This window comes from Trichoplusia ni, chromosome 24, assembly GCF_003590095.1.
Source record: "Trichoplusia ni isolate ovarian cell line Hi5 chromosome 24, tn1, whole genome shotgun sequence".
Lineage (NCBI taxonomy): Eukaryota > Metazoa > Arthropoda > Insecta > Lepidoptera > Noctuidae > Trichoplusia > Trichoplusia ni.
This window is the reverse complement of record NC_039501.1, coordinates 1,074,920-1,146,721: the sequence shown is the minus strand read 5'-3', so window position 1 is coordinate 1,146,721 and position 71,802 is coordinate 1,074,920. Positions and strand designations below refer to the sequence as shown.

Below are 71,802 nucleotides of genomic sequence, written 5' to 3'. Positions count from 1 at the left end.
ACAAAAAGTACAAGCCTCATGAAAAAAAAATTGTCTCAAATGCTTATTAACACAAAAACATTGATTATAATGTAAATCAATTCAGCCTATCGGATTGGTGGCCCAGGCTCCTGCGCCCTGCCGCCGCCTCGCACCCGTGGAGGCGCTCCGGCCAGTGCTCGCGCCTGGCTCGGGAGGCGCGGCGCCCTCACACACAGGCCGGGGGCGGGGACACCACTGCGCCCACAGCGGGGAGGACGCGGCGCAACACACTCTCGAATGCCGAATGTGTGGCGCGGGAGGAGCAGCGCCGTGTCCTCACTAATGAAATAGGATCTGTCAGCTGCCGGCCGTAATACGGAAGATGGACAGTAGCGCGAGTCGTGGGACGCAGTGGTGTCCTTCTGCGAGGACGCGATGTCAAAGAAGGAACATGCGGAACGGGAGAGGAAGATCGACTCCCTTCCCCTGCCGTAGAAAGCGCACCGGACGCAGGAGAAACGCGAACAACGGACTTTTCCAGAACCCATGAATGGGGGCAAGAGATTTAGGGACGACTCTAAAGCGGGCGTCCCCATCAAACAGAGTCTCTAAGGCGGTGCACGGGATAGGAAAACACTTCACTACCCCGTGCACTATGCGAGGCCCGGACGGACTGAGCCAGCACTAGTGCGGGGCTGCGGAACAATTTGGACTCCTGCAGCCCCGCGTGCACACATGCGAGGACACACCGGGGTGGTTTTAGCCGCTAAGTGCCTACGCAGACCGGGACGGCATGGAAACAAATTTAAATACCCTTGGGTATTTAAATTTTAATGGACATTCAACCATACTCTTACAAAAATTTATATGCTTTAATAATGACGCCGTCGCCATGGCATTGAAAGGGATATCGCACGGCATTAAAAGACGAGCCACACGCTCCCGTAGCCTAGTGCGGCAACGGCATGCCACGGACTCCGCTCGTAGTGATATACTGCGGGGAGCGGCGGGAGGCGGGCTGTCGGTCGAGCCGCGGCAAGCAGACTGGAATGTCGCGGTATCCAAGCAAAAGCTGCTAAGCGCAGAGTGAATCCACAGCAAGAATCGTACCGACTTTTGTATGAAACCGCGCGGGTGTGAGCTTAACGAACTTTCAGGCCTTAGTTTCGCCGCCGGCGCCGTAGGTTATAACGGGCCGACTTGAACACTTGTTAATTCTTGCATAAAAATATATTTTTACAATTTACAAAAAAATAATATATTTCATACACAATGTAAGACTCACCAGTATCAGTAACAGCAAAGGAATTGCTTGTGCCGGCAGCTATGCAGACGACTTTCTTGTTTTGTAGTTTAGGAATAGGCTCCAATACTTCGGCGTCGCCTGCACGGTCGCCAAGACCCAATCTAACGAAAAGAAAAAACTTAATTTTTCAGAATTTTATTCTTTTGAAATTTTTTCTATATTTTTATGTGCGCTCAAGCAATATCTTGACTTAGAAATGACAGAATATAGCTGTTCTACTAGCTTACTAAGAACCCTTTATCAACATCTAGCCATTTAAGTTCAGATAATAATGCGTGTTGTCAGTCTTTTTTATGCCTTGCCGCATCTAATGTATGTTATGTAAATTTAATTGAATGAGTCCATACCTTCCGTATTCACAGCGACCGATAGCATAGACCTGTCCGTTGGCATCTAGTGCGATGGTGTGATGTTGTCCGCAGGCGACACTGGTCCACGTCGTGTTGTGGCTGGAGAACGCGTCGCACTCCGTTGGAGAGAATAACGCTGTTTTACGCTTTTCACCTGTTATACCTGCAGAGGAAATGGTAATGTACTATATTAATATTCATACATATTAAGTGATTATTAAAATTTAATGATCAAACGGCTTACTCAAACAAATTTTCGGGACATTCCAAAATTCCTAGCCCCGGAGTTCTTAATCATGAACTGCCGCGGCGATAGGGTCATTTGTTGCTTAAGATAAATTATTTTAGTAATTTTAAAGATATACCCTTACTTTTACATTAAATCCAACGTAGGTTTTAACAAAATAACATTGAGGCAGAACTAGAATTTTTTTCGGTCCTTTGAGTTTTGAATTTTGATTGAAGAAATATTTTGATACTGAGATTTTACGAAGCCTCATCGCAGGGCACATTTAGCGACTTTGGCGGGGACAAATATCACTTTTTTGATGCTTTGTAAATTATGTATATTTTGTATTGATATAGTTTAAAAAATGTAAATATTAAGATTACTCTATTGTATAAATATTTTTAAGTTGATGTCCTTCATGATTTAAAAATAATGCAGTAGTATGTGTCCATACCGAGCTGGCCGTAGTTGTTGAGTCCCCAGGCGAACATCTTGTCGTTGCTGTCCTGCACGACGGTGGCGTGGTAGCCGGCCCACACGCGGCTCGCGCCCGCCTTCAGCGTCACGCGCGCCGGGACCAGCAGCGCCGCTGCGGGGGGACTAGCGGTCACTCGGGGAACTTTACACTTACACCAGTATAGCTCACCTCAACGTACAATCAAGTCACAGCTTAAGTTGGTTACTTGGTCAGGGGGAGAGACAGACCAATATACAGCTTTAATGTAATCTTAAAAGACCATGAACCCGAACGTCCACCGCCAGCTAAACTAAGTTAATTTAGCTTAGCTTGCATAGGTCAGCCATTTTGTCATACATAATCGTCCACCGCAATGTATGCCAGCTAAGCTAGGCAAAATGAAAAACTTAGTCAACTTTGTGAACTAAGCTAAATTAATTTAGATTGGCAGTGAATGTTGGGCTTGACTACCGTCAAGCATAGCATTTGAGCTAGCCCCGTTTAGTTCAGAATCATATTATTGTTTTATCAACAAAAACATACAACTGACATCCAATCAAATGTACTAAACCAAATAATGTCTTTCACAATAAATGAAAATGATGAACAGAATCAGTTCATCCAATCCGAAATTTTGTCCCGGATATGAAAAAAAAACCTCATCTTTTTTAAGTCGGTTAATAAGACATCGGTTAGTAAGTAAGACAAGCAGAGTAGTACAGATTTATATCAAGAATTCTAAATTATCAGAATAAATAAACTCACAGAATCCTTGCCGCGCATCCCTGGAGGCGGATCTCTGCGACAGCCTGCCGAGCTGGCCTTGTTCTCCGCAACCCATTGTGTATACTGCGCCTGATGTCTGTAATAATGACGTAAATAAATATGGTGATTTTTGGTAAGAAGAAGTCCAATTTATTACATATTTTAATTTTCATTTGACAATTATATTTTTATTTTCTAAAATTATACGAAAACTGTTTTGTTACGACGGATTGGTCATGATTGTCCATGGGACATTGACAAGAGATACCCTCATAAAGTCAGGTCTGTAGGTTATTTGAACGTTGATAGCTATCGTGCTCGCCATTGATAACTTTTAGCTTGCTAGTGTGACTTCAATCACTCGGTTAAGGTCTTCACGCCAAATCTAATGTGCGTGAAGTGACGCGGGTTCGATTCCCGCTTAGGATAATCATTTGTGTAATCCATGGACGACTTTTACGACTAGGACGATTTTCATCCTCGACGAAAAAACGTATAAGTTTGACTTGTGTTGTATATGTCTATTTATGACATCGTAGCTCTCTAACGGATGATACGATTTCAATGCATTTTTTTTAGTTTAAAAGGTATATCAGCCGAGAGTGTTCTTGGCTGTTTGGCGGAAATCGGTTTAGATTTTCAAGGTCGTTTGTCAGGTGTGATAGGAATATTGAACCGGGGGAATTGTACTAGTTAGTTTGCATGTAGTGTACTGACGGTGAGTATGACGAGATGGTCCCCGCCGGACGCGATGTCTGCGGCGGGCTCGGGCAGCGGCAGGCGCTCGGGCGCTGCGCAGGGCTTGCCCGCGCGCCCGCGCATCACCAGCCCCATGCTGCCGTGCGAGTCCTGGGGGAACGGGAAACAGCTGTATTTTTTTTTCAATCAGTTCATCATCATCGTTATCATCTCAGCCTATAGCTGTTCACTGCTGGACATAGGCCTCTCCATAAATTTAATTTTTAAATTGACCCAACCGGGGTTCGAACCCGGGACCTCAGAGCTAGCGACACTTTGAAATCGGTGCGTACGCCATTCGACCATGGAGGTCGTCAATAACATCCATCATTCAATATGATCCAGAAAATTGAGTGATAACAAGGTGATTGATGTCTGTATATCGTGTGTACGTCAGTGGGTGTACCCGGAAGGCGCCCCAGGCGTACACGTCGCCGGTGTGCAGCAGCGCGGCGGAGTGCGAGTCGCCGGCCGCCACGGCCACGGCCCGGCCGGGCAGCGCCACGCCGCGCGGGCTGCCCTCGTCGCTGTCGCCCGACGTGGGCCGCCCCAGCGCGCCCTCGTCGTTGCAGCCGAATGTCCACACCTGTGGATACGTAATATGAACTTTCAATTAAAGTGACTATGAAATGTTTCATTATTTTTTTAGCATTGCCTTGGGAGTAAATAGCTGTTTATAAGTAATTTCACTAATTTTGTTACCCTATCCTTGTAAATGTGTATGAACAGATTTAGATAAATAAATATGCAATTTTCATAGATCTACTTATTTGTACTGCAGGTTAGGTCAACTCAAAATCTAGAATACAATATATTTTTGAGTCAATCACATGTAGAAAGTACGCTTCCGCACTTTGTTAAGAAAGTATTTAGAAATATGAAATGAACTAACCTTTCCACTGCTGTCAAGAGCTATTGTGTGCATACCACCTGCATGCACATCAACTATTTTGTCACCTAATGCTGTCACATATTTAAATCTGAAACAAAAACATTACTTTCACAACATAGTCAAATTGTTTCATGGTTTGTAAAATAAGAACCTGGCAAAACATCACTTTTAAACATAGAAACAAAAACGTCTTGAAATTTACATTTTTAAAAGAGTAACTTATGGAGTTTCTTTGCGGTTCTTCTCCATAAGAATGACACTTTGGGACCATGCAACTAGGTTCATTATTTTAACGTTTTAAGTTTACGTTAAAGTTTGTAGTGCCTGGGAAATAGCCAATTTGAAATAAAATCTTGATTTTGAAACCCACAATGATATTAAATAGAGGTTGATTCGTGTTTTTGTAAAATCTAGATTTACTACGACTACTTACTTTGTAGTCTCTATAACATCTTCTCCAAGTCCAAGCTGTCCGACATCGCCCTGTCCGCATGTCAGCACACGCCCCCTCTTTTTGGGAGCAGTGGGGATCTCCAACTGGATCGCTGTATCAACATCATTCCATATTAGTTAGGTACTATTATTGTATGTTGTTATAGGTAAAATGTTATGCATGTTTATTTTCTTGTACATGTATTTTTTGGTCTAATAATAATAGACAAGTTGTTTCATAATTAAGATATGTACCTAAGTATATCTGATGATGAAATGAACATGATGATGTAAAAGGCTATTCTTTGTGTATATCAAATTATGGTGCCACAATGCTAATTACCATACTCTTCCAAAACAGATTGATTGTTTATAAAGAAACTTTATATGGTTTTAAAGGCACTTCCAATTCTATCTCTACTAATAATCTACCTATTCCATACATTTGATCAAGATTTTTCCACAGGTCTGAAAATTTGCTACTACCTATAATTCTTACACTCAGGTGATAAGTGATAAGGGTTGTTCACCAGTAACACTTTTTTAATACATTTTCTACACTCGAGAAATAATTTATACGACCAAACAAAGTTTGCCAGGTCAGCTAGTACAACAAAAAAAATGGTACTCCATAATTATCATCTTAATAGTCATACCTATTTTGGCATAGTAACAATTGCTTAAGCTTGAGGACAATGCAGGTCAATTTAATACAGTTATTTGTAGAGAAAACCACCTGTTGATTCATTATAAATAGGTATACACTACATTGTCACCTTCAAATTACGAGTAAGATGTACATACTATTTAATATGCTTTTTTTTCATGACATCATTCATAAATTCATGCCTTCATACTAAATTTCTTGGTTCTTTTTTTAACTAATTAAGTGGTTAGGCTAAATGCAAGCTTTTGTCACAGGACAACATACATTTACATATCATCATCAGTTAACACAAATAAAACCTTCAATGTATTTACTAATCAATCAACTGGCACTTTAATTTATTGTTATACTCATCCAATGTGTTAGAAACCTTAGGAAATCACTTACTCAAGTTTATGTCCAAGGTAAATAAAACAATGATTTAAAAACTAAAATATTTGTTCAGATTGACCTTCTCGTGAATCTATCTTTGCCAAATTAATTTGCACAATATTTTAGCATGTTTGTAGGTGTTTGAGCCATTTAGGTTAAAAAAATTATAGACTCGATTGTAGTCATCAAAATAGACATAAAAATATAAAATTTCTATTAACCAACAGCTATTAAATAAGAAAATTTTTTGCTAGCATATGCATGCTATGCATTTTTTTTTAATTTTTTTAACTTATTAACATTAAAAAGAAGTACTTGGAGGAGTATTGTCAATAAATAAATTGCAACAATTTTGATCCAAATGAATCCATCAATTCGTTCCAAAATTTTGCATGTCACTACGCTGGCAAGCTATGTTGTTCAACATTCTCGATGTATTGTGTTTCAAGCAAATAAATTATTATAATAGAACAAATCTTACTAATCCAATTTCATTCAATAATTAAGTTTAATTTAATGGTCAAAGATTCTATATTATATTTGTGTAAACTGCACTCTCAAGCAAAAGCTTAGCCATGTGAAGTGAGCATTATCAAAATAATTTGAGGTCATTCTTATCACATATGATGACACATATAAAAATATGATATAATATGAAATATTTTTATTGGTTTGTAGAATGATTTTTATCAAGTTGTTTACAAGAAAAAGTAGTAGGTATAGGTGATGGTAGATAAAAAAAGATAACAGATAATTATTTGCATTTAGTATCAAAGTTGCGTGTAATGTGGGAAAGTTTGCCCAGCGCTGGGGGATTTACAGGACCTAAAATTTTTTGGCTTAATAATTATGAATCATATTATTATATGATATAGTTTATATCCTGTTTTAGGTTATTAAATGGTCAATAATAATAAATTGACTGTGTTACACTACGAAAATATTTGGTATAGGTCTAGAATTTATTAAAGTTTAATTAAAACATACTTCACAACTCATACTTGGCCAATAAATTTGGATTCAAGTTTTCTTATGTCAACTAATAAACAGTATTTTTCCACTACTTAATAGATATGAGATACATTGCAGTAGCATCATAACCAAAACTGTGTTAATTATAATGTATTTATTTATATAATTTCCTCTAAATAGGATGAGAAGCAAGTCAAACAGATTACACAGTGCAAACAAGGTGCGTAAACATTATGCTTCACAAGATAATGTCATTACAAGGTAATCTCAGTTATTCTATGAATGAGGGGTTCAAGGCCAGTGTTGCCAGATCTTTACTATTTATTTGCCCTTTTGTATGAGTATTTTTTCTACATAAGTATTTTTTTTAATTTTACTTGTTTTTTTTTACAGCGTCACATATTGGTCGCTTAAAACTACTGTTAAAACTCATTATAGTTAAAATATAGGTTAGCAATAATAAAATCATTTTACAGGAATGCTTGGCATTAAATCTTTTTCATTGTCTTTATTTCCTCCTATTATTTTAACATGTTCATTTAATGAGAACATATATTTAACTTCTTGCAGTATAATATTGGTTTTAACTAAGTTTAACTATTAATTTTAAGAGTAAAACACTTTCAACAGCAGTCTTAGTCATAAGTTGTATATTAAATCTATGGAGGCTCGGAACTCGAAAAGCCAATAGATAAGTAATTATGTTTCTCTTGTACAAACTAAGTTTTTTTTTCAGAATTTAAAGTTATAAAATTTGATTAATATGAGAACATTGTCTTTGGATTAAAATATTACACAATTCTGTATAACAGCAAATGTAGGTTGGCAACTTGTTGAGATGAAGGTTAAATATAATAGAATGTAACAAAATTGTTATCTGTATGGCAGCTAATGGAAGATTAATGGCTTGGCCTATTCTCATTAGCTAATTCTATACAAGATAAAGATAAATACAATTACATGTGTGCGTCGTCGTAGCTTAAATACAATTTAGTTACAGTTATTTATGGAATGCGCTAATTTATGTGAAAAATACTTTTGTAAATACAATGGAGCGTCATACGAACTAACTAACCTCAAAAAAATACATTCGTGTGCGACGCTTATATAACCAACGCGATATTTACGCATAAACATACTCTTATATCGCTAAACGTACCCGAACAATTCTTATTTAATGTACAGTTATGTCGAAAACACAAAAAAAAGAAACTTCTATACCAAGAGTTCGCGCCTTTCGTTTCCCGCCATCGCGTTTGACAGGTCATTGACATAGGCAAAAATGTAAAGAAAACAATTGCAAAATGCCTAGAAACTTACCTCCACGTTTTTTCTTGTTTTTGGGCACCGTCGGGGCCGCTGTGGCGGACGATTTAGACGCTGCACGTTTAACGCCTCGCGCCGCCGGCATTATGTCTGCAATATTGCAACCAACGCGTCAATAAACACGGCACACAGCGCGGCAAAACACCCCGACTTGATGGCTTCGCTCCGATGACGTTTTAACTACTTTTGTAATCGCATTAACGCCTTATTTCCACATCGGCTGCATCTGCATCAATTACAAGGCTGCGGCCTCATAGATTTATGCAAAGCGCAGATAGGTTATATTATGCATTTGTATAGGCACTGCACAGGGAACCAAACAACGCGTCCGTACCATACGGCGAGGCATGGAAAGACACCAGTATTATTTACTTACTGTTTTATGGTAAATTTCTAAGCGACACCGCGAATTAATTAACAAATATCACTTCAGAATAAGAGATGACGTATTAATTTTAACACAGTACGAATCTCGTACATCTCCCTCCGCTCGCTTCGCTTGGCCCGAGTGACGTAATCACGTGAATCGGAATCAGTCACACAATCGGAATGTCATATTTCGAATTCTCAAATTACCGATGTAAGATCGTTGAATTATTTTGTTAAATTGTAAAAATATATAGATTTTAAATTTGATTCTTGCTTTGTAGTAATCGGTTATAACTTTTTCATTGAAACTATTGTTTTCCAAACGTACAACATTTCAATTTAGTACTCGATAAAAATAATCGATTTAGATGTAACTCGGTGTTTGCCACACTAGGAACCATAAACAAAAGTATCTGGAAAGTTTTTAAGGAATAATGTTGCCATGTACGAATTTATATTTACATTTTAGTATAAAGCTTAACAAAATTTTCAGAATTTTTGTCTCTTGGTTGCTAGACCGAGAAAACTCCTATCATATTTTTAGGACCCCCACTTACAAATCGCACATGCCAGGAGAGAAAAAAATAGGATACCACATAATGTTTAATGATTGCAAGTATAATACCTGCTATACACATGACAGTTATTGGACTGTGTAACTATTTAAGACTTAATATGGCAATGTTTACAAATTGCAATCAACTTCTACGTTGTCTATGGTGTAATGACGCGCCGGGCGCCAACCTTGCTAAAAATAAATACCTACTTACAGCCTACTACTTTCAGAATTATTCATATTCTGCAGTTTATGAAGCATTGTGCTGGAAATAATATACCTAGTTGCATCAGCAAGCAACATTCTCTTACCTTGTAATTTTAGTTATTCCCAAACATACAATTTTAATCGCTGTAAACAAAACACTTGAAACAGATAAGAATAGATTATTCTACTAATATAATAATTCAGTCTTCAGGGGGGTGGCGGGTGACTAAGTTTTAAAAGTATTATTTTAAGACCGTGGACCTCCCACAATGTTCTTTTTTTCGTCGTGCCGGGACCGACAATACGCGTGATATTTTTGTTTATAAACTTCCAAGTATTTGACGTCAATCAGAAAACTTGCGTCACTCACTGAAGTCCTTGCCTTACGTCGTTTTATTACTGTCAAGGACTACAAGATGGCGCTGTGGTCGCAATCAAAAACTTTCGTAATTATTATAGTAGAAAAGTAATGATATTACACAAATACTTTATTTCATACTTAAGTTGCTGATATTTTTAGAATCACATTCAATTAATTAATACTTTTGTTACAGTTGCTTAGATAATGGTAAATATCTATAATGATAAAATATTAGTTTCAAGTGCATTTCAAGTAAATATTTGTCGTTATATACCTGGAGATGCTTCGTATATCTTATAAATCTGTCTTCATCACCATTGAGTTGGCGTAAATCTATTTGTAATTCACAACACACTTTTATGTTGGATAAAATGTTCTTTTAGTATTTAGGGCGTCGAAAACAAATTATTGGCGTGTTATGCTAGTTTAATTTGTTTTTTTTTTTACACTTGTCATTATAAAGTTTCCGTAGAGAAGGTATTTAAAGCAGGCTAATGTATCAGGAAAGATTAATCTATTTGATACGTGTAGACTACGTGCTATCTTATTAAATTTAAACACCCCTGCGCATGATAGTGTTTGTCGAATCTCGAAAATTGCTTTACTGATTTCGATGAAATTTTGTGTATGATAAACAGAGGTGAGTGGTGTATGAACCTTATAAGTCGGAGAAGTTTTGACCAAGGAGGTATTTAGGGGCGAGTTTACCCAGCAGTTGGACACAGTGAGCAATGGGTTTTGTTTGTAGATATAATAATTTTAACCGGTTTATTGTTGTGGGCATCTCACTTATGTGACTATGTGCGATAATTTAATATGAAGCCCGCCTACTACAAATCGAAAAGATCCTATGGAAACAAAAAATCGGGATCATATGTCTTTATCCTGGTTATAAACTGTCTGTGTACCAAGTTTCGTTTAAATCCGTTCAGTGATTTTTGCGTGAAAGAGGAACCAACATACATACATCCAGACATACAAAGTTTTGCGTTAAGAATATTATTATTAAACGAAATTGTATTATTCTATTTACCTGGTACCTGTACGGTACCAAACTACCCTTTGTTTGCACTTTTGAACCAATATAAATGTAAATCATGCTATTACGAAGTGTTTTACATAATTTTGAGAGAAACACTGCAATTTCTGTGCCTTGCCGTACCTGGGACTGTATTTTCCCATTATGATGGTTAAAAGTTGATTGTGACGGTAAAATGCTGGAAAATCAGGATAGCTTAGAATATAATGGTGCGTTTAGTCAGCAGTCGCCAGGTTCGAGTCTCGTCTGAGGTTTTTGTAAACGTCATTTTTAAGTACAAAATGATGTTCAGAATAATGTTTTTTTTTTACTTTCACTCAGTACGGTCTACCATCTAATCTCAAACTTAGCAAAGCTTGTATTATGAGTGATAGACAACAGACAAACATACTCATATATTTCTAAATACATACATAATATAGATAATTTACTCCCACATATATAACAAATTAGTTGCTTCCCGCGGTTTCATCCGCGTAGTATTTTTTTTCTTTGCCGCAATTTTTCTAGATTTTCTCACCTTTTAAACCTTCACTGGACTGGTACGAATATTTCAAGACGACAATTAGCCAAATCGGTTCAGCCGTTTTCAAGTTTTAGCAAGACTAACGAAAAGCAATTCATTTTTATATATAAAAAAGAAGAAAAAAAGAAGGTGATTGTGCTCATCACACAAACGTTTGTCCTGAGTGGGAATCGTAACCACGACCTCCGGTATAGCATAGTTTACAAGAATACATATGCATTTAAAATATTGGTAAAGATAAGTCGGCTTTAAGTAACCAATTAAATAAAAAATTGTAACCTCAGGATAAATCAGACTTGTACAAAAAGGAATAAATTTACTAACAAAAATTAAGTAGTTCTCCCTACACGGGGATCGAAGCCTAGTCCCACCAACATCACTTCACTATCCATACAATTTCGAACCCACAACACTGTCTGTACAGTGCCGGTCATTGCACCATTGCACCACAACGAACCCCATAAAGTGGGGTTAGTGGTGTCGCGTTACAAGGTGCCCTAACTGATGGTATTGGGTCCCGACGTTATAAGAATTGATGGCAAGACATACTTGGTTATAAGCCTATGGTTATACCTATGGTATTATTAAAGTGTATTTTTTGGGATCATTTAAAACGAGTGTTTTAATGAAAGAGTGTATTGTTGGCATTGTTGCTTTGTCAGCGTTCATGTGCTTATGTTTTGTAATTAAATGTGAGTTTCTTTACTTCACTATTGCTTCTAAATACCTGAACGGATTTTGATGGACTCCTAATTATAGTTTTGATATGAACTTGACATCTCCGCGAATGAAACTGATTTACTTTTTTCTTTAATCGTTTTGAAAATGGTAAGTGAATTTCAATTTTTCATAGGGTGTTGCAGGCAACGGGTAAAGATGGAATGTGATGGCTTGTCAGTTAAAATTTTCAGTGTTTCTGCAATAAATAACAACATCCATCATCCTAGCCTTTTAGTAACAATGTTGGGGTCGGCTTCCTGTCTAACTTGTTTCAGCTAATCACCAGTATTTTACAAGGAGGGACTTCTAGGACTTTCTAGCTTCTGACCGTCAAAGATTTATTTTTTTCTTGTATTTCCTTGTATTTTCAATTTATATTAAAATTTCGTATGTTGTACCGATTAGATATTAGTTACTGATGTTGATAAGTTATGTTTTATGTGTATATAAGTAGTGTAATTGTTTTTTTTACCGTTTTATCTATTCAATAAATAAATAAATAAATAAAGGTGTTTGCACAATTTAATGTGCCTTCCAATACACGAAGGAACTCCTTACGACAATGGATTACGGGTTGGTCACCACGCCAAACAGAATGTGCGCGCCGTGTCGCCGTGCGCTAGCGATCCCTGTTGAGGACTAGCGTTTTAAGTAAACTACGAATGTTTGTCCTGAGTCTGGGTGTCTTGCATCTTACTGTGCATGTGACTTGAATTTGAATTTGTGAAAAAAAAAACGGCTTCCGCAATAAGGTTTTTAATCCTTCTGTCGCGGGGGTTTCACAAACATTCAAGTCACAAGCACAAGACACCAAGATTCAGAATAAGCATGGGTGGATCTCACAAATGCTTAAACTACCCGGGGATTGAAACCTCGACACGTCGCGCTCTGTAGGTTTGGCGTGGTGACCTCAACCACATGGCTAGCAGTGCATCTTTTCCTTAAAATGAAAAAAAAAATTAGTTGCATAGGTTTTACAAAAACAATTACCATTTAATAAGTTCAATTTTTAGAGAAAAGTATAACAAAATATCAATACTACGTATTGTGAAGGTACATCAACCAGTGACGTACGGTGGTTGTCTGGTCGCTCGCTGGTGTCAGGTTGCCGTGCGGTAGGTCGGCTGTGCTGCTTCACTGCACGCCTATCAAGAAGTTATACATATATAGGGTTCTCTCTATAAGTAGTTGGTACTTTTTTAAGAGTCAAAAAAAACGGCCTTTTCTTTCTAAACAGAAGGTAAGTAATTAGTAGTCATTAATTAGAAAAATACAAGTGAATGTAACATTCAAATAACATTTATTTATTTACTAAATAATTTATGTACACCAGAGCTAAAAGATTTGAAAAGAGATATACAAAGGTAGGTACTGCTTATTTCTTTAGGAAATCTCTTCCAGCAGACCTGCGACAGGAAAAGAAAAATACAGATATAGGTGCACAATTATACAGTAACGGATAATCAGAAATAACCCGTAGGAATAGACAATGGTCATTAAATTTCATTAAGTATAGCTCCGTAGTTTTTGTTTTTGAACGAAAGGATTGAGAGATTTTAATTCTGTTTGTTTTGTATTAAAGGTAATTTTTCATAGACACGTTTCATAAATTTCGGTCGAGTCATTTAAAAATTGTGGTGGGTGAATGTTTTTACTGTCGGGTGAACTTTAGGCAAAAGCCTTCATCCCCGACTATTTACAGTCCTTCAGACTGTTAAAAAAAAAATGTTTATTTTGTAGTTGTCAATTCGGTCCTGTCGACCTAAACCAATAGCTAACTATCAGCTAACTATCTGGATTATAAATACTTAATTTTATTTTTAGGTTACTAAGTCATAGACATATACAGACTAACATTAGGCACAGGTACTTAGCTTTAAATTAAGATTATTACTGTCGTTAGTCGAGCGTAGTTCCAATTCTTGCCACCATACGATTTAGCGCCAGTATCGGATTGCAGTGTACCAACTTGGCTCAATTTCTGTCTATCAGGCTTTAAGCTCACTTATAAAGCTGAAATCTTACTCTTAGGGTCTTTAAGTGCCGATTAAATAGTCATAGGTTCGCTCAGAGTCACTCTGAGCGTGATCTCATTAATGGATGCCTACGCGAGGATCGAACCTGCGACACGTCGCGTTGTGTGGGATCGGCGTGTTGACCTCAACCAGTCGGCTATCCGTGAACTCAATGATAGTAACTTATTGTTAAACCTATAAAAAAACTAGGAAATAACAAAAATCCTCTTAAATACACAAAATCATAACCACAGAAACAGTTTATAACAACACGATAATCATTTATTCACTTTCATCTCATAAAAAATACTGACACAATCTTTACAAATCAAAAACTATAATTTTCGACTTTCATTTGTTCAGCAGTCTGAACTTTTACCTACAGCACAACATTCATCTTTTTATACGGTCTGCAACACAGCTTACTATTTAAATTTTCTAACAACCTTATGGCAAAGGTGTAAGGGTTATTTCAGCATAGTAATGTTGGTATATTTTGGGTTGGTTGTATTGGTGATGAACGCCGGTTTCAAGTTACTGCGAGGTGGGTCCGTCCGTCCGAATAAAAGAATATACGCAAGTAAGTACTGGATTTAATTATATTTCGACTTTTAGAGCTAAAGTGGGGATTTTTTTGGGGATCCTTAAAATATAAAAAGCTCCGCCGTTCGTCTGTTTCTGCTTTCATGAGTCTGTGACCAGGCTGTATCACATCATCTTTATCGTTAGCTTATTTGAAACTCTCCGTCGGAATTCCTCTGTGCCGGGAGTCCGACGCGCACTCATTGTTTTTTGTTAACAGAACAAGTGTTTAACATGGACTCAGACGTTACGACGTACTGCTATACTGGACAATGCTGATATAACTCAAGTGTTACAAATCCAACGAATTCCATCTTCTAGGCGTATGTGTAGACCCGGGCAGCGGGATTACCGTATCTAGAGGAAAGAACATGGGTGGGTTTTAGTCAGTAGATGTCTGTCAGCCCTTCGCAAGTCCGGAAGAAGTCATTTGATGACTTCCCATCGGCATCCGTATGTCTGAATGTAAGTGACCTTTTGGAGACGTCAAGAGTATGTTTGAAAGTGAGCAAATGTGTGTGTATATTGATAAAATTTGGTACAGTTTTTATTTTATCAATTATATTTATTTAAATTTGATAAAAAATCCACAAATAATAATTTGTACGCTGTTACATGTACAATGTAACCTGTACTTTCGTCCAACCGTACTTCGCCCGGGGAGTTTCAGCAATAAATAATCCCGGACATTATAAGACGCCGTGAGAGAATCCCTGGAATTCGGGCGAGTCCCGCGTGCCCGCGCCGGCCCGGGACAATCAAATCGTATGTTTTATTGACAACACTACAATATCTCTCGTGTTTACACTTTGTTTTAAATGATTTCAAAGTGTCCCTCGGTAGTTATCTTTGGTTGTATCTTGTGTAATTTCGAAGAATTTAATTTTTGTATTTTTGTTTTGAAATGAAAATTTTCGTGGTGGCTCTGCGGGTCTATTTATGAATTCGTATGCAGTATTGATCCAAACGCAAGCTGACACAATGTGACTTTTCAAATTAAGTCTATGTGCTTAATCATTCTAAGACACGTCTAACAAACGGCGAAGGAAAACAACGTGAGAAAACTTGGATTCAAAATGATTGCAGTGAGTTAACTTGGTGATCAATGCTCTCATTCTTTTCTACATAGGCAGAGGCCCGTGCCCAGCATTGGGACTTATATAGGGTGGTGTTATTGTTCTATTATGTCACTAATCTGAGTAGGTATGTGGAATGGTGTCTAAGACATAATTGCAATAGTTTGCGAGGTTAAAAAACCTGGCCAAGTTTAATGTAAGTAATTAAATTCCATATTTAGCTTCTTTCCTATTGACTGTAAACTTTTTATAACCCCATAACAATTTAACAAAAACTTAAAAACTTTCGAAGTAGACATGATATAGGTACACCGTGATTTTTTAGTCGTCTTACAAAAGCAGCCCAGTTCATGTATCCAATGACTAGATAAGTTCATGATAAAAAAAGGTATTTATGAGATTTGAATAAATTTAAAATGCAATTTTTATTCAATATTATGATGCAATTCGTAGTTTTTTAGAAACACAGCTCTGTTGCGAACGTGGTCCGAGCCTTGTAATTATAGTGAGTGTTTTTATCATTTTTAAGAGTATTTTCAGATTTCTCTTGTTAAATTTTTCTTCGTACTTATTATCTTAGTTGATGATAAAAAAATAATAATCGCGCCTAGGGGTATTTTACGTCGGATACATGAACTGGGCTCCTTTTGTAAGACGACTAAAAAATCACCGTGTATTCAAGACTTTTTTGGTGCTTGTGTAAACAGCGCAAATAGATTATTTAAGCTATTTCGGTTGAATTCATTATAACTATTTAATTAAAACTACATCGGAAATCATAAAACTTGTTAATTAATTGAATTTTAAAGAATAATTAAACAAATACGAAAAACAAAATATATAAACTTAATCGAAAGTGTTTTCATAGTTTTTTTGTTTGCTAAAAACATATTGTTTTAAGAGAAGAACCACACAAGCTTAAGTAATTTTATGATAGACATGTATAATTTAACCGCGCTAGAGCGAAAGATACCGCTAGAGAGAGACGGAGAGCGGAGGCTTCGAGGGTGGGCGTGGCTTACACAAGTACGTGCCCACATTGTTAACGTGTATTGAAAGTATACAAAAGATTTGTTTTTGCAAAATTATTGGGAAATGCATACAAATAACTAGGAGAACGGAACAATAACTGTTGTGTTGTAAATATGAGTTGTTTATGGTTTGATAGATCCTTATTGGATTTAATTAATCCTATTAATATTATAAATGCTAAAGTTTGTAAGTATGGATGGGTGTTTGTTACTCTTTCACGTAAAACCCAATGTACGGGCGAATAAAGGCGACTTTTAGCACCGATATTTTATAACCTGGGTTAACACATAGGAAAGCTTATCCTGATTTTACATTTTCGTTGGACCTTTTTCGATTCATAAATTTAAAATTACTTAAACATAGCCTTTCCAAAGTGCGTAAATCAGTTAACATAATCACCATATTTAAGCAAAACCAAACCAAAAATAAATATTTTTTTAATTGCTTTTTGCCGGTTTTTAAACATGCAGTCAGTTTCTTCATTCGTCTTTGAGCGCCGTCATATGAAAAGTCATTTTTAAGGGTTATCCCTAACGAAGCGTATTTAATTCGACTATAAGTCCGACCTAAGTATTTTTAGCATTGAATTACAATGAGTAATCAATAAAACATTTAGACAAGCAGACTAGTTAGATCAAAAGATATATCTAAAATATTACATTAATAAAAAAATGAAGCCCTTATCTTAAGTATAACAAGGGTACTTCACTAGGGGGCTAACCCCATTGTATTAATGGGGTGCTAACAATATGCTGAATAATGACGTAACAGACCGTAATGTGAGGTTTGACGCGAGTTGGGGTTCCGTAGGACATAAAACCGTATATAATTTTGGTGAACGATATGTAGGTATGTTGTAACTTTTTTGTGATGATTTCGACGCAATGACTAAGCTATGTTTGTAGAGAGTTGTAGAGAACTATGATTCCTCTGAATCATAGATCTCTACGACTCTCTACACTATTTAAAAAAAAGGAAGAATATCTTGTTATATTTTATTGAAATTTATTTCCTTTGATTCGGTAACTCGGACAACAAAATCCGATGAAGCATTAAAAGATTTTTTTTTCTTGCATTTAGTTAATTTAAGCAAAATCTTAACTTTGAAATGTTCAACTTAGGTCCAAGACTAAAATATTAGGAACTTCATACAATAACTTCCATTAGGCAGCCCAGGTCCTACGTTAATAAAACGCAGTTTGGATTGGCCGACTAGTTATAGACCCAACCGGAGTCCTTAATCAGGAGATTGCATAGCGACAAAACTGTACAACTTTGACTACTCAGGTGAGGTCACCGCGCCAAACCCACTAACCGCGTCGTGTTGCGGGTTCAATCCCCATGTAGAACAAGTATATGTGTGAAGTACGATCGCTTGTCCTGAGTCTAAGTATCTTTATGCGTGTGACTGAAATGTTATTGAAACCGCCCAGCGAACACAAGGAGTAAATCCTTTAATGCGGGAGTAATTTTGAAGAAAAAAAAAATACAAAAAAATAATTGTCTACGGAACCTTTTCCTTTATGAGAATACACTCCCCTTGACTTTACAAGGGCGCACTTAGAATGCACAAGTAATTGTGGCATTGTGCCCGTATTGCAGTGTATTATCACATTATTTATAACAATAAGCGTCCTTGTGGGAATCAAGGTGTACTATAAGAGAATTAACTCTATTTTTATTCAATTTAAAGGTTTTTTTTTGGCAAGAATTTTGGTTTAGTGGACAAGGTATAATGTCTGTTTCCTGGTGGCTCGGGAGTCGTGACCGAAAGGGTATTTTAGTAAATCTGTCTAATACTATAATATTATGTTTAGTCCGTCGGATAGATTACCAAAAAAATATTGAATACGTCATCATCAAGAAGTAATGAATATTAAACGCACTTCAGCTGATTAAATGTAGTATTGGGGGTGTAGTGTGGTAGGGGGGCTAGTAACATCACTAGCGAGTAAATAGCTTACTAGTAAGTGACGTCACACGAGATTTAGAAATACATCTCAACAAACTGTTTCCGCCTGATAAAGCCTTTCATTAAGCGGATCCCTTTTTAAGTTTACCATAATGTTTGAGGGTGGGTTTATTTTAATCTTCCAATCTTAAAGTAAGCCTTCTACGTTTAAAACCTCCGAGTATGCAACGTTTTTAGACATGGGACATATGATTTGCGTTTTTCAAGTATATATTACTTCTACTTCTAATTTACTGTGTCACCACATTCAGGAGTCATCATTCCCCTGCCCTTATCCCAATTATTTTATTTGGGGTCGGCGCAACATGTCATCTTCTTCCATACCTTCCTATCGGCCGTCATCTCACAAGAAACACACTTTACAGCCATATCGTCTTTCACACAATCCATCCATCGTTTCTTTGGTCGTCCTCTTCCCCTATATCCATCCACATCCATGCTTAACGCCTTCCTTACCACATGATTTTCATTCCTCCGCATAACATGCCCATACCATGACAGCCGGTCACCACGTAGTTTCTCTGTAACCGGTGCCACTTTCAAACTTCCCCTTATATACTCATTTCTTACTCTATCCGCTCTCGTAACACCACACATTCCTCTTAAAATTCTCATCTCTGCTGCATGCAATTGTCTTTCATTCATCCCTTTTGTCGCCCAGCACTCTGATCCATACAAGACAGCAGGTCTGACAATGCTCTTAAAGACCACATTCAGGAGTAATAATGAATTTCAAAATTTGACTCACACTTTATCTAGATTGATTCTTGCCAGATCAATATCTGTATTAAAATTTGGGATCACAGTGTTTCTACAAAAACTAAAAACCACCTGGTATGCCATTCATCTACAGGAGACTCTTACAATACGAATTACCTAGTTATCATGCGATCTGATCAAGGGGTGGCTTACACAGGTAAAGGTGTATGGAAGAAAAGGTGGGTTTGAAATTAAAAGGTTTTTGATATATAAGTAGCTGCTTAAAAGGGTATTAAACAAGACTTAATTAGTATGTAACTTTGGAGTGCCTTTGGACATAATATGATAGAGTCAAACGGATAGAAGTAGGACTCAAAATAGGTTAAGTTATATGAGCTAGGCAATCGTAATGTGCTCGCGGTTGTTGCATTGATTTATAAGCACGAAGTGCTGTTTCAACCCTAATACAGATAAAGTACTAATGTGACTGCTGTAAAGTATGTGTATTTTCTTAGTTATTCTAAGATACGACTGAACAAATGGTAATGGAAAATATGGTGTGGAAAACTGGATTCCAAATATTGGAATCCGAAATCACCAACTCGCAGTGGGCTAGCGTAGTGATCAATGCTCAATACTTTCTTCTGCGGGAATAGCCTTTATGCAGCAGTGAGACGAATATCGACTGTTATATACGAGTTAGGTTATTCACATATGAATGAAAAATGGGGGTTTAGCACAAGTTCAATCATCATCCTAGACTTTTCCCAACTATGTTGGGTTCCAGTCTAACCAGATTTAATTAAGTACCAGTGTTTTATAGTTAACACGATACCCCTTCAGACTGGTTGTCAGACTTTCAAGCTTCTGACTACCTGTAACGACTGTCAAAGATGTATGAATAGCAGCCAGGACGCACAATTTGACGTGCCTTCCGAATTATTAGTTCAATATTGTCAATTTTGCTTTGGTGGTATTGCAATAGTACTACGTGACGTTGACCTACACGTCTGCGCACATGTAGCCCTCCTAAACAACTGCGATACCATTCAGCAGAGTCTCAGGTTTCCGAATTAATTTGTCAACTAATCCTCCATTACTAAACTTCTAAACATATAATATCTCCTCTAATGCTTTTTAAGCGGCATTTAATCTGTCTCAGCACAAAGGTGTGTTATCAAGATGTTTGTCTATTGTCCTGTGCTTGACTGCTCGACTTGAAATAGTGATGCGATTATTGTGTTTATTGTAGCGGGTTCCGTAGGGATTTTAAGAGAAATTGTTTGTTTTAGACTTGTTGTCGTTGTAAGTTTAAAATTGTGTGATGTTCTGTTTCAAATAAATATGTATTTGAAACGTAGGATAAGACAGTTTTATAATTACGTGTGTGACACAACCACTTTTAGTTAATACTGAGGAGGACTAGAAATAGGGACTCAGACAAAAATATGATGCAAAAAACTGCAATAATACAATAATATCAAGTTCAATAACATTTTATTACAAGATATAAAGGAAAGACATAAATAGCCCATGGAAAATAACAAAAACCATCAACGAACCCCAAACGTCATCCGTTCCCGCCAAAAAAATATGGCTACCGCTAAACGTCAAACAACAATGGCGGGCAACACAAAGCCATACAAAAGACCGAACAACCGTATAATGATTGCATTCATTGCATTATACAAATAAGGAGCTTCATATTAACAGTTTCTGACATCTTTATGCTGTTACCATAGAGTGCATTTTAGTTTTTTTTTACTTTTTTTTAAGGCGGTCTGCTGATGCGCCGTCGATTTGTCGTTATAAGAGGCGCTAAGCGAGTCTTTTCAAGTGGGTTTTTGATGGTTGTTAAGAATAAATTATGATTTTGGCTATGATTTATTTAACGTTAATTGATGTTTTGTTTCGACAAGACACTTGAACAGTGAAGGTCAAAATAAAGTTAATATAAGTCAAAACAGAAACTCTTTAAGATAGAAAGTTATATTAATTATGCCTAGGAATATCTCTAAAAATCAAGAAACTGATCTATAAATGAATTATAAAATATAATATCACAATCAACTTATTACAAAATCGTTGTCATCAAACAAGCCGTAAATGTGGCTGAATGGAATTTGAATAAGGAACGACAAACAAGGAGCGCTCGCTCTCCATTCAAAAGCTGTGTTTTAAATAAAGAATAGGAGCGAAATGAGCAAACGTCGCCGCGTCGCCGTCTTTGATAAGAAAAGCTCTTTTATTTGACAAAAGGAAATATGTTTTAGTGTTACGTAACGAGTGCGATACGATGTTTTCATTATCTAGGATATCTATATTTTTATTAGGATATCAAGTATATCAACGGTATAATAAACGGTATAAAAATAAACAAATTGTTACTTAAAAAAAAATCCTTGTGTCAGGGAGGTTTCGCAACGGCGGGGGATTCCACATTCGGTGCTATAGAATAGATGTATATGAGACGAGGAGGCTAACGCTCTTTATACGTCGGACTCCACACAACACAAAAAAGTGACCCATCGGCCCATACTCCCGGCCGGTGAAAGCCCGCAATCGGTGGATGAAGGATTGCAACGCATTGCTATTAATACAGTAATACACCGACACAAAAACGCGGATCGCGTAGCACGGCGGTTCAGGTTTAGTCTGTAAGAGGCTGACACTACCCAATTCTTCTCCCGAGGGAGTGGACGTCCATGGGATTCCCCCGACTTAACAAAAAAAGGGAGGTTTCACAAACATCCAAGTCAAAAGCACAAAGACACACAGACTCAGGACAAGATACAAATTAGTTTATTTAAATTAAAAATAGGTCTCATAAATTGTAAAAAGATTAATTATAATTAATATTATCTGTATAAGTTCCCCCAGGGAGTGATAGCGAGCCTACCATATGGCAGCACTGATGACGTCACACAACATCAGTGTACCAATTTATATTAATTATACTTTTAAGTAGTGTTATAATTAATTCATAACACATTATTAAGTATGTTCTTATTAGTGTTATACTTAATTTGTTGATCCCGTTGTGGTTTTTTTACGGACTTGAACATGACTATATTATAAATTTTGAGGCCAGAATAAAGAGGTAGAAAGATAAAAAAGGAGTTTTCTAATAATAATCTTTTAATTGGATAATTTCGGGCAAATAAAGGTGATACTCCCTAGTATATAATTTAGAAGAACAGAGTAAAAGTCGCTTTCATGTATCAACCATTGTCTCTTTCTAGTCGAAAGTAGAGGCAAATAATCATTTATGAACGTTACTTAGATATTACCGCCATGTCAAGCAACGTTTGATAAGGTCATAAAATTTGTTAGGCAACTATTTCTTTCTCTATGAGTGAGACTGTAAGTATCGCAAATGTTACTCGCATTTGACTAGTTTTTTATAGTTAAACTTTCTTTTTGTCTTCAAAGTTCCAAATATCGTCGCGGATCCGTACCGTACGATCTAAAACCCTTTAAATTCCTTAACAAACAGTACTATACAAATATTAGTTCATATGTTCAATGATTGTGAACGTCTTAATCAGGTGCAATTGACTTATACGATTAATATGCGCAGGAGTGTCGTGTGTCGGGTCACGCATGCGCTCTACTGATGTCTAAGTTGCTATGCTTGCTATAGCTGGGTGACTTTGTTGGTTAGGTGTAAAACCTTCCTCTTATATGCATAAGTGACATTTATTTTCGAAAAAGCAGATTTTTATTGATTCATAGAAAATTTGTGAAGTGTAGGTTTTCGTCCGTTTGTCAATAAGCTGTATCTCGTGATAGCTAGAGGCTATACAATTTTTCACAGAATAGATGATAATAATAATAATATGTGATTGTGATGTATTTCTATTGCCGATATAACTAAAACTTAAGGTCGAGGTTACGAAACGATTGTTTCCACTCACACATTTCTGGGTGGGTGACAAATAATTTTGAAAGTAAAGACATACCTACATATTTATTTTTCAGTTGTCACCAACGTTGATCTGTCTATACTTCTATACTAATATATAAAGCTGAAGAGTTTGTTTGTTTGAATGCGCTAATCTCAGGAACTACTGGTCCAAATTGAAAAATTATTTTTGTGTTGAATAGACCATTAATCGGCTTTAGGCCAAACTAAACCATCACGCTGCGACCTTAAGTATGCGTAATTCTTAATTTTTTGGACTTAAAACACTAATTTATAAATAACAATTAACGACACTTAACGACAGTCTTGTCCATAATTTATTATAGAAATGTTGAAAAAGTGTTGAAAAAATAGACTTTATGCGGAAACATTTTTTTATTTAATTTCATACCGTTACTGATTAGATTGTGTTAGATATTGGTAGAATATAAACAGACAACTTCTATGTTAAGAGCTTTCAGCTTCTACTATTCGTCTCTACAATTAAATCTAGCTGCTGCTGAAAAATCTTTTATCGCTGATATTAACGAAAAGCATCATATTATATCAATATTTTCATCACGAATTTCTCGATTGTTTTTCCAAAGTTTCAGACTCATAATAATAGTACCTAAACTCTGTCTAGACTAGTATATATTTTAAGCGTGTTAATAATTATATTAAACGCTAAACACTGGCCGTTTATTTTCACATTATAAAACGCAGACGGCACAAAAGAAAACATTTACAAAAGGATCGCCCACACTCTGTTAAATTCAAATTTAGAACCCAAGCGACTAATTGACCGCGAAAGTCCTACTTTCTTTATACCAGTTACATCACTACGCACCGGATGATTTAATAACGTCAGCTGAACGGGCCAAGCATTTCACGTATTGTGGGACGGTAAAAATATCCACAGTATTCCACGCAAATTGGTAACCGGTGATAGTCAAGAATCCGCCTACATAACAAACACAATTGTTTCACGAAACTGAAAAATGGCGAACCTACACACCGACCAATAGGAGGCGTTACCCTTCGACGGCTCAAAACAACCCTATTGGTCGTTTCGATCTCTTTAATTCACGTCGACCAATGGGAGGGCCGAACGGAAGTTCAAGTCAAACCAGTTCCATTTTAGCGATCGTCCGACGCGCACGCGTTTCAAATTTGGTATTGTCGGCATTTAAAAATTTTCGAATTTCGAACTGATTTCGTGTTACATGCCAGTGTGTTTATCGCGGGGATGTTTTGTGTTCGATTTGTAGATTCGTAACGGTTTCGTCAGTTCTGAGTTTTAAATCGTAAATAGGTTGTGTTTCGTCATTGGTGGGGGTATTATTTTTAGCATTTAGCTTGTTAAAGCTGTTGTTGGTGTGATGTGAGACGGATCTTAATTTAGCGGTGTACATGAGTGTGAGTATGCCACGGCCTGTCTTCCTTATTTTTAAGCTCGCCCGCCGACGGCAAGCGTGTTTGTTTAATGCTATTTTTTCATATAAAGACTTTTTGTGTAAACTTTTTCTTTATTTGTGAAGAGCCATCGATTTCGGTACATATTAGCTTATAATTGGTTTCGTACTCGTTGATAGTACGTGTAAAGCGGCTAATAGGTCTAATGTCAATAGATATAGCGCATCTCTATTAGTTAAACACCTATTATAAAAATAAATAATGATCAAAAACCATGAAAATGATTTTTACAATAACTAATAACCATAAATATCTACATTAAAATACAGATCATAATACAAATTGTAATACAATAACAACAAAACAACAAATTGTATACATGAAAAAGATTATTTTATTAGAAATCCTAAGATTTAAATTTATTATTACAAAAATAACTTAGAATTAACTGCCACACAAATACACAAAAACCTACATTCTCAAACTCTGTACCCAACCCTACAAAAAAAGTTACTTCAAATAAAAAAGAAAAACAAGAGCGCATTTCAAAATTAGAACGCATATAACTTCCGCTGTTAATACCTCATTCGTTAAACAAAGGGGTTTATTTTCTGAATGGTAACATTTGAGATAATTTTGGGCCTTAATGTTTCATACATAATTGATTACTAAGACATTAGTGTTAGTACATTTGTTATAATTGAGAGATACTTAAATAAAACCAAGCCGTATGCACAGTACAGATTTGTTTATGACAAAAGTTTATTGACGGGAAAGACAACACATTTTAATATTGTCATTTTTTTTAAGTCGTAACAGAACTCTTACAAAAATATGGAACAGACAGAACAACCATAACATGTAGTTAAACTGATGTGAGAAAAAAATAAGAACACTTATTAGGTAAAGTCACAAGAGCAATTGAAAAGAAAGCTTTTGCCTAATTTCCTTATTAATAATCAATTGCTTGATTGCTGGCTTGATAATCATAAACACCGAGTAAGTGGACCAAAAGGATTTAGTTGGATATCATAGATGTGAGATAAATGATGAGATATTTGTTATTGTTTTCTATAATAATATTGTAAACGAAAGGACAGCGTGCTGCTGGGGAGTTTGTTGCGCCGTTTCTTCTCTCACAGCATAAGCACTTAGGAAGCGGTGAAGGGTGGGCGAAACTGGGTGCTGTGCAATGTAATCTGACCTTCAAAAAGTGCTACTTAATAGCACAATTTGAATGAATGACATTTGATTTTGATGAAGAATAATAAAAGATGAATGGAACAAGCATTCATAAAATAAAGAGGATGATTTTTTTAAGAACTGTTGCAAATACCTATCTCTGATGGGCAAAGCAACTGGAAGGCGAGAAATAAGTCGTGGCTTCGTAAAATTCCGGAGTTAAAGGATTTTGAGAGCAACATAATCACTCAGACTTTTCAAAATAGGACAGTTGCAGCTGTTGAACGTCAACTAGGCATGGCCGACAGGGTCCACAGATATTAATCCATATGATTAACAATCGCGAACCCTGTACAAGATGTTCATAAATTGTCGAGAGATCATTAAGCATTGAAACACGCGCACTTCATCTTGTAAAGCGGAACTGTTTGTGGATGCAGAGGAAATACAGCAGTTGGTAGTCAACCTTCATGAATTGAAGAGGAACTTAAAGAAGATATTACTTACAATAAGGACCTTATTCCTGTAAAAAAAAGGACCAGACTGGAGATAAAAGCGTTGGTAATCATGATGTTGAGAATTACTGTTTCCATAGTCTAAAGTCTTCGCGTTTTAGATTATTTTACAAGAAATAATTTCATGGACAATTATTCAGTGTCTGTTACACCATTTATCAATGTTATGAGTTTGGCAGAGAGATGTTCTAGGTCAATCTAGGTCTTGTTATCACTTCCGAGGTGCACGCGCTTAAACCGAGACGAAAACAAGTTATAAATGCTAACCGGAAAATCAAACCCCAACATAATATGACGCAACCTCTAAAAAATCTAACCAACAATTATAAAATCAACATTTTATCAAATATTTACATACGAGAACCCAAAAATTGATCGAAATCTCTCAAAAACCAACAAACCCGAGATTTTATTGGGCAATTAATTAAATTTTTCAATAATATTATCCCTAAAACATATGTTACGAATGTTCCCAAGTTTATTATGGAGCTAAGGCCGTAAGTCGTGGTGTAATATGGTCCTACACGGTCATTAATTAACCCCCTACGGGCTTACGAACATAAAAGTACAATTTTATGTGCCTCTGATAAAATCAGGGTCCCAATTGAGTTAGGCATTTTGACGTATCAAATTGTTCTTTTAATTGATAGTTTTGTCAAATGGGAGAAAGTTATATAAATTTTAAAGGGTTTTTAATAAGTATTAGTTGTAATCACGTTTGTGTAGTCTCATTTAATCGTTTTGAAGTTCGTTTTTCGTATAATGGCCGCTCGTTCGGTGCATGTCAATATTGAATGAGTGTTGGTTTGTTCTGGCCCATTATTTGAGGCTAACGATCACTTTTCTGGTTTTGTGTGCTTTATTAGAGATTAAGGACCTTAATTTATATGAGTTTGTGTACTTAGAGATGTTAGAACGGATTTGTTGTGTGGGAATTGATCAGACTAAGGGGTTGTAGTGATTGCGGGAGACTCGCCAGTCCGATGATGGAGTAAAGGTATCTGGCTCGAACTGGATGACAAAGGCGGAGGACTGGGTGTTGGCACAACTTGGAGGAGGCCTATGTCCAGCAGTGGCTTGTTATAATAGGATGCGTTTATTAATTGGTTGAAGTAAGAAGTTTTGATATCATTTGATAACATTTGATAACATTACTATTTTGAGAAGCTCTACCACCACTGTATATTGACGTGTAGTAAACATTGTAAATTTAAAATACATCTTGCAAAATAGGTAAAAATGGGCCCTTTACTTGTGCTTTAACTGCAACTTGACTCAGCAGTGAAATCATTTGATTAAAATGATAATATTCCAAAATCAGAGACAGCAGAATTTAAGCCACATTGTACAAAAAATTGTTTAAGCTTCTTAAGTTCTTTCTTTGCGTCATTTAGGCCTACAACAATACATGACATGTTCACTCAATGCCCTTTATGAAAAGGAGTCAAATATAATGTAAATGGTGTATTTAACAAAGGTCCATTCACACGTATTTATTGGGATCGCCCAACTAGTTGAAGTCCCAACTGGAGTACTTAATCATGTTTTGATGCGCGGAATAATTTCGGTTCTTCTAGTTTTCCGCCTACTAAAATTACATTTTGGTGACAGTTATACTTTCAATAACCAATGGAAGATTCGAATCACTTAATTAAATTAAGTCAGATCAATAAAAAAGCATTTAAAACTTTAATGTTTGATACAAAGATCATTATCTATAAATATTAACTTCCTGACTCATTCCGAAACACAACTAATTTGGATAGAAGCCAGAAAAATGCTCTAGGCTTACTTTTAGGCACTTAATTAGTCTAGGATAAATATATTGCTAGACTGACGTCTGTCTGTCTGTACCTACTCACTAAAAACAAGCTTTACAATACATAAACTGTACGCTATACATATTTATAAATAAATGCGGACAACATCACATACATTGTTCTGAACCCAAAGTAAGTTGCTAAAGCACTTGTGTTATGGTTATGGAATTCATATACAACGGAGGTACCACAAACACCCAGACCCGAAAAATGTAGGAATATGAATTTTTATATTGACCCGACCGGGGATCGAACCCGGGACCTCAGGACTGGCGACACCTTGAAACCGTCATCATTTATACCTTGCAGTTTAATTGTGAAGGAGGAGATCAAATTATTTTCTGGTTATACTCTAAATGGGACAAAAAAGCGAGAACAGGAAAGAGTTTGGCCTAAAAACTCCACATTTTGGGGCCAAGACCTTAATTGTACCTACATGTAAGATGTAATAAGTTTTGGGTTCCTGGGCTTCTTCATATTGACTTCTAGAGCGTTGACAGGCTTTTTTTTATCATAAAATGGAAACCTGTTACTGGCAATAGTTGTTACGGTTATACATTTGTTGGTGGCTGAAAAATTTTGTTCACTTTTTGTCCGGAACCCTCAGTGTCGCTAGTCCGACTTCCGATTGACTGGTTTTTATCATCACGTTTATGCCTTGTTTTGAGCTAAAAGAATAATACAAAAATTGAGGCTTATAACAAAATCCTCCAAGTTTCCAATTCAGTTTCACCATGTTCTTGAATAATTGTCTGTCTCTTCTATCCACCTTATAATGACCAAGGCGACATGATTCTAAAAGGATACTTAAAATTGAAATAAGGTTTTGTATTCCGCTACAAAGAAAACCATCAACGCAAAGAAATAACTTTCTAAATACAATACCAAGGTATAAAATAAATACAGATCGATCTTAAACTTAAACAAATAGATCGAATCCCCTTAAAACGCACCTGAATAGCCAATTAATTAATTCAAACATTTAATCACCCCGATTATCGGTCACAACAGTATTTTATCAGTCTTCAAATCGCTCATGATACTTACAACCGCGTAATTGGAATATCGAAAAATCAAATCGCTAAATAGTGCTGTGATTTGTTCGGCCATCGCGGAGTGGCAAAATATCGATAAATCTTGTGTTTTACAGCTGGTGTTGTGCGATAAGGATCGGGGACGCCACGTGGGGTAATAGTGATGTGGCTAGGGATGTCGATAAACGTTATTAATGTAAAATATTGTTTAGTGGCGCCTACAGAACTGGTAAGGGAATGTTAATTGGACGATTATAGTTTTATCGTATGCGCAGCCGTCACGTCTCTAGCACTGTGTAGGTATTTCTCGCATATTTTATTTGCAAGTTAAATAACTTGAATACTTGTATCTGGTCTCCATTTTTTTTTGCTTGGTGTTTCGAGATAAGGAATCTGTTTTGTGTTTAATAAGTTAATTTCATACAAAAATTCGTGTTATTGAGATTCTAATCGCCATGTTTTTGATCAAAGATAAAATTTTGCCAAAATTTATACCTATGACAGTCGAATAACATAATTAGGAAAACGACATAATTTTTCAGACATATTTAAGTAGAAAAATAGGCAAATGAGAATTTCGAAGTATCTGAGTTGATGAATAGAATCATTTGGAAGACATCCAAATATTTTACAATGTAAATAACAAAACGCAACCTAAATTTCTTCAATGATTCTAAATTTAATTTATTTTCAGAAACCTGTTTGTCTCAACACACTCCGATTTGACGTTTAGAGTTCTTTTTATGAAGTGACCTTATTACGAATATACTTTTTTATTACTTTTTGATGACATTTAATATTTTGCTAAGAAAACGAGTATTGGTAACATTAAAACGGCTATGAATAGAACTGGTACCAAATACATAGTTTTGAACTTAAATAAAATAGTTACTTGGGTAAAAGATGCAAAAACATAAGAATCCTTAAAAAGAGTTTTTATTTCATGAAGCTCAATAAAATAAACTTGTATTTGAACTAAAGTTAGCAATAAACTAAATGACACATTTAATTCTTGCACGTCAAGTGTAAAACAAATAAAAATAATATATATCGATAATGAATGCACATCACTGGGGAGCCGTCAACTCCATATATCAAGCAGGCCTCCCCTGCGATGGTGTCGATGATAAAAATTACTTAAAACACCAAACATTTAACTTCATGCCCCCAGGCGACCCTTCGCCATCTCCCTCACACATAACTCCAACTGTAAGACGAAAAGAGATGGCAACACACCTGTCTTTTGTCTCCTAAAGAGTATTTTAGGCTGTGTAACAGAATTTTGGATTGTTTTATAAAATCTCTGTACTAAATCTCTTGTTGTCTTCTCCAAGAATCTTTGTAATACTTCAAAGTACGTGAGGTTATTTTTTTTTGGTGATAAAAATATGGAAAATTGATGATACGGACCCATTCCATAGATTCTTGCTTTTGATTCGAATATAAAGTTGAATTAATGTTTTTGAGTTTAGTTTTTTGAAAGTTGTCAGACTGTAAATTATTTTCAAATGGGTGATCCTTTAGTATTATTTATGTTTAGAACAAAGTGAGATGTAGACTTTTTGTTTTCAGAGGTATTTGATAATCAAAAGAGTTAAGGATAGATGGACAGGCTTACTTTAAAATACGATATTCAAAACATTTGATGAGACTGAAAACCAACCTCTACATACTTTGGGAAAAATTAACGCAAAACTAATATTATTTTTAGGAGTTGAGTTGAGTGAAATTAATTTGACCTAGTAGCCTCATGCCTACAGCATGATAGGACACAGTTCCTATAAGAATGCCAACCACTAGCTTTTGATTGCAACAGCGGAAAAGGGACACCATTCGGCGCCGGGTAGAGCACGATCTCGCTTCAACAGCGGAAAAAATATTGCTTTAAGAGATGGTGATGGACCCCCTAGAATAGGATGGATGAAGAGCAAGAGACAGAGGATATAATATGACATAAAATCAAAAATGTTTTTATTACTTGTAGACCTGAAACATTGGCTTATTGAAGAGATTACAGGACTAGCGACTTTAACTTCGCAATTCCAAAATTTAGTGCCTCTAAGTGTGCGGTACTAAAATTACATCCCCATGGAGAAGAATCGACAAGAACTTCATAGAACCTATGAAACAAGGGAGGCCTATTCCCAGCTGTGGGTTATTCAAGGCTTGTGATGATGAACAATAAAAGACACTCTGATAGCCCTGAATAACACAACCATATAAACAATCAACGCTTCGGTTGACCTGTGTCCACTCTGTTGGGTGGCGAGGACACTCACAACTAATGTGGCTTTCTATTGGAAAATAAATTAGAAGAAAATAGGTTCAGCAGATCCTGAGATTACGAAGTCACAAATTGACACACTATACCTTTTTGTAATATTAGTATAGACAAGTGTTAATTTTAATATATTTCGGGTAACTGTCTGTTATTAATACCAATAGTAATTAATTTTAGGAAGACAATATATTATTTACATGTTCAAATAAAAAAGTACGAAAAACACCAAATATTTTGCCTCTGTATGGATATTGATACTATAAGCGTAACAAATTTTGGATTTCAATACATAAAATAATGAATATATAGAATAAAATCGTACAAATGTTACTGCGGCCCAAAAATTTCGTTTAAAACCTTGTTGTTCGAAACCTCTAATCTCAAAAACGACTCGTCTGAAAGAAGTACAGTTTGCACTGATACACATTACAACTTACTATTTCAATATACATATTACAAATTTCACGTTACGAGTGGTCGTTTCATTGAAATCTTTTACAGAAAATTGAGTTAGAATAAACTTCTTGCATCATATTTTTCTCCTGACGACATCACCTTGTTATCCATTAATAAGTTTAAACTAAGTAGACCTTACCTAGAAGTCTAGTAGGACGCTGGAGTCGATTCCTATCTGACTACCCTGAGAAGATATGTCCTCGTCGCTTTTATCCTATTTTTCTTTACCATTGATGAAAATGGGATTGACTAAATCGCACAATCTGATAATCAGTCCATCCGCAACTATTAACTGCATTCAGTCGGAAGATCCCAATGTAGCTTGGGAAAAGCTAGGCAAAGAAAAGTATAGTGTAGTACGACCCGTTGTTTCAGACAAGACTTCGCGGGACATAACAAAACCAATCAACTTTCTTCCTTGTCAAATATTGCAACAGTGTGTTTGTTAATAACATAATTACCTAAATTCTTAAATAAATACCTCTATTCTGTTTGAAGTAATTTTTATTAAAATATACAATTAAAGTTTAAAAATTCATCAAAAATCATTAAGGTTTTTTTATGATTTAAATGTTAATTTGACATTAATTCAAAACCTCATAATCACAAAAATATACATGACGCACCGACAAACGGTGACGAATACTTTGACAGTATATTAAAATAATTAATTAAGTATGCCAAGGTTTTCATTAAATTATTTTTACACAAACTGTATTAATTAATTAAAATTTTCGTGTTTATTGTTACAGGTGAAGGCAGCACACGTCTGCAGAAATTAAAATAAAATGAAAAAGAAGAGAAAACCAATGATACAGTGAAAATAATAAATTATAATAAAATATTAAGGAAACGCATTTAGTCATAATAATATTTAAAAACACAAGTATCGTGTGAACGGACCTTGGCCAGGCAGAGACTGGAAATTAAAAAAAGAAAAAATTTGTCTGTACATACAACTCACTCGTATTTAAAAACAAACTTTAGGCCATTTTGGAAATCGAAACACAAATAAGTAATCGACGTTTAAAAGGTGATCGTTTTTGTTTAAACATTTCTGGGACTGCCGCCTTTTTATGTTTATTTACCGTTTAAAGTATTTTCGAAAAACAGTGGACGGTCAAACACTCGATTTTTAAACGGACTGATATTCTCGTGAGCTTACAAATAAGAAAAAAAGTGGTAACGCGGGAAAGTGTGTGACGTTAAACTTTGACTTTATCTGTGGTGGATTCCCGCCATTAGTGTTGTGTTTTCGCTGAAATTCGTGTGAAATCGTGTCAAAGTGGCTGGGGACGAGCATTTGGACATGTTGGGGGGCCCGGAGTGGGGGCAGCGGGAGGCCAGCCCCCCCAGGGACGCTCCCCTGCCGAGCTTTGGCTTCACACAGGAGCAAGTGGCCTGCGTATGCGAGGTAAACTATTGTTTGATAATAGTCTTAATTCAATAAATACTTTTTTCTTGTTTGGCTGTATGAGTTGTTACCTCTGCCTTTTTGACTCAACTATAATGGCGGCTTAGTGTCATGTTAAAATCTTCGAATACGATTTGTGATCCTTTAACTTTAAAATGGCAAATGTATGGAGATAAAAAGTCAAAAGAACGTGACTTATCAAAACAAAATGTATTTGTTGTGTTTTTCATAGGCCTTTAATTTTACGTTGCTTAGCCTATGTCCTTTCTCAGGCTTTAGACTACCTTTGCACCAAATTTCATTCCAATCGGTTCAGTAGTTTTTGCGTGAAAGCGCAGACAGACAGTTTTAGTTCTTCAATATTGGTATGGATAGGATTTTTATGTAAACCGTAATTTTTTGTGGACTTATATTTTGTGACTAAGTATCCTGGAAATGTCATTTAGCCCCGTACCTCTCGTTCTTTTTACGAAGTTAGTTTTAAAAGTGTTAAAACCATACGTCACTCACCCTATTCTGCTATATACAACTAATGAATGAACGACAGTTGGATTCAATTTGAAATTATTCCCATTCTCTTAAGCATTACGCCAACATAATAATTGAAAATTCATTTTATTGACCTTGAGTGTTACACCGTTTACTAAATTTCCAATTTTCTGTTGGAAAAATGTATAAAGGAATACGAAAATTGTCGTTTTGAGACAATTTCGCTATTTACAACGGCCGATGAATGAATGAAATTTGGCTTAAAATGACAATTTTTGTGTTTCTCTTAACCATTTTTCTACACAACAATGGGAAATTCAATGCAGGACGGTACACTCAAGGTCAATACAATTAACTTTCAATTATTGTATTGGCAAAACACTTAAGAGAATAGGAATAATTTTAAATTTAATCCAATTGCCATTCATTCATAGGGCATTGTAAATAGCAGAATTGGGGCCCTGGTCGATTGTAGTAACATCCGCCGTTCCTGTTTACCTAAGGCATCACAAACTCCATTTTATTGCGCTCTCGGACATTAATATCCCGTCGGAAAGTATTTTAAGATTGTTTGCCGGGACATTTATTGTTAGTACTCAATTCCGAGAATTGTTTTCGATGGTTTTCGTGTTTTGCGTAGGAAATTAGATGAATTGTCGTTGAGGATGTAAATAGTTCCATTTTTAAAGGGTTGCCAAAAAATTCAAGTTATTATTAAGTTTTTTTAATTATATCCAGATGAATCTACGTATCTTAATAAAAATTCAGCTATGCTATATAAAGTAATTCTACTTAAAGGATCCGTACCCAAAGAGTAAAAACGGAACTTAATCACTAAGGCTCCGAGTTTTTGTCTGTCCCTCTATCACTAGGCATCACATGAACCGTGACCGTCTGATCGTTTAATCCTAGCCCTTTAATAGATCAGGCACACGTACTACCTTTGCCGATTAAAAATATTTTTTTTTTCTGCCTAGGCTGAAAAAAAAGCTTTTTTTTTGCATTGGAATCAAAGTACTCGAAATGACATACCAAACGAGTCTAAACTCGATGACATTTTTAGCTTAGCTCCTATTGATCTTCCAACTTCAGCATCAGATTAGCTCTATGTCATAATATTGTATTGCTACTTGCTACGCAATATCCACATTATACTGTCAAAATTTCAGCTCAATCTGAAAACCGGGAAGTGGATCAAATTCAACTTGATGACAGATATACAGAAAGACAAAAAAACTAGTGAATTTAAATAAGAACTTGTGAAAATAAAATGGCGTCCACACAAAACAAAACACACTCTTGATTACACAAAAACATTTTGTTTACTTTGCTTCAACAATGTTTAATAGTCCTTACAATGTATCGGACTTGCATTGCAAACATTCCAAGATCTATAAACTTAGGTCCAAATATAGCAGAATAAGCGTAAAAGTCCACGCCACGATAATTCGCAACGAATAACTACGATATTCAACCTTATTCGTCTAGTTCAAAGTCGCTTTTCGTGTGACAGATTAGAAATTTCTGCGTTACGGTATACCATATAAGTTTTGCTAACAATTACCTCAAAATTCAACCTTACTGTTAGATTTTAAGGTCTGTTTTATTTTCAAACTGTTAAAACTTGTATGCTGAACTGTACTTTAAAGTTATAATTATAGATGTTTACAAATATTGTCGTATCCGGTGCAGTAGACTTATTTATAATCTAAAGGATATTGAGACGAATTTACGCCTTAAATTGCAAATCTTCAAATTGCTTTATTAAATGTGGCCAATTAAAAAAACAACTCATGAAGACAACTAAAGTTTGACTGGTGACTTGGCTCATGATCAAGGCGTATTGGGTCCGAAACTAGTCGTTCTAGGGCAAGACTTTCCCAGTCATCATCACCTGCCTAGTTACTACATTTTTAGTCATGGAATGAAAGGTAGAAGGGTTTTACCATGATACTTGCCTCTTCCTTGTTGGTGGGTTAGTAAGCCTACTGAATTTGGCTATCGTTGCCTCTTCCAGAACAATCCTTGTTCAGTTGTCTTCCCATGTTGATGCCAACGTCGTTGTTATTATCAAACTTGACGTTGAGCCCAAAGTAAATCCTACTGATAGTACCAAACACGAAAGTTTGTATGTCATTGTATTGGATGTTTGTTTCTCTTTCACGCAAAAACCCCTGAACGGATTTAGATGAAACTTGGTACACAGATAGCTTATAACCGGGATAAACAAAAAGGATAGTTTTTATCATCAATTCGCACTACGAAAATTACTATAACTCTCCTTTTCTATGTTTTATTTAAATGTATCTTTTTTTCTCTCTTAAATGTATAATTTTGTTAAGTTTAGTGTTACTTTTATCTAAATCACAATTACTGGTGATACTACAATTGTTTCGAAATACGTCCTCGGTCCAGCATTCTCTAAATCCGAAGTCACTGGACTTGAACACGTAGCTCTGTTTATTTTTTTTTCTAAGTATTTTTGACAAAGGGTACTTTCTTTCGTTTTGGCTGATAAAGTTTTGCATAGGTCGAGTGCATGAGTTTGTTTTTGTTGAGGTAAGGTGACTAATTTAGTTTAATGTTTGGTCTTCATTTTTTGAGTACAAACGGAACCCTACTACCAAAGCTCCTAGTCTGTCCGTCCGTCAATGACTAGGCTGTATTTCATGAGTCTGTATTGTTAGATAGTTTTAATTTTCCGATATTTTATGTTGCTGCTACAGGAATAAATAATACAAAATTAAAATCGAAGTAAAGCAACATTTAGGGCAGACTGATTCATGCTCTAAATGTACACCAGAGGTATTCTAAAACCACGGTACATAAAGAGGAAGAAGAAGTGTCATTTAGATCACGTGGCGTGGACGAAATGTCCAATTTTGTACGTCTTCGTTTAACATTTTATCTGTTCGCACCCTTAAAATTATAAGGCTAACTCCAAGACTTATTATTCTCCAAAAAACAAGGCATTATTTTAAATGTTTTACATATGACAGTCGACATAAATCCGGACGTTAATCCAGACTAAAGACCAACAATACACACTGCTACCCACATATAGATAGAGAGATAATAATCGATGCACCAAAAGCCTAGAGGTTAGCCAAAACAAACAGTAACCTTGGCGACAGGGCTTCTGGAAGGATATCCTGTTTCATAGGGCGTGGCGGAGATAGGGGCTGCCGACAGCCTGCCAGCCAATGGGATGCCGACACGTAATTTAATTTGAGAGAAAGCGTTGATGTAGGTATGGAAATATGGATGGGTTCGGTTTTGAAGCTGTGGTCCTGGTACCGAGATCTTGTTGTACTTTTTGTATTGGGGTAATTGAATTGTAGTGTTGATGAAACTTTTAGTAGATGGTTATGAAGAAGCGATTGCTTATTCCCAATTTCATGTTACGCGTAGTGGTAAAAAGGATTGGTTAAAAAAAGGTTTAAAATAGTTTAGCGATTTTTATTAAATTGTATATAAATGTAATAAACAACCAAGTTGCAAGTCTATCATACACAATTTCAAAACTGCTAGTTAGAAATTAAAAAAAAAATATCGATTCCCGCACCAAGGAATTTTATCCTTGTGTCGCGAGAAGAGGGAGACAACCAAACTCAGCACATGCATTTGTGGATCACCCAAACCCTTGTCTTATGCGAGGATCGCGTCTAACCTTAAAAAACTTTTCTATTACAACATTCTCATTGCTTTTGCTTGAAGCTTGTTTGGCATCATAAAATACTTCAATTCATTGTCCAATGCAAGAACTATATAAAAGTACTTAATTATGCAATTTCAACACTTGTTTCAATCAGGATGTTCAACTAGCAACACCCATAAGTAATATAAACAATATATAAAATTCAGTTAACGCTTTTAAACTGCATCTCAAATTGGACGACCAGCACTCACTGTCAAAATTCATAAACAGCTACATTTCATTTCGTCAATAACCAGCGTTGTCATGGCATCATACAAATTGAACGGGACCAACCCCCTAATGGTCCGGGTATCGGTTACAGTAATTTGCGAGACGCCCGGCGGTATAATGAGATTCGGGGGATCGTAATTATGCGTTATAGTGGATTAGGATGGTTATCCACGAGTACTTGTTAGACCATCATTGCTGATTTTTAAAGAAAATTTTAGGATACCGTATCCGAAGGGATAGAAAAAAAAAGAAAAATATCGTTTTTATTTTTGTTTCGTTGTCACTTTTAAAACGTTACAGAATTGACTCTAGGTGCACGGTTTGAAAATGTCATTGTTATAGAGAAAGAAGAAACTTCATAAGTTACTTTTTTATAAATAAACTAGCTGTTGCCCGCGACTTCGTCCCCGTGGGTAGAAGATTATAAGTTATAATTTATTTATACCCGCCCTGTTTTTTTCACATTTTCCATTGTATCTTTGCTCCTATTAGTCGCAGCGTAATGGTTTATAGCCTAAAGCCTTCCTCAATGAATGGTCTATTCAACACAAAAAGAATTTTTCAATTTGGACCTGAGATTAGCGCGTTCAAACAAACAAACAAACAATCAAACAAACAAACTCTTCAGCTTTATATATTAGTATAGATGTATAGACAGTACACCTTGTACGTTATTGTTTATATGCAAGAACAGTGTGAAATAGCCAAATGGTAAAAACAAAACGGTATGCTAATATTAAGAGACAAGGTACTCGGTCACCTGCCCTAATAGCTAGGCAGTTGGAATTTATACAGACTGTCTTACTGGCTGATTTAAAGAACAGGAAATATGATACGGTTTTCATTTGCCTTGAAATAGCTGTCATTTGAGGATCTAACACCACGTCTTAAAGTAATATTATAATGGTTGAAGAACCGTGACAGCGCAACACACGGCATAGAACGGCCTCTTTCTTCCAAATCCGCAAACTACTTTCGGACATGGCGGTAGACATCGTCAAATAAAAAAAAAATGCAATAGTTTTCCTTTGAGTCAAATTGCAATTCTTGCTGAAATTTGAAGTACGTTCGGTGAGTAACAAATGTTTGCCAGTTAGGGGATAGAGAAGTGATAATTATGCGTTTCTTCGGATTACGGCTTTCCCGGTTAGTTGTCAGTATAATAGGTGGTATTTGTGCTACTAATAGGTGTAAGTACTAGTAATTGGTGCTAATAGGCATGTGGATAAGGGGCTGCTTGGGGAAGTGGTAATACCACGTAAGTAGTCACACACGAGTATTATTAATATTAAAGACACTTCTGATTATTTTATTATTACCTTAGTTTGACTCGTTTCAACTGTACGTTTTTATTGAAACAACTTTGGTGAAGCTGATTTATAATTATTTATTTAATAACGGTTTACTCACGCGTATATATCGCGGTTGCCACATGAGCTGAAAGATACTGTTTTGTTTTGGTGTTCAATTCAATGTAATAGCGGGATTTTTGCTGGGATATGATTGCGAATAAAAATAGTCTGTCTAAAAGTATGAGTCCACATTCAATGCTCTATACTAACAAACTCTCTAAAGCACAGTCAATTTCGTAGTTACAACTGACAAGCATAAACGGACAAACATGCTAACCTATCCTTCACAGTTCTAACCCTCCTTATGGTCTGTAGTAGAGAAAACAAAACTTTACGCGCTCTCGGTGCGCTCTTAATCTTAACCAAAACAATTTAGCTTTTCAAAAAGCAGAGTTTTAAAGTTTGAACTACAAAAACTGCTCGATAATCTACAAAAAATTGGCAAGGATAGTGCAGTATTGATTTAAACAAGGTATTTGTTTAGGGAACCACCGGATGTGAGTGCATATGTGCGGTGCTTCGTCCTGGACAAACATTGGTATTTGTGACCACCCCTGCTTCCAAGGGTTGGCTATAACGCTTATTAAACGACTTTAAAGGAGGAGTGTTCTTTAAAAATGTAATGTTTATGAGATAAAATTCGCTCGCTTATAAGGATAAATACCAGATTACTTCCTACCTACTGGATTTTAGAAAGGTGAAAGGATCGTTTGTTTTTTTTAGCGCGCTTATACTCATTCAGTCGAAAAAAATCATTCAGTGATAGAGCCCATTTATTAAGGAGGGCTACAGGTTACATCTTCACGTTATGATTAATAGGGGCAGTCTAACAAAGCAGTAATGATATATTATGTTACAAAAATGGGGAAATTTAAATTCCTTACTTAAGTATATCATCATAACTACGGGGACGAAGTCGCGCGCAACAACTAATATTTGAATACATAGATAGTCGATTTTTGAAGGCGATGTAGGAGTTTAGTTGTTGTGTCGCGAGGGTTTCACAAGTATTCAAGTCACATACACACAGTCACCAAGACTCAGCATCCATATCGATCAAAACCGTGACATCTCTTGCTCATTGAATTTCTCCTCCACATTTCACTTACGAGTAAAAGAGATAGCATCACTGTCTCAGTCTCGTCTGCCAAATAAGCGATCTCTTCTACTCTTCCTTTGGTAAGGAAACCAGTCTAACCATACCTTCTCTTCTTTGTTCCCCAGGTGCTCCAACAAGCTGGTAACATCGAAAGGCTCGGCCGGTTCCTATGGTCCCTGCCGGCGTGCGAGCGACTTCACGCGCACGAATCAGTCCTCAAGGCCAAGGCCATGGTGGCCTTCCACAGAGGGAACTTCAAGGAGTTGTACAGGCTGCTGGAGTCACACACCTTCAGTCCACATAACCATCCGAAGCTGCAAAGCTTGTGGTTGAAAGGTGAGATTATTTGTGTTATATATGAGCATTGTATGAATTTGTATGTTAAGGTTTTGTGTTAATAAACTTTATTTTATTTTTCGTACGGTTGATCAACCTTGAAACTGGGATGATCATAAAAACGGCTGGAACGATTTCAATGAAATATTTATAAATTTAAAAACTTTGGTTTTGAGATTTTTTTACTCTAATCATTTTTCTTCTAAAGCTAACTTAAACAGTTTATGCTAAATCAATTAAAATCTTATACAGCGACATATCTGTGTATAACACGAGTCTTTAAGAACCACCTTCTCTAAGATCGCAACAAATTATCACTTCATCAAAACCAGACGAGATATTTTTTTCATTTTCATGAAACGTAATTTCGACTCTATATTTTCTTTCCTACCCAGCACACTATATGGAAGCCGAACGGTTAAGAGGCAGGCCGCTTGGAGCTGTCGGCAAATACCGCGTGCGGCGCAAGTTCCCACTGCCCAGGACTATTTGGGATGGAGAGGAGACCTCCTATTGTTTTAAAGTAAGTTAACAGAGATGCTACGATTTTCAGGTCTTTTTTTCCATTATAGATATAATAATAAGACATTCAAAAACTGCTACTCTGTAGGCTATCTTCTATTAATGAATTTTGATTTCTAATGTGGTATAGGTCACCACGTCGAAATTCATTATTAGTGCGATTAGTGCGACAGCTATTAATATTGTGTGTCACAAAAAGTCTTGATGTAATTCTTGGTGGTTGTGTATGTTACTTAGATGTGAGGCCACCCGCGGCATAAGTACAAAATTCCTTACCGAGAGTAAATTTCCTTAAAGAAAAAAAGATTGTAACCTAAAATTGCCACCTACTTATTTAAACATCCACAATTTCAATCTACAGTAGTAAGTAGTGCATTTAATCCTTATTCATATTAACCCCTATATCTGTTGTCCAGGAAAAATCCCGGTCCGTTCTTCGAGACTGGTACCTGCACAACCCTTATCCATCACCACGGGAGAAAAGAGAACTAGCAGAGACCACAGGACTCACTACTGTACAGGTATGTATACGAAGGTATCAAACCTTAATTATCTTTTTTGCAAAAGTTAAATCATCAAATGACTCCTTTCGCTTTGAGTTAGCGGGAGTGTCAGACTCCTTCTGACTAAAATTCACCTATGTTCTTAACTTTGCTTTTCGTGGGCCATAGTAACCCTTTTGGACAATCCTGCTATCCCGGCAGGCATCAGCCGTAATGGGTTCCAAAGAGGCATGAAGCCTGAAAGCCAGAAAGAAATGGATTTTATGTAAGACTTTTAACCGCAATTTCGGACTCGCAGGAGTAATCAAATGCTATTGTAAATAAAATTGTCCGCAATGACAGGAAAGTCAACTAATTTGCTTTAGTTTCTTTTTGCGACATATTTTTTTCTGAAATACAATAGATATTGTTTCTAAAATAAATACTGCCTAAGTTACTTGTTACACCATCAGCTATAACTAACTAACAATCATGACCAACAAATACAACCGAAACACTTAAGATAAGTGTCCCAGGATAATTATTAATTATCCTCAAAACCAATCGGGTTAAAACAGAAAAAGAAAATATAAGAAACCATGGAAATTTTCTCTCGATCAGTTCACTCCTGTCTACCCCCATAGCATAACAGTCGTGATACAACGCACCTACAGCTACAGGCCGGTCTCTTGCGGTTGCCGCAACCCGACACCCACTTCCTCAAACTTAGGCCGATCGAGTTACCACTATAATTAATATAAACCTACTTGGTATTATTATATTTTTATTTTGCGTTCCGTTCTGAAAAACATTGATCTGTGGTACTTTTTGTTCCTGTACTCCTGGTATATAGAAATCAATTATTAGATGGATGTCCATTCACCATCATCATCCTAGCCTTTTCCCAACTATGTTGGGGACTGCTTCTAGGCTAACCGGATTCAGACTCCGATTCCGAGGAAAAAATAGCATGATCATGTCATTTTTTTACCGACTGCAAATAGGAGGCGGTTGCCAATTTGTCTGTTTTTTATTTCTTTATGTGAGCTACCTCAGAACTTCAGTTGTGCATGAAAGTGCCAACTACACAACAAATTTTTGAGGTCAACAAAACATTTACGTTAAAATGTTCTATTTTTTGCAGGTTTCAAATTGGTTCAAAAATAGAAGACAAAGGGATAGACAAGCTGAACATAAGGATAGGTGAGTTCATTTCTATTCTTCATTTTGTTTTTTTTTCTTGAAAAAAAAAACTGGTTTGTCTCGAAAATATTTCTCCTGCCAGTGAAATCCTGAAAATTTTGATCTCCTGAGAAATTAAAATACGTTTCTTTTTTTTAATAACAATGAAGAAATCATAAGAATACGCTTTGCTACATCAACAGACCTTTAGATAAGTTACATTTCTTTCAGCGGTAATGAGTCGAAAATCACGACACTTGTCAAAAACTTTTTGACAAGTGTACTTTCTACTCTATTTCTAATCTGATACGGTGTAAAATTGTCTGGGCCGCTGAGTACAAACTCAGCTTAACAAAAATTTCGCTTAGGTTTCAATAAATTGTTATTTAAATAGCTCTACATATCGTATGACTTGCATTTCGTTGACACATCACTATATTATGTTTCAACATTCACTTTATTCAGGTTTAGGTGTTTTTAGGTTACATTTTTGCAAACATAGGCAATACAGAGTACACGATGTATGAGTAATGTAGTTAGAAACATGTGTTGTCAAATCACGTTTTACGAAATAATTATCGAAAAGATTTTCTTCTTTATTGGGCAAAAACTTTCAAACATTTTTTTCTCTCTTCACTATATCGGCTTAATTGCCTACATGAAACATCTCTGGAGTCTGAATTTTATCTAACTAGATGTCGATTATAGCTGCAAAAACATTATCTCCTTTTAACGAAGTCGTAGAAGTAACCTTTGTGTTAATCCAAGATCTTATTGTTGGTCCGCCGGCAAAGGTTACCCGCTCAAAAAACAAACTCTGATCAGTTTTTGGAATGAAAGTAGCATAGATGCTGGATTAACACATAGGCTTTTCAACTGCGGGTAAAACCACAGGGCGTATTTAGTTCTTATCATATAATCAGTGCCCTTGGTTCGAACCTCGCGTAGAACAAGCATTTGTGTGATCCACGAATACTTGTTCTGAGTCTAGTCTTTGTGCAAGTGACTTGAATGTTTGAGAAAGAAAGACAAGGATTAAATTCCTTAATGCGGGAGTCGATATAGAAAAAATATATTAGTTTTCAACACACCCTTGACCATATTTCGGGCGGTCGGATCCTGGAGTCTGCGCCAGTGGCCCGAAACAGATGCGACTAAGATGAACGCGAGATAACAACAGATTATACACACCGATAACTTTGCTAGATTGTATTTAAAGCAATCATCGCCGGCTGTGTTTAATAGAAATGAAATGGTTTCAAACTTTTTGGAATATGTTCTTTTTTTTTTAATGTTTTTTTTTCGAATTGACCCATGGATATAGGATGCAAGCAAATGGAACAGACGTTTTGTCATTACTACTGTATTAATACTGCATTAAATAAAAAGTGAAAATTATCTTGATTATGCATTTTGTTAAAATTGACTTTACTCCAAAGTCGGTATTTAAAAAAAGCAGAATTCACAATTATACTAATACACAATAATGCGTAGGGTTCTTACTTCAGGGCTGCAAATAAACCTAAAATGACTGTAACATATTGGCATGAAAGTCAAATTTGAAGTTCTCAGATGTCAATTTGAGATTAAAGGCCGACTTTTCAATCATCAGTTTTCTATCTGAAGAATAAATATGGCCGTTTATTTTCTATACAAAAGCTGTCGAAACGTCAAACATATTCACACATTATAAAATAGGCAATAAATAAATTACTTAAACCTATAACAACGTTTGAAATCTCGCTTGTGATATTTAATATGAACCTGAAAACTAGACTTTATAATAATAATAATGCTCTGTGCTATTACGTAGATCTCAGTACTCGTACATTTCATCACCTATTTTATATTTCCCAATTTATTCTTCCGAAAGCCAACAATACATAGACAACAAAGGGGAGTACATCATACACGTTTGCTTATCCATTTGGCTGGCTACGAAACCTGATACCCCACAGTCCAACCCTGGATAAACGAAAACCAAACCAAAATACACCTTATAACTACAGTTTAAAGTTCATAATTGAGTGAACTGTAAAATATAGTACGGCCAACGGTTACTTTATATAAATTCGAAATTAGAATATCGTGGTTTGAATATTCGAATTTTTGCGTTCGAATTTCGGTCGTTAAATTAATTGGAGTATTCTGTTGAGGTTATACCTACGTTGAAATATTTAGATTTTGTATCATTTTGCGTATTTAACGACTTTTAAATTGCAACGTACATCCTTTTGAACACGTTTTGTAAAGAAAAACAAGTCTTAAATACAAAAGAGTAGAATAATTTCCTTCTCAACTCCTTAGGTGGACGATTGTAAGGAAAAAAATGAAAATATAATAGGTATTGTTAGGCTAGGGCACACAAGAGATTTGAAGGAATTCACATCAAAAAGTATCGTGTATTTCAGTAACAATTTGAAGTGCAATCATTAGACACGAAAAATATCCTAAAATAATCTGACTAGATTTCAATGAACCTGTTTTAAGGTACAGCTCCCATTGACAAAGTGATTCCCGTTAAAATCAGTTGGGATCCTGTACAGCTGTATGATGAGACCAAAATCTATTTCAATAAAGTCAATAAAACAGATTATAACACCCAAACACATACCCTTGAGGATATCCAAGTTACAATAACGTTGTATGTAGTGGGTAATATTCTCCAGGGTAAGGTAAATAGGGAAGTGTGAGTAACGATCCCTTATGGCCAATTTGGGGGCTTAAAAATCGAAGTAGTCCGTCAGACACATTTGCGAAAAATATTGAATACGAATCCTTCATTTTATGACATCGTTCAAAAGGTAGGAATATTAAAATCACTTAGGTCATGAAATGTATGGTACGTGACGTCACATGAAGTTTTATCAGCATCTAGTATTTTTTTGGAATATATATGAAATACGGACTAAACAGATTTTTTTGTCGAACACTCTATAATTCCAGATTCACCAGATTGCATTGTTAGACACAGGCGTCTTCCCATATAGGGAAGGTTTGAGCATTGATCGCCATGCTAGCTGACTGCGGGTTTTCGATTGCATATGCCAATATTTGGAATCCAGGTTTCCTCACGATGTTTTCCTTCACCATTTGTCAGTGGTGTCTTCAAGTAGAGTTACTTTTTAAATTATACCGTTAAACAGTTAATGCTCTTAACTGACTACGATTTGTAGAACTGTTATTAATTTATTCTTAATTTTCTTAACTACTGATTGATTCTGATTGGTCTTTAAGACTTACAACCGTACCAATCACAGTACCTAGAGAGATTAGATGATGAGATGAACTAATTGAAAAAGATGAAAAAAGTACACGTTTTCTTAAAGCAACTCTGCCTGCCCGTCCGACACTAGACTTTATCTCAAAAACTGTGATAGCCGGGGAGATTTCAACTCCCGCAATGGATATTGTGCTTTCATTCATCTCTGGAACTCGTCATCTCAGTATATATTTATTTACTTCCTATATTAATATCATCTCCCACACAATCCATCTTCCTCATTTTCTTTTCTTCTCCTCATTTATACCTTACCTTTTTCAAAATATATACAAAAATAAACACATACGTTAAAATTCAATCAATTAACAAGTAATGAACGTCATTATCGCCATATTTATCACTTAAAACAGCTAAAACACACTCCCTAATGAATAAAACTCAAACATCATCTGACTTTGCCCAGCTGTGGGATTCTATCTATATTGGATACCATCCAATGACGTATCACGTTGTAGAGCGAGACCGCAATATACGTTGGAAAGGGACGGACATATGTAACCTGACACCGTCACATCTGCGGTCTAAAAGCGAACAGGGACGGACTTGGGGTATTGTTGTAATCTTTTTAGTTTTAAATCGAGATAAGGTAGTCAGCTGTTTGCACCAAACGTTATACTGTTTTGTTGATTAATTTAATATGTGATGATATTGGTATCTCGTTAATAGTAGAGTGAAATAAATGATGATTGTAGCAAAAAACTTTATTTATGTATCTACTCAATTGTATGTTTTCGTAATTTTTTGTAGTACATTTTATCATGTATGAGAGCATGAGAGCATGTAATGAGACTAAGAAGATTTCAAGTAATGTCACATTTAAAACTGGAATAATTTACTATAAATCACTATTTTCATCGTCTAAAAAAATTAATTATGTAAAAAAAAGTGAGTGCTTTTTACCAAGTAGCACTTTTTGGTGAACATTTTTGATTGTACCTTTAACAATATAGAATCCTAGTCCCTTCCCTGTAAATAGGGCTTAGACCTACATTTAGTAATTGCAGAACGAGATTAGTCTAGACTTGCAATATAACAGAAATGATTGGCATTGCCGGCTTGTCTAGCTCTTTGATAACAATGGGAGTAGTAGAATCAAAATGGAGGCATTTTTGTAGTTTCAAAATAAAAATAATGGTAATGTTTGCTAGTAGCGAGTAATTTTTAAAAATTCCTTTTTTATAACCGTTGTTCTATTGCAGAAGGTGAAAAACGGCTAGATTGATTTGGTCATAAAATACGCAAGCAAGCTGAATCATGGAAAAACGCCATTAAATAAAAAAACTAAAGTTATTCATTGAAATAAGGCTACTAAGCAGCATTTTGAATAAAATAGTCGATTGTCATTCATTGTATCCCGGCCACCATCACAATTAAAATCAAAATGATTTTATTTTTCTAGTAGGCCGTATAAGGCGTTTAAAGGACGTTACATTGCAAATGCAATGACTCTAGTTGCGTTCCAAAATGTCAAAGAAAAATTGACAAGATACTCTATATTATAATCTAACTCATTGTTCATTGCCTTAATTGTCATAATATAATACCATTAACATCAACGTTATACATACTTATTTGACTGTAAGAACAGTAGTGAAAGCTAAAAAAAAACACAATTAAAAGTAAAGATAGACGAATCCAAAAAAAAACACTTCAAAAGTATTATATTACCAAACAAAATAAGCAGTTTTTCGAAGTTTCAAACAAAAAGGTCTAATACCTTAAATCCTGTTCGTATTTAATCAAGTGGAAGCTCTCGGCTGAATGGATAAGCGACCTGGATCTTTGCCGACTTAAAAAAAGAAACGATCTTTATAATCTGTGGCGAGTACAATGGGGCTTTGTCTTGGCGCGAACTTTTGTAGTCAGTTTAAAGACTTTTTGTTTTTAAACTACATTTTCGACTTTGAATAATTATATTTATAAAATAAACACAAAATTTAAGCTGTTAATTGTTCGATACGATATTTTTTATTTGATAAGTTGTCTTTCCATAGTTTATTTCATATTTTCAAGCATTTTCCATCACTAGAAGTTGCCGAAACTGATTTGAAAACAACATTTCTGTATTTTTTTTACTTTCTGTTCGTTGTTTCTGTTTTAAGTTTATTAATAAATGTATTAATGGATAAAACTTAAACGAAAACTAATTTTCTCTATACCTAACGACACATTAACAGCATTATCCAGTACATAGGCGTAGTACAAGTACTTAAGCGACCTTTACTAAACAAATACAGTGTTGGGTTGCCAAGCAATGGATTCCGGGATCTATTCCCGGTACGTACCATATGGTCGTATCCGTTTATCAGGTGAAACGTGACACATACAAGTATGTAAGTGCTTGGTATATTTTGGTTAAGGATTTAAATAAGGAGTTTGTATATCAAAATTTAACAATACTGATATTAGAAACGCGGAAATGTATGCATGGATGTGTGTTACTCTTTCACGCAAAAACTACTGAACGGATTTGGATGAAATTTGGTATACAGATAGTTTATAACTTGGATTAATTGGTAAATAGTTTTAAAGCGAATTTTATGTTCCCAGTTGATCATTTTCGATTCGTAGCGGGCGTTAAAAAACAAGAGGTGAAGCACCATTATATACCTAATTACGAGACCACAAGTTATTTAAAAACTAACTGAAACACCCGTCTCGATGTCCATTATAGCTACAAAAATAATACCCTGCTTTTGAACTTGGATAATAGTAATATCAAACTATATGTAAATCCAAGGTATCGGCGACTTTCACACCAAATGTCATCGAGATCGGTCCAACCGTGTGCCGTAACAAACTCACTGACGATTTCATTTATAATTTCACCTACAAATATAACAGTTCATATTTAAGAAAAAAAAAAGGTTTTAATACTACAGACCTAATGACCACCTTACTAGACTCAAACAATAAACCTCATATAAGTAAATACCTCTACAATATACGTCTTCAAAAATGAACAGCAGATCCCCTATATCACATTACCTGCGCACCGAGGGTTGCTGTCACCCCCGATATGTCACAATGTGCTTCCCCGCCATTGCTTCTGACTACCTATAATAATATAGACTATACCAGGAAGAGAGGACCAATGTTTGGCTTTTTTTGAGGACCAATTTTCTATTTGAGTGGATGCATTTTGAGTAGGTTAGAAAAAAAAGGACTCCCGCATTAGGGAATTTAATACTTTATCGTGATAATGATTAATTTAGGTTTATTCACGTGTCTTTATCGGGATTGCCCGACTAGTTTCGGACCCAACCGGTAGTCCTTAATCATGAGCTGACGCGGCGGGCGAGCGAGGCACGAGTCGTCTCTGAGTAAACAGTTGTATCTGAAATATTCAAGTCACATGCAAGACCCAGACTCAGGACAAGCATTCGTGGATCACACAAGGGCTTGTCCTATGTAGGAATCGAATCCGTGATTTAACGCTTTCAGTGCGTTTGGCGTGGTGACCTGTACAACCCTGCTATCCGAGCTGAAAAGAATATAGAATAAGACACCAATCCAAACACTACTTACTTATACTAAAATGAAATGAAATAATTTATTCAGCTTCGGCGAAGATTTTAACCTTGATAATAGATGATTTAAGAACGTCAATGGGAAGTTTATTATAAAAGCGTATACATTGTCCTATGAACGAGTTGTTTACTCTGGGGAGTGAACAGCCCAATTGTTTTTCATTTCAATCGTTTTTCAGCCCAATTTTTACAAAGTCCTATTTGTTTTTATGAACATACCTATATTAACTTTTCAAATATGGACTTGTGATGTTACAATCAGAATGTTTTCTTCCTTGAATTTCTCTCGAAGACAAACTCTTAGCCCTATATGATAAATAAGTCAAAAATATCTCTTTTTCTCCATGAAAATACTTAAACTTATACTCGTTTCTTTCCAGTGGCGGCACAGGTGACAAGCAACTCGACTCGTCCACCGACGACGACAGCGACGCGCCTGCGCACGCGCCGCAGCCTCACGCCCTCGCCGCGCACGCGCCGCAGCCGCTGTACCCGCTGTACGAGCACCCGCTGGCGCATCTGCAGTACCATCATACGTGACCCCGATAGGAGACCTGCACAAATCAATACCAAGTATAGTTACCGGCATGGATCTTAAGCGCTGACCTTCACCTGCGCAGAAGTGATTTTTTGTGTCCCTTTTGCGGTATGAAGTGAGGCGCGGGGCGGACTCAAGTGCAGTGATTGAGCCGCAGCGTCGCGTCATAGCCGTCATGAGGGATTCGTTCTTTGATGCAGTTGCATGCACCTCAAGACGGATCAAGAATAGCGTCTTTTTTTGTCGTGAGTGCACGATGCGCAAAGCGATCCCCAGTCTTCCGCCGAGCGCTCAAGATCCGAGCCGGTAACTATACCAAGTGTCAAGTATACAGAAAGAACTAAGTACAATTTTGATTTCAAAGCTCAAACATCATCCCATGTTCTTTGGTAACTTTAGGATATGATAAATTGTGACCCCATTTATTCCCCGCTCGAAATAACACCTCTATTCCTCACCAATCGTGAAACTCATAAGACATAAAAATTTTGTCGGGGATCGAACCCGCGACCCGTCGCGCACAGTAGCCTTTAACTCTACCACTCAACTATCCGAGCCGTCATCAACCTTTACTCCCTATAGGCATGGACCTCTCCTCTCGTAACTACTGGCGACGAATCTCACTAATTTGACTTCTCTTAATCGTAACAGATTGTATACCCAGTAGCACCTATCACATACCCCTCTTTAGATCCAGAATCATTCATCATAGACCTTTTCTTCGGTACCTTGAAGGGACAAATCTCGTTATATTTGAGCCCACTTAGTCACAACCTTTATACCCCAGATGCACCTGTCCTCATTCCGAGTCCTATGACAGCAGTCTATTTTTTTAAATTTGACCCTATTTACATTAAATCAAACAGTAGTATCTACATACATATTAATAAGCAAGGACAAGTACAATTGAATTATGTAATAAACCTTTAGACCCCACTTTCCAGATACATTATGCACAAAATTTTGACCCAGCAGTGATTTAAATTCAACCATTAATTGTAAATATAATGAGATTTAGTTTACATGACATCTAGATGTACAGAATAATACGTATTGATTTTCATCTGTTTTTCCACACATTATCCAAGTAATATAAATACTTTTATAGTAACATTCATGAGAATGATTCATTATTAAATGATGCAACGGTTCACTCACGCGTATTTATCCGAATCGCCCGACTAGTTTCGGACCCAACCGGAGGCCCTTAATCATGAACTGTTAGGTTTTATCCCGATAAATTGGCGTGGATAAACGGTTGCATCAGTTAATATCAATTTAAATAGTAACAAATTATTGATTAGAAAAGGACGGAACATAATATGTGTTTTCTCTCTCTATTAATCATAGTATCAACTTCAATAACCAATTCAATTTACTTGTACCACTACATTTTTAATTAAGAATATTACAATTGTGGAAGAAAGATAATGTTATACACGGTGTAGAGCGTTGTCTCCCTTCCACACATGCAACTGGTTTTTTAGAAGGCGATATTACGCCTTTGTAATGTTTTTTGTTGAGCGCAAATTTCATTAAAAACCAAGTCATAATAGTAATAATAGGTATACTAGTTGAATATCACTAATGGCAGCTATCTCTATTCAAGATTTCATCAAATAGTGTTAAGTGGTTTAGCTATGAAAATTTAACAGACAGAGTTATCTTTAGAATTGTTAATTTTTCGTGACTTTTAAGATAAAAACTCTATTTAAAATATAATTGACTAGGTGTTGCTGTCAGGCCATACCGTTACAAATAAAAAATGATCCCAAGGGAACATAAAACAGAGATAAGACTATCCTGCATTAACCCAGGTTATAAACTATCTATGCACCAAATTTTTAACATTTTCTTTTCTTAGTAGATTATTGCTTTCTTTGAGAAGAAATAGGATTTAAAATCATTATTTAAAACTGAGGTTCTTATAGCAAATATAATTAAACATAATTCATACATTTATTATTTAAAAACAAATACTCAGGCGATGACGTAATAAGCTAGTCTTAAAACTAAAAGCTATAAATAAAAGACGACTCATAATAGCTTGTTCTATCCTAATTATAATACCGATTACATCCCTTATTATAATAAACAAACAATTAAAATACAAAACGATGTGAGCAACGTTAAAATTATTATAAAACTAGTATAGTCACGCGGTGTTTCTTGCAAGATACTTGTGCCTGAAAAAAATTGTCTGTTTGTTCTGGCTAATCTCCAAAACTGCTCGACCGATTTTGATAAAATTATTGTTTAGAGTTTGAATCCGTGGTTAGTCATTGCCATGTCTATCCTAAATACATACTTATTATTAATTTTTGTTATCAACACAAGCAATTATCTTGGGTCGGAATGGAACTCATGTCCTTGCGGTATACCAGTCAGGGCCACGAACCATTTGGCCAATAGACCAGACCATTCTTTACAAATAAAGGTTTTTCAAAATGAAGCGTTTTCTTGCTGAAAGTTGTTGAACTTTTCATGCACAGTGTCTTTCTTGTAGTGGAAATCATATTAAAATTACCGAGTTTTCAGCAACAAATAGACAAACAGACAAAAAGCTAAACTTCCTATCTATGCCTAACCAACAGATAACGATCAAAATCTAACACAATCTTGCATAAAATTATGAATTAATTAACAATTTATCTTCTTATTAAATATGTACTGATCTTATCTCAACAGCTTGCTAGATAAACATCTTTTATCGGAATCATGAAAAATCATGTTTTGTGTTAACCTTTGGGATCGGGTTTGACAACATGGTACTAGTGGCATCTCAAAAATATGGCCAAAGAACAGAGGAAAAATAGGGGGAAGTGTCTATAGACTGTCGTAGTACAACCCTCGACGTAAAAAGAGGGGTGTTGTATGTTTGATGATTTTGTCTTGTTGATTTTGTTTCTGCTATGGATTCCGACCTTAAATGTGAAATGTATAACACCAAACCTAATTCGAGTAAGAATCCAGTGTGCAGAATCGAACGTAGTTCCAACTCCTGCCACTGCACAAATTGGCGCTAGCGTCGATTCCTACGTATAAACTTGATCGCAAAGATTTAGTAACCAGTGTACGATTTTTGGAACTAGTGCCGCCAAAATTATTTGCTGTCAGAATCTCGTCTCGTATTTTAACAAAAACTTTTGACAAGCAAACGCGAAGTCAGAAACAAAAACATCACTTTAAGTAGGTAACTGGCATCAAGTATGTAAAGTTCTTCAAGGTTGATCATCACCTCCTAATTGTGACTTTCAAGGGTATTCTGAGTGCCACTTCCATTAATTTTGATTCTCTACGGATATTACATATTAATTAAAAAGGTTAATAGAAACAGATTTTTTTAGCGATAACTTTTATGACTAGATTTTTTTCTAGATTTTAATGCTGATTTTCACACGGTCTTTGAGATGATTAAAATTTTATTCACTAATGAATGATCGTATGAAATTTAATACGTTTATCTGAAACGTTTTTATTTTAAAAGGCTTTAGGAAGTTATATCAAAAGTGTTCTATTAAAGGTGTGTTTCCAATGGCGCGAAACTTGGCAGAATCGTGCGGAGCGGGTCGCCAATTGGACAATCCAATCCAAAGTTCGATATTGTATTGGAGAATGCACTTTGTGTAAGTCGAATCAGTGTGTGAAAGATCTCGATCACACTTACGGGCGAATTCGCAGTCCGCTCCGCTCCACTCCCCGTAATTCTACGACACTAGGAACGTTCCTTTATAGGATATTTAAAAAAGCTCACTTCAATATGTATTTTTGCATCAAAGAAAACTTAAGTTTTATATTCATATCAATTTTTACAACTAATTTGTTCTAATATTAAAAAAGGCGAAATTAACTCTGTCTTATACCTTTTCTCTTCTAAACCGCTACACCGATTATGATGAAACCTTCGTATGGAGTAAACTAGTCATATGAAATTAATTACCCTCTTTCATACAATAACCAATATACATATACAGTGTTAAATAGCATTACAATAGCGTTATTTATTAAATAGGAGACATTTCGACAGTGACAGAATGACAGGTCGAAGTCACGTGACTTGTCACCTCCATACAATTTGAGTGTTTTGTTATTACGCCAATGATGGACGCAACATTTAAGTTATAAGCATTTATGTAAAGTTTTCATTTAATCATGTAATATATTAAACTAATTGTTTGTGTATAATTATAGTGTCAGTTAAAACTACGATGATTACAGTGAGCACGCTAATGTTACCAGTTATAGTTATTTATCAGTTATATACAAATTTATCGAAATCGGTACAGCAGTTTTCACATTTTAGTGTAACAGATGAGTTTACATTTTTTATTTATTGATTAGCTTAGACACGAGTGTGCTCACTCTAATATTCTTTATAAAATTGTATACATATCACAATTCAATAATTTTTGTGTAAATTAATTTTAATTTTATCGTTTTGTATAAATAATATCTAAGTCATATTTTTTTTTGTAATTATTTTGTGATTAAAACTCGTGGCTTCCTATAGCGATCTTATTTAAGACATATTTATAATATTTGTAATTTTTATGTAAATTGTATAGTAAGTTTGAATAAGATGATAAATAATTTAATAAGTATAATTGAATAAATAAAGTTAATGTGACTTGAATTGTTTATTTATTGAACACCCTTAATTTCTATATATATATAGGGTGTTTAAAAAGACCCGGTGCCGCTGTGAACCTAACTTTCTAAAAAAAACGAAGGCGATTCTCGGAAAAATTCGGTCAAGTGCAAGTTCTTTTGACTCTGTGGGTTCCCTATAAACAGTTTAGTTAGTGGATTCATATCGTTTTTTTTATACCGTAGACATAACTTTTTTAAGGAATAATTGTTTTCTTTGTAACGCTAAACATTGTAAAAATGACTTGTCTAGACAGGTCGGTCACCTACAGCGCTGTAGCTTTTTCTCAGGCAATATCGGGTTCGAATCCATACTAGCCAAATTCCTCGGGATATTAGTACTAATTTATCATGTACAATTTCAAATAACTTCATTTAAACTCACCATTTAGATAAAACATGACAATGTAAAAACTGTATTCATGCAAAATTTCGTCTAAATAAGACGTCTGGCACGAGCTGGATGCGAGCAGCCGAAGATACATCTCGATGGCGTGCAATTGGGGAGGCCGATGTCCAGCAGTAGACGAATATGGGATGATGATGATGATGAAGACGTCAACAAGTGGTTCTATTTGTAGCTTGCTATATTCTATAGTATATTGGGATATATAGTACTAATTGTTGCCTCTGAGCCGAAAATGATCTCACGAGTAATTAAAGCTGTCCTATATTTTTATCTAGTTTATAAACTACATGTGTACCAAATTCATCTAAATCCGTTCAGTAGTTTTTGCGTGAAAGAGGAACAAACATCCATACATACATACAAACTTTAAAGTTTATAATAATAGCAGGATACATACAGAAAACGAGACAGGTCAAATAAAAGTAGGAAATTAATAATAAATAGACGTGCACAATTTATTTCAGACTAAAATAATATTCACAAGTTGGTCAAAGGTAAAGTGTAAAGGACTTCGTCAGTGATCGCATCGTGTATCACCACCTTGGAGTCAGCATAGAAACCGGTCTCGATAACCTCCGAGGAGTTGATAGACCTGCTCATATCTCCCGCCGCCAAAACCTTGTTGATGTCAAACGACCAGAAGTGATGACCCTTGTAGGCATCAGCGTAGTTAACAGCAACGGATCCTAATAAACTGGCTTCGTAGTTGATCTGAACTTTCATGGAGACGCGTGTGGCGTATAGCTTGGCTGTGACCTTCTGGTTGGGTTCAAGAGTCACTGTGACGGCGGTTTCAGAGCCCACAGAGACAGTTTGAGACTTCATCACATTCTCGCCCCATCTGGAGACATAGGAGATGGTTGCCTGACCAGCGACCGCCATAGCCTTCATATCGAGACCGTACTTAATATAGTTGCTCGCAGCGATTTCTCCACTCCTTTCCCAGGTAGAAACGACAGTATTTTCAACTTCTTGCCTCATTCTGGCCTCATAAGTGGCCTGTTTAGAGCTCGTGTTGTTGAATTCATGAGACATGACCAGCATCGGCTTCGAAACTACGGATAAGATGGTGGCTCTCACTGGTTTCAGCACCCTGGTCACCTGTTTCCATTCGTTGGTGATGTAGAGGTCTCCCCAAGGAGTGGGGCTTTTCACGAAAACGTCATCAGGTTCGGAACCAAAGTAGGCTCTGACGGCAGACTTCAGGTTGTCCTCGGAGAGGCGGAAGGTGTCGATCTCAAGGTCACTGATGATGTCTACGTTGCTGCCGGAGACGTGGACCTGTCTTTGGGCCTCATCATCAGACGCTGTGATGTCTACTTCAATCTTCGCGAAGACGAGAGCAGGTAGGAGGAGGAAGGCGAAAGACTTCATTTTGTCCCAAATATGTGCTGGAAATAAGAAGAGATGATTAGAATTATCATTTTTTCTCCACTTTATTTACTGTTCTTCTAATGCTTGTTATACTTCTTTTTAAAAGACCAAAAATACTTAAAGTTTTCTACAAACCTAAATTCGAAGAAAATAATACAATGTTCTGTAATACGAGATCCTGTTCCTATTAAAGTGAAAGGTAGAAATGCTTGGGGAGAACTTTGCCCAGCCATGGGACAGTAAGGGGTACGAACAAAAAATACTTATAAACAATAGAATTAAACATCCGATACACGACAAGCAAAACTTAAACCGTCTTATTACAATCTTTTGATTTAAATATGACAATAAGTTTAAGCTTCGAATTAACAGCATGACACAACGCCATCTAGTCTCAAAGTAAGCAAAGCCTGTATTATGAGTACTAAACAACTGATAAACAGACTTATACATATTTAAATACAAACATAATATAGGTACCTAAACTACCTAAATTACACAAAGACACAGACCAAAATGACCGTGCTCATCACACAGACATTGTTCTGTGAGGGAACCGAACCCACGACGTCTGGTAGAGCAGTCAGGGCTATAAACCCCCAGACCAACAGGCCAATTTATTTAAGTTTGCGACAAGAAAAAATTGGTACCCAACGGACAATAAAAAAAATATCAGTCAACCCCATTTTTAGTTACTTAAACTAAATATAAACACGACGCGTTATTTTAAATGTTGCTAAAGTAAATAATGAATTCAGTAAATGACTTACTTTGTGCAGTATGAGATACAACAACCGAAGTTCTGTACTGAAGAAATATTAAATGAAACTCAGCTTATATAGGAAACAATACCAAAAGGGAATAAATACATAAGGCCTTTTCCACACTGTCTGATTAAGTTATTATTTTTCAATTATTTTAATGCACACCTATTACTACCATAATAAAACCTTTAGGATCTCGTGGGTAAGCTACAACTGCACAACTTAGTCGAACACAGGTTAAGCTACGCTTGACACGGTCGGTTTGTGGATGGTGGCCATCATAACGAGTTCCTTAGTGTTTCGGAAGGTAAGTTAAATTGTGGGTCCCGGCTGTTATTCGTACATCTTTTACAGTCGTTACAGGTAGTCAGAAGTTAGAAAGTCTGTCAGCCAGTCTAACCAAGGAGTATCGTATCGTGTTGCCTAGGTAACTGGGTTGAGGAGGTCAGATAGGCAGTCGCTCCTTGTTAAACACTGGTACTTAGCTGAATCCGGTTAGACTGGAAGCCGACCCTAACATAGTTGGGAAAAGGCTAGGAGGATGATGAATAAAATCTTGTTTATTCCTATGACTAAAATAAAACTTCACACTATATACATAGTAATAAGTAAAATAATAATACCAGCCCATGTCCCACTGCTGGGCTTAGGCTTCTACCCATATAGTGAAGGTTTGAGCATTGACCACCACGCTTGCTCACTACGGGTTGGCAATTTCGGATCCCATTATTTGAAACTAGGTTTCCTCCACCGTTTGTAGAATGGTCGCAGATACCATAAACACACACACATTAAAATTAAAATTATAGGCGTTTTCTCACTTCTTTAACTTATTTTTCTTATTTGCAACATTTTATACTTTTTTTTTATAAATTTATTTAATAACTTTGTCGCTTAGCGACAACACCGTTCCAATTATTACATGAAGCTTAAATCTACGACACAAAAAATAAATAAAAAAAACAATTAAGTACCTACGACACAAAAATCAAAATAAAAAAAGCAATTAACTTCTACCTAACGCCCGTCTTTTAAACTTTTACTAATCTTTTTAGAACAATGACTAAGAAACCAAGTTACGTAATAAAAGAATCTTAAGTGTATTCAAAGATGGAGATTAGCTAAACAAACAACAGTTAAATCGATAACGATGTAAAGCGTGTTTATGGTACGGGGAATAACCCATTTACCTAAAGAACAACGACGAGTGTTGCCAGCTTTTTGAAGTCAAACTTTTTCATGGACTCAAAATAAGGTTGCATTGAATTTTTAACGGTACCATGGAAGGGGTAAAAATACACTGTTTCGTTAAACTTCAACACTATTGGGGAGGTGATAGAGAGAATTTTCATACCCTTATTACAAGATTTCATCTCTGAAGCGCTTAGGGACTATCTAAAATATAAAATTCTTGTGTCACGATATACGTAATTGAACTCCTCCGAAACAGATTGGCCGATTATCATGAAATGTCATGAGCATATTGGTCAATATCAATTTTTCCGCCCCCTAATTGCTATGGGTAGGCCACCCCTAACATTTTTTCATTTATATGAATTGTTTTTTCTCCACTAGATATTATTTTTATGGCGAAACACCGCTTGTTGGGTAATTTTTTTTATATAAAACCTCCTCGTTTTAAGGAGCTAAATATAATTTCGGTACCTACAAAAAATAAAGTTTCATTTATTATGATCACGACCTAACGTAAAACATTTTTTGATTATTTCGCTTAAATTTAAAAAGTGTGTGTTCTATTGTGACCTAGTTATACTTCTTAAAGTGCAAATAATGTTTTGGTTGACGCTGTCATATTGTTAAACTAGTGTTATCATTCTGTTCTGCTTGCAATTAAATAGAAATAAATGAAATTGCTTTTCCCGAATTGATTTTTACTGTAGCCAGTAATGAGTAAGGCTGTAATTTTTCCAACGTTTTTATACACTCGCTTTTCTTGTTTGTTCGTTTGTTTGATACAAAACAATCCTTTTTAAAAGTATAAAAACGGCTGGACCGATTTCGATAAAATTTTAATGAGAGACATTTAAAGCCGTGGGTTTTTAGATATTTTAAATCTATTAATTTCAAAAACTACATAACTATATTGTTAAAGTATAATAAAGTGTAATGTGCATCAAAAAAATAAATACCATTATAATTATATATTACAATGATTACACCACAAAGTTAGAGAAAATAATAAAAACGTTTTCGTCTAGTCGCAACCAACCAGAAATTTAACTATATACAATAAAAATATACACGGACGGATACATATACTACACATAGCCGATTGGTTGAGGTTACTACGCCAAATCCACGACCTCCGGCATAGCAGTAAGGGCTACTAACCCCCAGACGTGTCACGGGTTCAATACCCGTGTAGGACAACCGTCTTGTGATCCACGAATGCTTGTCCTGAGTGAGGGGTCTTTGTTAATGTGACTTGAACGTTTATGAACCAACGCGACACAATGATTAAATCCCTTACTTCGGGAGTCGTGCTATTTTTTTAATAGATGACATGTAGATTTATTCGTTAATGTCGTACGTACCCCGGGCAGGTTATATTAAAACGCGCGGCAATCCTTGGCGAAGACTGTCACCGACTGACATGCTCCACGAAATAGTTTGGCATTCCTGCCCATTGTCTTTGGTTTATTGGTAAACTTCTGTACGAAATGATTATGGAATTTCCTAAGGGGGTATTTGTCGTTTACTTTATTTAAGAAAACGTATTCCATTTCACCGACTTTAAAAGAAGTAGGTTCTCATATCGTCTGGATTTTTATGTTTATTAATAATAAATTTATTTATTTTCAGGCAACATGTCCCACAGATGTATACCTTAGAGACTAACATACATATAAATAATATAGTTTTTGTTAGTAAATAAAAATCTTAAATACTATATTAGTAACAATTGCTCAGAAACTCAGAACTTCGGATTAGACAAACCGATTTTCTCCTTTTCATTAAGACAGGGCCAACAATCGCTAGTAATATAGTTTCTAATAATTACAACACAGTTATTGACACTACTTAAGTTTAATTTTATAACCGAAAGATTTACATTTATTTTTTCTAAAAACTCATCTACCGAATAATAATTTTCTTTTATCAACCATTTTTTTAAAACCATACAGAATTTTTTATAAGGAAGTTCAGTTATAGACTTAGGTAGAGTATTATAAATTAGGGGAGCCATATAAACACAACTCCGTCTAACTAATTCTAATCTTGGTATAGGCACTTCAAAAGGCTGAAACGTTGCTTTTCTCTTGTTTCTATTGTCCCTAACTTTAAAAAGCGAAAGGTTAGATCTCAAGAATTTTGCGATCTCATAAATATAAATGGACGGAACAGTTAACAAATCATTGGACTGAAACACAGGTCTACAGGATTCAGACCATTCTAAATTAAATATTGCGCGAATGCATTTTTTTTGCGCTATCAAAACTCTTGAAACATCTGTGGAATTTCCCCAAACAATTATTCCGTAACGAATTATTGAACAAACATATGCATGGTAAACAAGAATAGCCGTCTGGGTTGAGGTAATATCTTTGACCCTTCTTAAAGCAAATACGAACTTATTTATCTTATTACATACATTATCTATATGGTTTTTCCATGCAAGGTGTTCATCGAGAATAACTCCAAGAAATCTCGCACTATAAACTTGCTCAATCGATTGACCATTGTATGCGACATTTAAATGTATGGGTTTGCTTCTCCATGTTCCAAATTTTAATACATTTGTTTTGGATATATTTATTTTTAGTTTGTTAATACTTAGCCACTTAGTAATGTCATCTAATGTTTCGTTTACAATGGTGTCAAGGTTTTGCGGGTTTTTACAATCTATAATTACCGTGGTGTCATCCGCGAATAGAACACACTGATGTTTGATTATATTTGGCAAATCATTTACATAGATTAAAAATAATAATGGTCCCAGAATACTCCCTTGCGGTACGCCACAGTGATTTATGAGTGGCATAGAATCAAAATTTTCTAGTGTGTTATTTATATCATTAAGTTTTGTTACTCTGGTTATCTGTTTTCTATTACTTAAATATGATTCGAACCATTTTTGAGCAGAACCTCTGATGCCATATTTCTCCATTTTACCAATTAATATTGAATGGTCTACAAGATCAAAAGCCTTGCTCAGGTCTAAAAATAAGGCACAAGAAGATGTATTACAATTAATATTATTCATTACTGCTTTAATCAAAGTGTATATAGCTAATGTTGTAGATTTGTTTTGTTGGAATCCATATTGTTCTTTTGCAAGAATATTAAACTTATTTAAATATTTTAGCACCCTTTTATACATAATTCTCTCAAATATTTTCGATAAAATTGGAGTTAAGGCTATGGGTCTATAATTATTAACATCGGATTTAGAACCTTTTTTGTGCAATGGTTTTACTAATGACACTTTCAGCCTGTTTGGGAAACAACCATGGTAAAGAGATAGGTTGATAATATGCGCCAGAGGCGGTGCTATATGCTGAGATATACATTTTATGATATCTGTTGAAATGTTATCATAACCACAGGAGTTTGTGTTTTTTAAATTCATTATGATCTGACAGACTTCAACATCATCAGTGGGTTCTATAAAAATACTTTTATCATGTGACACTATACTATTAATATTTACTTTACTATAATCATTATTATTTAAATCATTATTTATAGCAACGTCTACGAAGAATTTGTTAAATTTATTTGCAATATCCGAACCAGAAGAAATTGTTGTGTTGTTATCTTTAATGATATTGATACTCTCTCTATTTTTAGCATTACCCATATTCCGCTTTACAACGTTCCAAGTAGCTTTAACTTTATTATGAGAATGGGCTATGTGTCTTTGATTACACATAGCTTGAAGATTATACATACATTTTCTTAATATTTTGGAATAATTTCTATACCTATTTTTATTTTCACTATTCTTGTTTAGATAGTAGACATACCGTAATGACCTTTTATTTTTACTACTAGTTCTAATCCCTCTGGTTATCCATTTAGGTTTGTTAATATCATATTTTTTCTTTACTCTTATACTCGGGAAACATAGTTTATAAAATAATATCAATGTATCATGAAATCTCTCAAATGCCTCATTACCATCTGAAATCTCATAAATTTCATTAAAACTTAAGCAACTAATATAATTTATAAACTTAAGTACGTTTTCCCTTCTGAGATCGTCATGATTTACAAAATAATAGTTTTTTACATTACTAGGTTGCTCTTTTACAGTAACGGTTTGAGCTGTGTTGTGATCCGAAAGGTACAGATTATAAATTTCACCAACACCATTATCAACATTACCAATGATATTATCTATACATTTCTTTTGCCTGGTTGGCTCATTTATGTAGTGTTCTATGCCGTAATTAAGCATCAATTCTTTAAAATTAGTGCTATTCTTATCTGATAGTAATAAATCTATATTAAAATCTCCACAAATTATTATGTTTTGTTTTTTATATTGAAGTCTTATAAGAATTTTTTCAAGATTATTAAAGAATTTGTTTACATCGGAGTCCGGAGTTCTATATATACAAAGTACTATAAGTTTGAGTTTTTTTATTATTATTCCACATATTTCAAAGTGTTTTTCTACTGCAAACTCCCTTGTTATATCAAGTTTAGAACTTTCATATGAATTTTTACATAGTATACAAGTACCTCCGCGGCGTTGGTTATCACGAGAAAATATATCCGCCAGGTAAAACCCGCTTAAATTGAGATACTGTTCCTCGTGATTTTTTATAAAATGTTCACTTAAACACACTACTGCAATATTTTTCTTTAAGTCGTAAAGTTCTAGTAGGGCTACTTCCAGGTCCTGTATCTTATTTAAGACACCCGCAATATTTTGGTGAAATATAGTGTAGGAAGACTTATTTACGAAAAAAATTATTTAATTCAGGTTGTGATATTTTTGTTATAATAGGAGAATTTACTGAATTTACTTTTGATACATTCGTCGACATTTTTTTTTATAATAGGAAAATAGAAAGGTATTGTACCTTTTATTATTTCTACATTACGATCCAATTTTTGTGGTACATGAGGCTTTCTAGAGAATTTTGTATTGAGTATTGAGATTATTTAACGTAAAATACTTGTCTTTTCGTCCCATAAAAATTCATCAATTTGGCTTAGGTAATAGTATTTTATTTGAAGTTTTTTTTGTTAAATTCTAAATTGTCCAATTCTTCTCTCGCATCAATCGTGCTTAGAAAGCGGTGAAGTGTGGGCGAAACTGGGTGCTGTCCAATATAGTTTGACCTTCAAAAAGTTCTAATTAACAGCCTTATTTGAATAAATGACATTTAATTTTGCCTCGCGGATTAGAAGAAATTTCAATTTCAATAAAAACAGCGTGTTATTTGTATATTGTTAAACGCAAAATGCGTTATAAAGGATCCTCTATCTGTTTGTCTGAATGCCATGATTCGTGATTAATCGTGATAATCATAATTAAGTAGACGGTTACAATATTCACAGATGATGTATTTCTGTTGCCCCAAAAATTAAGAACTAAGGTATAACTGCACAAGTTCGTAGATCATAGGTTAAGCTACGCTTGATACGGTCGGCCCGAGGATGGGTGAACATCTATATCATAACGAGTTCCTACAAGTTTCGGAAGGAACGATTCGAAGGTACGTTTTTTACGAAATTATGGGTCCTGGCTATAAACACATCTTTGCCAGTCGTTACAGGTCTTACTAAGGGGTATCGTATTGCCCAGGTAACTGGGTTGAGAAGGTCAGATAGGCAGTCGCTCCTTGTAAAACACTAGTTGTCAGACTTAGCTGCTTCCAGTACGACTGGAAACCAACTCGAACATAGTTGGGAACATTCTATTATGAGGATGGTGAATCAAATTAAATATTTTTTATTCGTTTCAAAATAACATCCTGATTAAAAAACGCTTGATAATTTAAGTATTGCTTAATCTTAAAACAATTAAACTGGAATCAGCGAAACACTAAAACAATGAGGTTCGAAGCAAGCAGAAAATTACAGAATAAAGAAAGTACAGTTACGTACAAAATTGCTTCTGTAGCATTTGATAATCACACGAATATGAAGTGGAATGTTTGTGTATGTATGTTTGTCACCACGTTACGGTCTTAAGTCCTGATATGTTAAGCAGTTTAGTAATTGTATTTTTAAATTTATTTACAAATTTACTGAGTTAAATATTTACAGTACAATCATTTGCTATATACAAAAGAAAAAAACATAACCAATAATTAAATCAATGCATCAAAAAATTCATCGGCATCGCTGCCGGCTGGGAGTGTGCCCAAAAGGCTGGCAGCATTGCCACGTTGAATGGCAATGCTAAACCTCTGAGCGAAGTAAAGCCTTTGGGTCACGAGAAGTGTCAACGAGACGCTTTGCTAGGTCTTTAAAAAGAAGAAATCAATCAATTTTCTTAAGTCCTGACTAATTTCGATGAAATTTGGTGGATATAAAGTGGTTTTTGTAAGGGAAAACGTCAAATGACTCCTTTTTTCTTGGGTTGAACGGGAGTGTCAGAATTTTACTGACTAAAACCCAACTATTTTCCTTCAGTTGCTCTAAGTGCCTCGGTAACCCTTTCGGAGTAATCCGCTGTAGTTTTCATCCTGGCATTAACAAATAGCCTATTCTTTAACCAACCTTAAAGAGGAAGAGGATATCAATTCAGCTGGTTTTGCAAATGCGTTAAAGAAGGCTAATATTTTTTAAGTTATAGCCGATATCTCTGCGGGCGGAACCGCGGGAAAAATCATACATGTAAAATGTAACACATACACTTGTTAACTAATAGATATCTAATTTTAATAGACAGTTAAGAAAATGTAAAGTTTATACTTAACTAGCTGTTGCCCGCGACTTCGTCCCCGTGTGTAGAAGATATGAGTTATAATTTAGGTATACCTGCCCGGTTTTTTTCACATTTTCCATTGTATCTTAGCTCCTATTAGTGGCAGCGTGATGGCCTAAAGCCTTCATCGATGAATGGTCTATTCAACACATAAAGAATTTTTCAATTTGGACCGGTAGTTCCTGAGATTAGCGCGTTCAAACAAACAAACAAACTCTTCAGCTTTATATATTAGTATAGATTCAAGTTTCGTGAAGGAGATTAATTAGAAAAAACAAAAGAAAATTTTAGGAATTATAACTCTTTTTACCACGACTATACCTGCAAACGTACTTTGGACTGAACAGCATAATATTTTGTTTTGAAATTGTACTATGTAATTGATGTTTTTGGAACAGTTGCGACACATTTCTCATTAATCGTGTATCATTACGCTTCTCTCGAAAGGAGAAAGCAGACTTCTAAGATACATCATCATCCTCATCATCATCTCAGCCTATTGCCGTCCACTGCTGAACGTAGGTAGAACGTAGACGTAGGCCTAGAAGTAGGTTGTACTTGTTATAATTCGTATAAAAACTCCTGACAAATAACAGCTTTTTCACTTTAAATGGAAAAATAATCAACAAGTCTGTTATACATTCTGAAGTTACAAACGTATTAAACAAATACAGACAAATTAAGAACCTCCTTTCTAAGTCGACTAAAAAGAAACGATTTTACGATTTAAGTAAACGAAATGAGCATGTATAGGAGACAAATTCTGAATTGAGGAGTCTTTTTTAATTGATTAAAGAATATGTAATGAATTACGTAACTGAAAATCGGTTATTTCTAACTAGTATAGAAAATTTTACGACTATTAAATGATGTAACGGTTTACTCGCGCTTATTTATCGGGGTAGCCCGACTCGACTCGCGATCCCGCCGCGTCAGCTCATGATTAAGGACTCCGGTCGGGTCCGAAACTAGTCGGGCACCCCCGATAAATACGCGTGAGTAAACCGTTACATCATTTAATAATGAATCATTCTCACGATAGTTACTATCAAAATTTTACCAGTAATTGCATAAGAAAATATTGTGTAAGACTTTCATAATAATTACAAATCTTAACATTATTTCAAGGATATGTTTGAAAACAAACTGCTGGTTGCATCATTTTCCTCGATTTATCTCAAGTGCTCTGAAGTTCTGTGCTAAAGTAGGGTAACCAGGATAATCAAAAATGGTATCGAAATTTTAAATGTAGATATTTTTGCAAAAACATTTTGGCTTTTGCAAAAATAGGGTTACTTGCGTTTTCAATCTGAAATTTTCAAATATATAAGTAGTAATAATAGTTAAGTTATTTCTCAGTTTAAAATAGTGTGTGAGATCGTCAAGTACGGCACAAGGATGTTCATAATTGAAGAAATATTTTTAAGAAGTTGTAAATATTATTGTAATAATATTCTTTGTATTATGAGTACTAAACAACTGATAAACAGACTTATATATTTCTATATAATATATTATAGATAAATTACCCCCAGACACAGAACAAATGATCGTGTTCATTTGTACTGGATGAAAATCGAACCCCTGACCTCCGGTATAGCAGTCAGGGTCACTAACCACTAGACCAACAGGCCAGTCCATAATTTTTTCATGCAACAAATTTTTTAGCACTCCACCATCCTTAGGAATATTGGAGTGATGATCTGCGCAAGATGGCTGGTAGGAGCTGCATGCGAGCAGCCGAAGATAGATCTCTATGGCATGCAATTGGGGAGGCCTATGTCCAGCAGTGGACAAACATGGGCTGATGATGATGATGATGACTCCCGCATTAAGGAATTTAATACTTGTGTTACGGGTGGATTCAGAAACATTTAAGTTAAAAGACTGGGGTCAAGCTTACACAAGATCACACAAACTCTTGCCCTACGCGGGGACCGAATCTCCGACACGGCTATCCGTGCATTCAAATCCTATTAACACATTTATCCTGTTTAAATGTGGTCACCCTACAATTACAGCAGACAACTTCACTCTCATCCCACAGTATAAATGGAAAATTTCCACTCATTCAACAATCCAATACAGTTTGCTACAAATATTTGTGTGAAGTGCTATCGTCTATAAAGCATAAGATTTGTGCAAACATTGGCGATTTGAATATTAGTGAAATCAAATGTGAGTATTGACTTTTTACATTATTAATGTAAATTAAAAGACTTTCTCTGTACTTATAAACATTGGCTATTGATACGTTTTATATTAACCTGATAAATATCTCCCAACTGAATGCGCACAATGTCACACCTAGTAAAGGTAATTTTATAAAAGTTTTAATAATGTCAGTCAGCTTAGCGGGAAATACACTGTGATTTTTAGTCGTCTTACAAAAGCAGCCCAGTTCATGTATCCGACGTAAAATACCCCTAGGCGCGATTATTATTTTTTTATCATCAACTAAGATAATAAGTACAAAGAAAATTAAACAAGAGAAATCTGAAATATACTCTTAAAAATGATAAAATTGCCGCCGCCCGCGCCCTTCACCATTGTTACAAGGCTCGGACCGCACTCGCAACAGAGCTGTGTTTCTAAAAAACTACGAATTGCATCATAATATTGAATAAAAATTGTATTTAAACTTTTTTCAAATCTCATAAATACCTATTTTTTTATCATGAACGTGTTCTAGTCATTGGATACATGAACTGGGGTGCTTTTGTAAGACGACTAAAAAATCACCGTGTATAAATGCACAAGCGTGTACATACGTACACGTTTTGTTTAATTAGTATCAGATTGATAGAAACAGTGTTATTTCAGATTAAAGGTCTAGATCTAAACGGGGGATTTCTGGCAACCTCATGTGATGTTATTGTAATTAGGTATTTGAGGATCTACGCGGAGTGATAGATTATTCTAGACTTAAGATAGATCTCCCAAAAATATCGGATACGTATTTTTTTCTCTTATCCTGTAAGGAAAAATTAAGATGGTGAAGTTTTAAAACTCTTGTGACGTCACTAGTTCACCATCGTTAAATGGAGTGTATAAACTAATAAATATTGACTCTATTTATTTACTTACTTCTTTATCTTTAAGTCGCAGGAGTGATTCCTATCTAAGGTTTAATTTTACCCGGCATATTATTTGTATTTAATAGCATTTTCAATATCTTTGTTCCAGATATAAACCATATTTAACAATGGCTGAACGAAATTCTAATATAAGAAACATACAAAAGTGTGACTCAGATGATAAGGCAACATGTAGTGGTTTTGGAACTCAAAAAGTCCCTTCAGAACTCTTAAAAACACCCAAAATGGAGGGAAAAGGTGACATGGACGTGCTAGATAGATTCATCGAAATAGCTTTGCAGTCTGACAAAGACACACAAAAAGATGAAAGAATCTTGAAGAATAAAATTGAATCTACAGAAAATAAGGGAAGCCTTCCTGAAGACATACACTTTCAGCAAGAAAACATTAAGCTGGCGCACAAGTTTAACAAGAATATTTTCCAAGAAACCAAGAATGGGAATGAAAGTGCTAGTTATAACTTTCATCTCTCACCAGATTGAATGAACTTTGCTTTGAAATCACTGAAAATTTGAAACTTAATACACAAACACCTTTGGATTCTAAACCTCTTTGGATTTAGAGCGAGATGAAATCCTAAGAATTCTAGGAACAAGTAAAGTAAGTTCAAAAGGCTGTTCTGTTTAATCTTATACTATAAGATTACAATAGGCTGACCAGAATACAACCAATCACAGCGATTTACTATTTTTTAAGCCCCAACGCTAAAAGATGGGTGTAATTTGACGTTGCTGTCTATCTGTTCGTACAACTATAGCTCGCGAACGGATTGAGCGATTATAATTATTTTTTTTTGCATATTTTTTTCATAATTCAATGTGCGAGGGTTCTCAGTCATGTTTGATAAGAATCGGTAGAGCCGTTTAAAGTTGTGGAGGTGAAAGCAGAGAAGAGTAATCGAATGTCTCTGAAGTGTATCGAGTGTCTAACTCAAGTGAAAGAGCACTGAAAATAGAATATTGATGGCTTAATCAAGATAGTTCTTAGCTTCGTTAGATGAGAAAATTTGTGGTGGGTTATTGTGTGTGTGATGAGTGGTGGTGAGTTTTTTTTGTTATTTTATCTTTTAAAGCTACTTCTACTCGGCACTGGATGTCCACGCTATAAGGAATCGTCACTGAAGACAATTTTTATTTGACATCCGAAAGAAAATCTTGTTGAGAGATAAATTGGTGTAAGTGTTTAATTATATTACTATAATATCTTTCGTGAGGTGGATTTATGATGACAATCATTAATTCATGTTTACTCAGTTTGAATCGCGTCGCTGCCGCGTCAGCTCATGATTAAGGACTCCGGTTGGGTCCGAAACTAGTTGGGCAACCTCGATAGATAAGCGTGAGTAAACCGTTATTAAATATCATCATCATCAGCCCATATTTGTCCACTGCTGGACATAGACCTCCCCAATTGCACGCCATCGAGATCTATCTTCGGCTGCTCGCATCCAGCTCCTGTCAGCCATCTTGCGCAGATCATCACTCCAATATTCCTAAGGATGGTGGAGTGCTAAAAAATTTGTTGCATGAAAAAATTATGGACTGGCCTGTTGGTCTAGTGGTTAGTGACCCTGACTGCTATACCGGAGGTCAGGGGTTCGATTTTCATCCAGTACAAATGAACACGATCATTTGTTCTGTGTCTGGGGGTAATTTATCTATAATATATTATATAGAAATATATAAGTCTGTTTATCAGTTGTTTAGTACTCATAATACAAAGAATATTATTACAATAATATTTACAACTTCTTAAAAATATTTCTTCAATTATGAACATCCTTGTGCCGTACTTGACGATCTCACACACTATTTTAAACTGAGAAATAACTTAACTATTATCAAAATATTTTGGAAAAACCCATTCACAATCTATGATGGATTCGACATGAACTGGGCCCCGATTCAGCTATTTACAATGGCCAATTAATGGCAATTGGATTAAATTACAAATTATTCACATTCTCGTAAGCATTTTGCCAACATAATAATTAAGTTTCTCCCCGTGATGAATTTCCAGTTATTGGGTTGAAAAAAATGCTTAGAATAATACGATTAGTGCCAAAATAGCGGAATTGGGGCCCTGGATGCGAGCAGCCAAAGCCTATGACAGCAGTGTACGAATATGAGCTGATGATGAATTTATAATATCTCCACATATACTTACAATGCTTATAAATATACAATGTCTATAAAAAGAACCCTTTTACAATTAAATTCACCATTCAGTTTCATAATTTCTAATTCTTAATACCGAAAAAAAAGAAGTCGCTAAAGGAATGTTTTGCTTATTAAAAAAAACGACTAGCACACTGAGGAATTTAATCCTTGTGTCGCGTGTAGATTCACTATCATTCGAATTAAAGATACAAAGACAGACTCAGGACAAGCATTCGTGGATCACACAAATGCTTCGGGGGATCGATCCCGGTGATTTGGCATAGTTGCCGTTACTACTCGGCTACAAATGTGGTCAAGTAGAGGACAATTGGTACGACATAACTTGCGAATTAAGTCTAGTGAAAACACATGTTGTGCATACATACACGGATAACCGCGTGGTAAAAGTCACCAAACCAATTCCACTGCGCTGTAGGCGACGTATCGCGCGTTCGATCCTCGCGTAGTCAAGCATTTGTGTGTTTCACGAACGCTTGTTCTGATTCTGCAACCCAAGTATTCAATCGCTAAGCGATAGAGTAAAATGAAGGTAAATAATTAATTTAATTAGAAAGAGGGTAATTTTAAACAAATTTCATGGTGGCATTGGGTTCAGATAGGAAGCCGCTTCGCACGGAATACAATATTAGAACCTAGAAACACGCGCAAGGATTATAATTATTGTTCTAATTAAGTCAACGTAACATCTGTATAAATGTTAAAAATGACTGAATTCCTTTGTGAATATGCAATTTTTTTCCAACGATATCGCTATTGCTATAATTTTTGAAATAATCCTACCTACCTGTAGATGTCAAGCCCTATACTTTTTGCCTAGTATCCAAGATGGTAAGGCCGGCTTCCAAACTTAATAGACCGGCCCCAATAAGAGAATTGGGGCCCTGAGGGTTTACTACCTTCTCTTAAAATAATACAATTTAAGTTGTCAAAAGGAGATGCCGCTCTACGCCGTGGAGTGCTCTGTCACCGTTCCACAATAATATCATTTTAAGACTTGGTGGTATACCTTCTGAATCCGGGAAGTTTAACAGCCGGCG

The 71,802-nt window shown here is 35.6% G+C and overlaps 3 protein-coding genes and 1 long non-coding RNA gene across 4 annotated transcripts; 2 read left to right on the top strand and 2 right to left on the bottom strand.

Moving 5' to 3' along the window:
- Window positions 1–1,246: 1,246 nt before the first annotated feature.
- LOC113505125 (regulator of chromosome condensation-like) lies at window positions 1,247–8,990 on the bottom strand (the record flags this gene model as incomplete). The annotated part of the gene is given in 10 exon segments (XM_026887656.1): window positions 1,247–1,368; window positions 1,615–1,780; window positions 2,301–2,435; window positions 3,069–3,165; window positions 3,786–3,917; window positions 4,213–4,392; window positions 4,699–4,786; window positions 5,132–5,243; window positions 8,462–8,557; window positions 8,844–8,990. Coding segments are annotated over 9 exon segments (1,123 nt in total), but the record flags the coding sequence as incomplete, so codon positions are not given.
- A 15,288-nt stretch (window positions 8,991–24,278) lies between these two features.
- LOC113505109 (homeobox protein SIX2-like) lies at window positions 24,279–54,955 on the top strand. The gene is made up of 7 exons (XM_026887634.1): window positions 24,279–24,944; window positions 32,982–33,643; window positions 40,637–40,847; window positions 41,243–41,370; window positions 41,786–41,890; window positions 42,996–43,054; window positions 50,227–54,955. Exons 2-7 carry the CDS (start codon window positions 33,539–33,541, stop codon window positions 50,384–50,386), a joined length of 768 nt encoding a protein of 255 aa, XP_026743435.1. The 5' UTR covers window positions 24,279–24,944; window positions 32,982–33,538; the 3' UTR covers window positions 50,387–54,955.
- A 915-nt stretch (window positions 54,956–55,870) lies between these two features.
- On the bottom strand, window positions 55,871–57,674 carry LOC113505190 (spherulin-2A-like). Its single transcript, XM_026887778.1, has 2 exons — window positions 57,585–57,674; window positions 55,871–56,831 (listed from the first exon to the last, which is right to left on the bottom strand). Exon 2 carries the CDS (start codon window positions 56,812–56,814, stop codon window positions 55,918–55,920), a length of 897 nt encoding a protein of 298 aa, XP_026743579.1. The 5' UTR covers window positions 56,815–56,831; window positions 57,585–57,674; the 3' UTR covers window positions 55,871–55,917.
- Window positions 57,675–67,489: 9,815 nt separating this feature from the next.
- On the top strand, window positions 67,490–69,927 carry LOC113505187. The gene is made up of 3 exons (XR_003401610.1): window positions 67,490–67,665; window positions 68,674–69,185; window positions 69,658–69,927. It is a non-coding gene; the product is annotated as an uncharacterized LOC113505187 (long non-coding RNA).
- Window positions 69,928–71,802: the final 1,875 nt, after the last annotated feature.

Coding starts and splice junctions, on each gene's coding strand:
- LOC113505109 (XM_026887634.1), top strand. CDS start 33,539: ATGTTGGGGGGCCCGGAGTGGGGGCAGCGGGAGGCCAGCCCCCCCAGG. Junction 41,371..41,785: donor AGACCTCCTATTGTTTTAAA/GTAAGTTAACAG, acceptor TCTGTTGTCCAG/GAAAAATCCCGGTCCGTTCT. Junction 41,891..42,995: donor CAGGACTCACTACTGTACAG/GTATGTATACGA, acceptor TATTTTTTGCAG/GTTTCAAATTGGTTCAAAAA.
- LOC113505190 (XM_026887778.1), bottom strand. CDS start 56,814: ATGAAGTCTTTCGCCTTCCTCCTCCTACCTGCTCTCGTCTTCGCGAAG.